Here is a 72,089-nt window from a genome sequence, read left to right on the forward strand (position 1 = left end):
GGTCGGAGATCTTGGGTGGAGGGCACTTTAGCCATTGAGTCAGGTAAGGCAGCAGCGAGGCCAGGGAAGTCAACCAAGGCCATGGTAGGAGTGGGAGTACCGGGGAGTAAATGATTGTGGAGAGGATCTCGATTAGATGCTTAATAAATGTTTGTTGAATGGATGAATGTGCGTATCAGGAGCTGTGTCCGTGGGGCTCAGCGTGAGTGGTGTGCCCGTCATCCGCGTGTGTGTGTGTGAGAGAGAGCTGTGGCTCTGTGTCCACGTCTGTGCCTGATGTGTCTCCCCTCCCAGGCCTGCAGAGGGCGCACCAGCCTGGGAAGGGAGGCTCTGGAGTGGGCGCCGCTCTGGCTGAGGGGTGGGTGGGCGCTGGCGGGTGGGGGGTGCTCTAGCAAGGGCGGAGTGCGGCCCCGACCCGGCGGGCTGCTCAGAGAGACTGAGAAGGGCGTTGGGCCCAAAGTCCGTGGGCCTGGCTCGGCCTCTGGTGCTGTCCCCGCTCCACGCCCCCGCTGGTCCCGAGGCCGAGGGTCCGGCCCCGGGTCCCAGCGCGCGGGTCCCGGCACACGGGCGGAACGTGCAGAGGGGAGACTCGGGCTGCGGGTGGGACCCGCAGCCCCAGGACCTGGGGTCGGCGTGGGCCCGGGAAGCCCCCGGGCGGCGATTACCCCGGGCCGAGCACAGCGGCTGTCCCGCCAAATCTCTGCCACTCGGGCCCCTGAATCCGCGGGTACTCGGCTGGGCAGGCTGGGACGCATGGGCGGCCGGAGGCCGGTGTTTTTCCGTGAGTATTTGTCTTCCCCACCCCAAGTATTCCCAGCTTATCCTGAGGCCAGGGCGCCCAACGTGGAAGACAGGAAGCAATGTTTGTCTTAAAGGCTGAAGGAAGTTCACATTACCTCCGGGACTTCCTTCGCAGCATAAATAACCCGCACCCGATTGATTCCTTAAACCACGTAATTACGGTGCCAACTCTAAGAAAGGTTTCTTTCAACCTTTAGGTTGAAACCATAGGCGCTCAAGGTTTATTGAAAGCCTGTGTGCCTGGCGCGATGCTCGGTGCCGGAGGATGAAGTGCTTTCACCTGGACAGGGGCGGAAAACGAGTTTGTCCTGCTCATCAGTGGACATAGGAAAATTCTAGACCCCTGGTCTAGCATGAGACACATTTGAGGACAAATAATAAAGGGGGAAAAAAAAATCCCAGAAAGATGAAGGAAATGAGAACAGTAGTGTTCAACCCACAAGCCTGTTTGCCTTTGGAGGACCGAGGACCGCGACGACGATGCTGCCTCCTACTGGCGGAGCTGGGCAATGAGGCCAAGTGGAGTTTAATACCCGTCCGCTGTGGGTATTCTGAACCGAAATTGGCGCCGGCTGCTCAGGTAATCACAGGAGGAGTTCGGTTATTCATTTAATATTAGATTGAAATTTATTATTAGCACAATCCATGACTCTAAGCAAAAGTCTTCAAGAACATGGCAGCAGAGTTTCCCTGGGGTGTTTTTGTTTGCCACCAACTGGGAAATGGATTTCTTGAAGAAAATGAAGTTTTCAGCTTCCTGACATAGGTAACACAATCTCTGTAGGGGAACTGCAGAATAGCCACCGCTAGAAGAATACCAAATATAGGCATTAGAAAAAGGCTTGGCAATTTCAACATCCATAAAAGGGTAATTCATCGGTCAAGATTGATGGCAAAGGAAAGAAACATTGATGATTTTTAACAAAATAGCATCACTTTGTCCCCAAATACAAGGATAAGTAACACCTGGACGTGCAAAGAAAAAGAACTTCACAAAAGAGGTCAGTTGAAGCTGAAGACATTTTCACAGGTAAATGATTAAAGCTAGGAAACAAATTAGTTTTGAGCTTTCATAAATAGCAAGTATAGACCCAGTCCCTCTGACCTTCCTGTGCCATAAAGCTGGGCAGAAGATGCCAAATATGTCAGTGGTGCTGTGCTGGTAGCCCCATAGTACCCCATTTTTGAAGATGTCAAAAGAAAGATCTTGTCCTTGGTGATCATGTCCCTCTAATGATTGATGAGTAAAGAATGAAATAGTGGCTAGCGAAAGTGTGGCCCAGGTACCATGGAGGGAGAGGAGTGTTAAGAAATCTGGTTGCTTAGTTTGAAATTAGTTTCCAGTTCATATGACTGAGGTTGTTAAGACATTTCTATTAGCTGTAATTCTGGGAGCTCTTACTAGCCCCATCCATCCTTTACATTTGTGTCAAAGAGGCCCTTAAAGGATTTACGAAGAAGGAGTGAACCAGGGGAAGCAGAAGGCTTCAGACTTTGAGGCAACACTGACAAGAAGGAGCTGGCCCACCATTTTTAAGTGTGTGTGGGTGTGTTATCATTTCATGGAAGAGATAGTGCTAAAATCATTTGAAAACATGGTATTAGTAATTTTCTGAGTGGCACTGAGGGTGACATTGTTAGAAGATAGTAATTACTGTTAAAGGAAATTCCAGGGATTACAATGAGTTTTCATGTTTGTGGGATGATGGTTTTGTAAATTTGGGGGATGACTGATCTTTGGAATTTTTTTCTTTTCACATTTCTAGTAAAAGCCATTAATTGCCTTACTGTTGAACACTGGCAGACTAGTATTCAGTAAAATATTTCTTTTTACTGTATGTAAATTTGGAAGTCCTCCAACTTTATAATTTCATTTTATGCTTTGTACTTATTTTTACTGAAATATTTACTTATCTAAACAGCAATCTTCTGGAAAGTTACTTTTATCTCCCCTCCCATTTGGGTGTTTGTGATTTGATGCCTTTACAAATGTATACACACACCAGAAACATTTACTTTATTTATTTTATTTTATTTTATTTATTTATTTATTTATTTTTAAAATATTTATTTATTTATGGCTGTGTTGGGTCTTCGTTTCTATGCGAGGGCTTTCTCTAGTTGCGGCGAGCGGGGGCCACTCTTCATCGCGGTGCACGGGCCTCTCACTATCGCGGCCTCTCTTGTTGCAGAGCACAGGCTCCAGACGCGCAGGCTCAGTAATTGTGGCTCAAGGGCCCAGCTGCTCCGCGGCATGTGGGATCCTCCCAGACCAGGGCTCGAACCCGTGTCCCCTGCATTGGCAGGCAGACTCTCAACCACTGTGCCACCAGGAAAGCCCCTACTTTATTTATTTTATTTTTATTATTATTATTTTTTTGGCTGCGCTGGGTCTTTGTTGTGGAGCGCAGCCTCTCTAGTTGTGGAGCGCGGGCTTAGTTGCCCCGCGGCATTTGGGATCTTAGTTCCCTGACCAGGGCTCGAAGGCACGTACCCTGCATTGGAAAGCGGATTCTTAACCACTGGACCACCAGGGAAGTCCTTAGAAACACTTACTTTAGTTTTAGTTGGGGCTCAAGAAGGAGTGAAAATAAATGCATGTGTTTAATTTGCCATCTTTACCCTGAACTCCTACTTGTCTTTGAATTCGGTGGTGTTGATCTTTCCCCCTATGGTTTGTGTTTTATGGTTTTATGTTTAAGAAGTTCTTTTTCTACCTCAAGGTTATAACCACCCTCACCTATATTGTCTTCTATAACATATATTTTAAACATTAGGTCTTTAATCCTATGATGAAGTGTTTGAAAAATACTGAGGCTATGATAATGGGAAGGTAGATGTATTTTAAAAAAAGGAAGAACAATTTGAATCTTTAAGAAAAACAAAAAGCTGAGTGACAAAAGGAAAGTAAGCACAGTATGCTACTTTGCTCTGCAGTGAACAACATTTACATGGTCATCATAATGTAAATTCTGATCATTGTCTAAATATAGTGGTATAGCTATATTTAGAGGATAGGGTGACAGGAGAAGAGGGTTAATAAGAGAGCTAAATCTCCACTTTTTATAATAGGAAGTCAGTAGGTAACTTTAAAAAAAAATTTATTTATTTGGTTGCACCGGGTTTTAGTTGCGGCAGGTGGGCTCCTTAGTTGTGGCTCGCCAGCTCCTTAGTTGTGGCATATGAACTCTTAGTTGTGGCATGCATGTGGGATCTAGTTCCCTAACCAGGGATCGAACCTGGGCCCCCTGCATTGGGAGCGTGGAGTCTTAACCGTTGCACCGCCAGGGAAATCCCTCAGTTGGTAACTTTAAAAATAGGTAAATGAAGAAACAGAGGTATGAACAAAGTATTTACACATATGGCACTAAGTCCTAGAGGAAGTAGCTTAAGAGTTAAAAGTTGCAGGAAATGGTTGTTCAGAATAAGCCTTTTGGTACTTTTTGATTTTTTTTAACCATGAATATGTACTATTTGATTTTTTTTGAATTATGGATCTTACAGAAAGAAGAAAGAACAGGACAATATTGTCAAAGATGAAGGCAGAAAAGGAGAGTAGGGACTCATTCTCTGATAAGATAGATATTATATTGCATGCTACTCAGGGCAGGGCTTGAGGCAAATACCAGCTATGCAGTGTGGCAGGATAATTTAGTGAAATACGAAGTTTTGTTTTGTTTTGCCTATGTTTTCCTTTTTTTCTCTTTTTGCTGATGATTTTCTTTTCTCTTTAGAGCAAGCAAGGGTTTTGGTAGGGCTGAGAGTAGTAGCACCCTGATATTAGAGTCCCTTCTGCCTTTGTAAAAGTCTAAAGCAAACCTGGGTAGAGGTTATACCTAGGAGGGACTGGGAAGAGGGAGGGTTTTGGAGAGAGTTCTTTAAGACTGTGGAGGGGATTGGTGTGTACGTCCAGCCAGTATGGGCAGTGGGCTTTAATCCTTGACTGGGATGAAGCAAGCAAGCCACCTGAGTAGATGGCTCTGGGGAGATGTCTGGGGAAGCTAGGTCCAAGCCCGGAGGCTCTCATAGCTGAGCTCCCATGGCTCAAATGTGGCACAGAGCTAAGAGTTTGAGAGTCTAGGACCTGGGGAGTCATACCTGCTGGGAACACAGGGGCCACAGCATTCACTGGTGAGACTGATGTCCAATGATGGGATGGTGTCGAGGGCACGTAGGAAGCCTCTCCTGTGCCTTGCTGTTTCTTTGACCTTTGCACAGCCCTTGGCAGATGGGATCCCAACAGTGCCAGCGCTCTGGTGCAGGGGCTTGGAGTAGGTTCATTGAAAGAACATTTTATTTTATTTTTTTGGCCATACCATGCGGCTTGCAGGATTTTAGTTCCCTGATCAGGGATTGAAGCCGGGCCCTGGCAGTGAAAGTGCCGAGTCTTAACCCCTGGACTGCCAGGGAACTCCTGAAAGAACATTTTAAAGTGCAGTAAATCTTGAACATCAGAGCTTGTAGACTAAGATCACACCTGCTGCATGACGATAGGTAGGGAGCAGCCCCTGTCTTCACTGGACTCAGAAGGAGCAGAGAGCAAATATTTTAATGACTATAATAAGCGGTAAGTGCTGTGGCATGCTCAGGCCCCGCTGGAAGGAGAAGGTGGTGGCAGCCACCTCTAGTTCCTTGCCCCTCTCCCAGGATCTGTTCCCTTCTTTCCCACGTGGCCTGGCCCCATCTAATGGTCCTCTCTCTCCTAGCCTAAGGGCGAAGCGGGGAATTTGAGGATCTCTGCTCTGGGGAGGGAGAGGTACAGGAAAGTCAGACTGGAGTCTTCTTGGAGAGGAGACTAATTTACATCTGAGTTCTGGGGTTCCAAATTTCTGCCATTGGAGACTTATTCCTTGGCCTCAAGAGGTTAAAGGGGCTGAAGTGCCCCAGGCCCCACCTAGGGGAGAAAGGAGAAAAGGGAAGGGGAGGATGCTTTCCCGACTGGAAGGAAGCTGAGGGAGGAGTAGAGAACTCAGGAATAAAGAGCACATAGCCCCATCAAACAATAAGGAGAGGCCATAGACCCTGCTTCACTGGTCAGGGCGGAAGGGAGTCCTCTGGGGTCTTTGGGAGGAGGTGGGGGCTCTCGAGGGCTCCCAGGGCTGGAACTCTGCGTAGGGCAGGTTTCAGTAGAACTTGTGTTCACCTGTGTTACAGGCAGGCCCAGGCTCCCGCCTCCCTCCAGTAGACCCCAAGGAAAGGGGAGGCAGTCCCCGGTGAAGCTGGGAGTGAGAGAATGCTGGGCGGAATCAGGGAAGGGATCTCTTCAGGGTCTCAGAGGCCTGCGGAGCTGTTGGGGACGTGTGCCTGGGATCCACTGTCTCTTCATTGGCAGGGATTTCTCAGAGACCAGGGGCAGCCCAGGTCCCACCCTGCCTGTCAGCCTCCCTTTTACTGCCCACAGGTCTGGGCACCTGGGAAGCAAGGAAACTCTTGGGGTGGGTGAAGATATAGAATTTGCCAGCCCGAGCTCTTGGCCGGGACCCCAGAGTGTGTGACTCCACCCTGTGGTGACAGTGGCTTCTCTGTGGACACAAACACACAGGAACAGATACTTGGGAAGAAGGCCAGAATGGCTGTTTATTCAGTTAGGTATAAATCATATGTACAAAGAAGAGGTGGGTGCAGTGTGGAGCACGGTCAGGTCCAGGGCCCTGGTGACCTTTCCTCAGAGGGGACAGTCCTGCTGCCACCTCTCACATTTCCTATGGGACTTTCCCTTCTCTGCCTCTCTAGGCCTGGCCTGATGTGGGCAGCTCAGCCATGCAGGGTAGGGTGGGAATGCAGAGGGGTGGTTGAAGCTGGAGAAGGGGCGAGGCAAGGCCAGCATGGGGTGGCTGCTCTGGGGCCCCTGAGTCCTCCCTCTCTCCTAGCCCGCTTCTTGTCCCTTGGGCTGGGGCTCCAAGCCCTGATGAGACTGGTGGGGACCTCCTGGGCTCCGGGCTCATCACTGGGCTATGGCCGTTTTGGGGTCTCAGTCCTGGGAGGGCAGAAGAGGGGTTTGAGGGGATGATCAAGGCTCCCCTTCACTTCCCACCCCCCGTCCCTTTAGCTTCCTTACCTCTTACAGCCTTTGGAGCTCTTTCCCTTCTTGCCAGACTTGGGGGCCCCCTTGTCCTTCTTACAGTCCTGGGCTGGTTTCCATGGGGCTGGTGGCTTGTCCAGACGCTGCATCAGCTGCTGCACCCAGGCCTTTCTAGGGTCTGCACATAGCTCTGGCTGAGAGCGTTTCCGAGGCGAGAACCTAGGGTTCGGGGGTTAGCAAGCCTGTCTTAGTCTTGCCCATCATGCCCTCCCACTCAGCTGCCAGCCTGCACCCACCCCCTTGTACCCACTTACAGGATAGCTGGGATGGGGCAACCCAGGCTTGGTTCCTGCTTCCGGTAGCTGCGGACAACGTGGGTGGGAATCTTCCTTAGGCTGTACTTGAGGCAACAGTCCTGTGCTCCTCCATCACTGCCTGCAGGTGGGGTTCACAGGGAGTGAGGGGCTGCTTGGAGGCTCCTACCCAGGCCTCTCCAGCCCCTTGCCCCCATCCTAGGCAACTCCCTCCTTGATACCTTGGGTCTGGGGGATGCAGAAGGCCAGGACTAGGACAAGGATGCTCAGAATCAGCGACTGAGCCATGGCCACGGTAGAGCTCAGGAGAGGTGGACAGCTCCAAACTGGGGGTCCGTGTGTGGGCTGGGACTGGTGTGCCGCCTATTTATGCAGGCAGACACTTTCACTTCCCCCATCCCCAGCTACTCTGTCCAGGCAAGTATAGGGATCTCCCTCCTTTTCCTTCCTGAAAGACAGATCCTGTCCTGGCAACCAGCCTCACTAGTATGCGGAAATGAAAACTTCACACAGCCATTCAGTCCCCCAAGCTGCCTGAGTCTACCTCCTCAATATTAGTTGAATCTGAGAGGCTCTCTTTGTTTTTTTTTAAAATTTAAGAATTTTTTTAATTTTAATTTTTTTTGGCTGTGCCAGGTGGCGTGCGGGATCTTAGTTTCCTGACCAGGGATCGAACCTGCGCCCGCTGCAGTGGAAGCGTGGAGTCTTATTAACCACTGCACCACCAGGGAACTCCCTGAAAGGCCCTCCTTCTATCCCCAGCCACTGTCTAGGTGCAGGCCTTACCTCCTCTCCTCTGGAACACTATGATTGCCTCCTTGTTTCACTCCGGGCTCCACACTCTCCTGTTCCTTCAAGCAGGCTGAGGACTGTTCCTAAAATACAAATCTGACTAATGAATTGTAAGAGTTCTTTGTACATTCTGGATAATAGACCCTTATCAAATATATGATTTACAAATATTTCCTCCCCTTCTGTGGGTTGTCTTTTCACTCTCTTTTTAAATTTTCATTGGAGTACAGTTGCTTTACAATGTTGTATTATTTTCTACTGTACAGCAAAATGAATCAGCTATACATACACATATATCCCCTCTTTTTTGGATTTCCTTCCCATTTAGGTCACCACAGTGCATTAAGTAGAGTTCCCTGTGCTATACAATACATTCTCATTAGTTGTCTATTTTGTACATAGTATCAATTTTGTATATGTGTCAATCCCAATCTCCCAATTCCTCCCACCCACCTCCCTTTGCACCTTGGTATCCATACATTTGTTCTCTACGTTTCTGTCTCTATTTCTGCTTTGCAAATAAGATCGTCTATACCATTTTTCTAGATTCCACATATATGCGTTAATATATGATATTTGTTTTTCTCTTTCTGACTTACTTCGCTCTGTATGACACTCTCTGGGTCCATCCACGTCTCTGCAAATGACCCAATTTTGTTCCTTTTTAGGGCTGAGTAATATTCCACTGTATATATGTACCACATCTTCTTTATTCATTCCTCTGTCGATGGACATTTAGGTTGCTTCCATATCCTGGCTATTGTAAATAGTGCAATGAACATTTGGGTGCATGTATCTTTTTGAATTATGGTTTTCTCAGGGTATATGCCCAGTAGTGGGATTGCTGGGTCATATGGTAGTTCTATTTTTAGTTTTTTAAGGAGTCTCCATACTGTTTTCCATAGTGGCTGTATCAGTTTACATTCCCACCAACAGTACATGAGGATTCCCTTTCCTCCACACCCTCTCCAGCATTTATCGTTTGTAGATTTTTTGATGATGGCCATTCTGACACGTGTGAGGTGATACCTCATTGTAGTTTTGATTTGCATTTCCCTAATAATTAGTGATGTTGAGCATCTTTTCATGTGTTTGTTGGCCATCTGTATGTCTTCTTTGGAGAAATGTCTGTTTAGGTCTTCTGCCCATTTTTGGATTGGGTTGCTTGTCTTTTTGATATTGAGCTGCATGAGCTGCTTGTATGTTTTGGAGATTAATCCTTTATCGGTTGCTTCATTTGCAAATATTTTCTCCCATTCTGAGGGTTATCTTTTCGTCTTGTTTATGGTTCCCTTTGCTGTGCAAAAGCTTTTAAGTTTCATTAGATCCCATTTGTTTATTTTTGTTTTTATTTTCATTACTCTGGGAGGTGGGTCAAAAAAGATCTTGCTGGGATTTATGTCAAAGAGTGTTCTGCCTATGTTTTCCTCTAAGAGTTTTATAGTGTCTGGCCTTACATTTAGGTCTTGAATCCATTTTGAGTTTATTTTTGTGTGTGGTGTTAAGGAGTGTTCTAATTTCATTCTTTTACATGTAGCTGTCCAGTTTTCCCAGCACCACTTAATTGAAGAGTCTGTCTTTTCTACATTGTATATTTTTGCCTCCCTTGTCATAGACTAGGTGACTATAGGTGTGTGGGTTTATCTCTGGGCTTTCTATCCTGTTCCATTGATCTATATTTCTGTTTTTGTGCCAGTACCATACTATCTTGATTACTATAGCTTTGTAGTATAGTCTGAAGTCAGGGAGCCTGATTCCTCCAGCTCCATCTTTTTACTCTCTTGATAGTGTCATGTGATGCACAAAATTTTAAAATTCAGTTTATTTTTCTTCGGTTGCCTGTGTTTTTAGTGTCATATTTAAGAAACCATTGCCAAATCCAAGGCCATGAAGATTTCCCCTTATGTTTTTTCCCCCAGCTTTACTGAGGTATAATTGACAAAAGTGTATATGTTTAAAATATACAACGTGATGATTTGATATATGTATACATTGTGAAATAATTACCACAGTCAAGTTAATTAACACCTCCATCACTTCGCATAGTTATACCTTTTCCTTTTTTTTTGTAGTGAGAATGCTTGAGATCTACTTTCTTAGCAAATTTCAAGTACACAATACAGTATTATTAACTATAATCACTGTGCTGTACGTTCGATCCTCAGAACTTACTCATTTTATAACTGAAAGTTTGTACCCTTTGACAGGCATCTCCCCATTTTCCCCACCCCCAGCCCCTGGCAACCACCATTCTACTCTCTATTTGTATGTGTTTGGACCTTTTTTTTTATTCCACATGTAAGTGATACTATACAGTATTTGTGTTTCTCTGACTTATTTCACTTAGCATAATGCCCTCCAGGTTCAACCATGTTGTCACAAATGGCAGGGTTTCCTTCTTTTTCTTATGGCTGCATAATATTCTATTGTGTGTATATATATATCTCATATCTTCTTTATCCATTCATCTATTATGTTAACAGACACTTAGGCTGTTTCCATATCTTGGCTCTTGTGAATAATGATGCAAGGAACAAGGGAGTATAGATATCACTTTGAGGTAGTGATTTCATTTCCTTTGGATATATGCCCAGAAGTGGGATTGCTGGATCATGTGGTATTTCTTTTTTAATTTTTTGAGGAACTTCCATACTGTTTTCCATTATGGCTGTACCAATATACATTCTCACCAACAATTTAAAAGTGTTCCCATTTTCTCCACACCCTTTCCAGCATTTCTTATCCCTTATCTTTTTGATAATAGCTATCCTAACAGGTGTGATGTGATATCTCTGTGGTTTTGATTTGCATTTCCCTGATGATTATTGATGTTGAGCATCTTTTCGTATACCCATTTGCTGTTTGTATGTCTTCTTTGGAAAACTATCTATTCAGGTCATTTTCCCAGTTTTTAGTCAGAGTTTTTGTTTGTTTGTTTTGCTATTGAGTTGTAGGAGTTCCTTATATATTTTAGGTATTAACCCCTTATCATATATATGGTTTGTAAATATTTTCTCTTATTTCCTATGTCCCTAGGTTGCCTTTTCTTTTTGTTGATTGTTTCTTTTGCTGTGTAGAAACTTGCTTATTTATTTATTTATTTTAAAGAGCCAAGTCTTTAATTTGTTCATTTCTTGCATTTGAAGTACTTCTTGATGACATCCTTGACCTGAGAATCTTTGCCATAGTCCTTAACCACCACACAACTGCAACCAGCCACTTTACAGGGTTTTCCCTCTCTGTCAGTTTTACAGAGTCCTACCCATGCCCCTAGTTTCTTGCTGTCGTCAACCTTAATTAGGTTGATTTGATGTTTAGCACGGAGGGCCTCCACCAACTTGACTTACATAGGCTCATCACAGTTGGATGCAGGCACCCAAAGATGGGCTTGGCACTGGTCTAACACTTTGCAGCTTTGCAAATTCCATGTGCTAGGCCATTGTGGATGAGGGTGGTCTTCAGCACCTCTTGCAAAACAGTATTAACGTCCATTGCACCTCCAGCACCAGTGCCTTCCTCAGCCATGGTGGTGGGTAATGCGTGGAACTGAATCTTGAATGTACCCCAACCTCCACCTCTGAGCTACTCAGCAGAGGCAGGGAAAGAGTATACAAAAGCTTTTTAGTTTGATGTACTCCTACTTGTTTATTTCTGCCTTTGTTGTCATATCCAAAAATATCATTGCCAAGACTGATGCCAAGGAGATTTTCTTCTGTATTTTCTTCTAGGAGTTTTATGGTTTCAGGTCTTACATTTAAGTTTTTAATTTGAATTTTTGTGAGTGGTGTACAGTAGGGGTCCAGTATCATTCTTGTACATGTGGCTATCCATTTTTTTCAACACCATTTTTTTTCTTAATTTATTTTATTTTTGGCTGAGTTGGGTCTTCATTGCTGTGCATGGGCTTTGTCTAGTTGCAGCACGGGCTTAGTTGCTCCACAGCATGTGGGATCTTCCCGGACCAGGGATCGAACCCTTGTCCCCTGCATTAGCAGGTGGATTCCTAACCACTGTGCCACCAGGGAAGCCCCAACACCATTTTTTGAAAAGACTATCCTTTCCCCATTTTGTGCTCTTGATCCCCTTTCAAAGATTGGTTGACCGTATATGCATGGGTTTATTTCTGGGCTCTGTAATCTATTTCTGGTCTATGTGTCTGTTTTCATGCCAGTACCATACTGTTTTGATTACTATAGCTTAGTAATATAGTTTGAAATCAGGAAGCATGATGCCTCCAGCTTGGTTTTTCTTTTTCTCTTTTTAAAAATTAATTAATTAATTAATTAATGTTTATTTTTGGCTGCATTGGGTCTTTGTTGCTGTGTGTGGGCTTTCTCTGGTTGTGGCGAGTGGGGGCTACTCTTCGTTGTGGTGTGTGGGCTTCTCATTGCAGTGGCTTCTCTTGTTGCGGAGCACGGGCTCTAGGCGCCTGGGCTTCAGTAGTGTGGCACGCGGGCTCAGTAGTTGTGGCACGCGAGCTCTAGAGCACAGGCTCAGTAGTTGTGACGCATGGGCTTAGTTGCTCCGCGGCATGTGGGATATTCCCGGGCCAGGGCTCGAACCCATGTCCCCTGCATTGGCCGGCGGATTCTTAACCACTGCACCACCAGGGAAGCCCCTTGGTTTTTCTTTCTCAAAATTACTCTGGCTATTTGGGGTCTTTTGTGGTTTTACATGAATTTTAGGATTTTTTCTATTTCTGTGAAAAAATGCAATTGGAATTTTGATAGTGATTGTATTAAATTTGTAGATCACTTTGGGTAGTTATGGACATTTTAGCAATATTAATATGCCAATCCAAGAGCACAGGATATCCTTCCATTTATTTGTGTCTTCAATTTTTTTCATCAGTGTCTTATAGTTTTCAGTGTATAGGTCTTTCACCTCCTTGGTTAAATTTATTCCTAAGTATTTTATTGTTATTAATGCTGTTGTAAATGGGATTGTTTCTTAATTTTTTTCCAGATAGTTTGCTGTTAGTGTATAGAAATGCAACTGGTTTTTGTATGTTGATTTTGTATTCTGCAAATTTACTGAATTTGTTTCTTAGTTCTAAGAGTTTTTTGGTGAAGTCTTTGGGATTTTATGTATATATATAAGTTTTCTTGCCTAATTGCTCTGGCTAAGACTTCTAGTCCTAAGTCGAATAGAAGTGGTGATAATAAACACTCGTCTTTTGTTCTTAATCATATGAGAAAAGCTTTCAGCTTTTCACATTTGAGTATGATGTTAGCTGAAGGCTTGTCATACATGGTTTTTATTATGTTGAAGTACGTTCCTTCTATACCCACTTTATTGAGAGTTTTTTTTATCATAAAGGGGTGTTAAAACTTGCCAAATGCTTTTTCTTCATCTATTGAGATGATCATATGATTTTTATTCTTCAGTTTGTTAATGTGGTGTATCACATTGATTGATTTGTGGATGTTGAACCATCCTCATATCCCTGGAATAAATCCCACTTGATCGCCATGTATGACTCTTTTAATCTGCTGTTGACTTTGGTTTGCTAGTATTTTGTTGAGACTTTTTACATCTATGTTCATCAGGGATATTGACCTGTACTTTTATTTTCTTGTAGTGTCCTTGTCTGGCTTTGGTATCAGGGTAATGCTGCCCTCATAAAATGAGTTAGGGAATGTTTCCTCCTCTTCAGTTTTTTGGAAGAGTTTGAGAAGGATTGATGCTAATTCTTCTTTAAATGTTTGGAAGAAAAAAAATATTTGGTAGAATTCACTAGTGAAGTCATCTGTTCCTGGGTTTTTCTTTGTTGGGATGTTTTCATTACTGATTGAATCTCCTTACTTGTTATAGATCTATTTAGATTTTCTATTTATTCTTGAGTAAGTTTTGATAATTTTTGTGTTTCTGGACTTTATCCATTTCATCTAGATTACCCAATTTGTTGATGTACAGTTATTCATAGTATCCTCTAATAACACTTTTCATGTCTATGAAATTGTAGTAACGCCCCCAGTTTCATTTCTGATTTTACTAATTTGAATCTTCTTTCTTTTTCCTTAGTCAGTCTAACCTCAAGTGTGTCAGTTTTGTCGATCTTTTCAAAGAACCATCTTTTTGTTTTGTTGATTTTTCTCTATTTTTTGTATTCTCTATTTCATTTGTCTCTGCTTTAATCTGTATTAGTTCCTTCTTTCTGCTATTTTTGGGTTTGGTTTTATTGGCTTTTTCTAGTCTCTTAAAGTCTACAGTTAGGTTATTGATTTGAAATCTTTTTATTTATTTATTTATTTATTTATTTATTTATTTATTTGGCTGCGTTGGGTCTTAGTTGTGGCACACAGGGTCTTCGCTGAGGCGTGCAGGATCTTTTTGTTGCAGCTTGGGCTCTTCATTGCAGTGCGCACGCTTCTCTCTAGTTGTGGCGTGTGGGTTTTATCTCTCTGGTTGTGGTGTGCAGGCTCCAGGGCACGTGGGCTCTGTAGTTGTGGCACTCGGGGTCCAGAGCACGTGGGCTCTGTGGTTTGTGGCACACGGACTCTCTCATTGAGGCGCACGAGCTCAGTAGTTGTGGTGCATGGGCTTAGTTGCCCTGCGGCATGTGGGATCTTAGTTCCCTGACCAGGGATCGAACCTGTGTCCCCTGCATTGTAAGGCGGATTCTTTACCACTGGACCACCAGGGAAGTCCCTGAAATCTTTTTTAAATGTAGACATTTACAGCTATAAATTTTCCTGTTAGCACTGCTTTCACTGGATCTCGAAAGTTTTGGTATATTATGTTTTTGTTTTCATTTGTCTCAGAGTATTTTCTAATTTGCCTTGTGATTTCTTCTTTGATGCATCGTTAGAGTGTGTTGTTCAATTTCCATATATTTGTGAATTTTTCACTTTTCCTTTTGTTACTTATATCTAGTTTTATTCTATTGTGATCAGAAAAGATACTCTGTATGATTTCAGTCTTAAAATTTTATTTAGACTTGTTTTGTGGCCTATCATATCATCTATCCTAGAGAACATTCCACATGAACTTCAGAAGAATATGTATTTTCCTGTTGTTGGTGTGTTTTTGATGTGCATATCTATTAGGTCTAAATCATTTATAGTGTTGCTCAAGTTCTCTATTTCCTTCTTGATCTTCTGTCTGGTTATTCTATCCATTATTGAAAGTGAGATATTAAATTCTAAAACTATTATTATAGAACTGTCAACTCTCCTCTTTGATTCTGTCAATTTTTGCTTTATATATTATGAGGCTTGGCTGTCAGTTGTTTATAATTGTTGTATCTTGCTGTATCAAACATTTTATCAATATATAATGTCCTTTTGGTCTCTTATAACCTTTTTTGACAAAAAGTGTATTTCATCTGACAGTAATATAGCTACCATAGCTCTCTTTTGGTCACTAGTTGCATGGGATATTTTTTTCCATCCTTTTACTTTAAAGCTCTGTATTTGTATCTCAAGTTAGTCTCTTGTAGATAGCATATAGATGGATTATGCTTTTTTTTAATCCATTCTGATAATCTCTGCCTTTTAATTAGAGAGTTGAACTCATTTACTTTATTTTTTCATGTTGTTTATTTTTTTCTTCCAGTTTCATTGAGATATAATTGACATACAGCACTGTATAAGTTTAAGGTGTACAGCATAATGATTTGACTTACATACATCATGAAATGATTACCACAAATAGTTTAGTGGATACCCATCATCTCATATAGATACAAAATTAAAGAAATAGAAAAAAATTTTTTTCTTTGTGATGAGAACTCTTAGGATTTACTCTTAACAACTTTCATATACAACATAGAGTAGTGTTATGCAGTTATGTGATGTACAACATAATTAATATAATTATAATTAATATAATTATGTTGTACATCACATCCCTAATACTTATAACTGAAATTTTGTACCTTTTGAATACCCTCATCCAATCCCCCCTTCCCACACCCCCAGCTCTGGTAACCACAAATCCAGTCTCTTTTTCTATGAGTTTGTTTTTGAATTACAACTGACCTACAACACTATGTTAGTTCCTGGTGCAGGAACTATTTCTATACATTTCAAAATGATCACCACAATAAGTCTAGTTACCGTCTGTCACCATACAAAATATTACATAATTATTGATTATATTGACACTGTACATTTCATACTTGTGACTCATTTATTTAAATCACTTATAAGGAAGGATTTATTTCTGTCATTTAGCTATTTGTTTTCTGTATGTCTTATATGATTTTGTTCCTCATTTCCTCCATTACTGCCTTTCTTTGTATTCAGTTGATTTTTTTTAGTGTACCATTTTGATTCCCTTCTTTTTCCTTTTCTGTGTATTTTTAAGTTATTTTCTTAGTAGTTACCTTGGAGATTACAATTAACATCTTAAACTTATAATAATCTAGTTTGAATAATACCAACTTTGTTCCAGTAGTACAAACAAATAGTACTCTGCTCCTATACATCTTAGTTCTACCTCCTTTATATTGTTATTGTCACAGATTACATCTTTATATATTGTGTACCCATTAACATCAATTTATAATTATTATTTATGCCTTTTAATCCTCATAGGAAAAAAAGAGGAGTTATAAACCAAAAATAGAATATACTATCTTTTATATTTACCTATGTGGTTATCTTTGCCAGAGGTCTTTATTTTTTTGTATTGCTTCAAGTTACCATTTACTGTCCTGTCCTTTCATCCTGAAGGATTCCCTTTAGCATTTCTCATAGGCAAGTCTACTGGTAATGAACTTCCTGTACTTTTGTTTATCTGGAAATGTCTTAATTTTTCCTTAATTCTTGAAGGATGGTTTTTCCAGATACAGAATTCTTGTTTGATAGTTTTTTCTTTCAAGATTTTAAATATATCATCCCACTGCTTTCTGGCCTCCATAGTTTCAGAGAAGAAATCAACTGTTAATATTACTGAGAATACCTTGTTCGTAGTGAGTCACTTCTCTCTTGCTGCTTTCAAAATTTCAAGATTATCTTTGGGTTTCCACAAATTGACTATAATGTGTTTTGGTATGGATCTCTTTGAGTTTATTCTGCTTAGAATTTTTTGAACTTCTTGGATATGTATATTCATGCCTTCATCAGATTTGGGATGTTTTCAGCCATTATTTCTTCAAAAACTGTTTTTCTGCTCTGTTCTTTCTCTCATGGGACTCCTGTGGTGAGGTATGTTAGATGATATCCCATAGGTCTCTCAGACTTTGTTCATATTTCTTTATCTTTTTATCTGGCTCCTCAGACTCAATAACTTTAATTGCCTTATCTTCAAGTATGCTGATTCTTTCTTCTGCCTTCTCAAATTTGTTGTTGAACTCCCTCAGTGAATTTTTTCACTTTGGTTATTGTATTTTTGGCTCTAGAATTTAGTTGTTTTCCCATGGTTTCCTTCAGCTCTTTGAGCATATTTAAGACAGTTAATTTAAAGTCTTCATCTAATATGTCCAATGTGTGGGCTTCCTTAGGGATGGTTTTTGTCAAATTCTTTTTTTTCCTGTGAATGGTTCATACTTCCCTGTTTCTTTGTATGCTTTGTTAATTTTTTGTTGAGAACTATACATTCTGAGTATTAAAATGTGGTGTCTTTGGAAATCTGATTCTTCCACTCCTTAGGGGTTTCAGATATTTACTTGTTAAGGGCTGTAGCTGTCCATTTTGACTTTTCCAAATACGTTTTGCCAAGTGTATTCTTTGTTGTGTGTGGTCCCTGAGGTTTCTGTTCTCTTACTTCTGTGGTCAGCCAATGACCTGATAAAGATTTCTCTCCCCCTCTCCCACAAAAGAGTTATGTCCCCTTAAATATTCTGATATATGCCACTGTGGAAGCTACTGCAGCCCAAGAGGGCTAAAACCAAGGCAAGCATCTGCACCTATCTCTCAGGGAACCCCCAGACCAACCAAAATGTAAAACCCCCAATATTTGGAGGACAAGGTTCTCTGCCACCAGCCAGCCACTCCGGGAATGTGGGCTGCCATCCCCACAGCATTGACTAGTAGCTAGTTCATGCATGATGTTCTCTTATGAAAGATCAACATCCTCTGCCTTCATCAAGCACTCCCCTGATTGTTATGTGCCCAGTTAGGTTCCAGAATTCTGAAATAGGTGATTCCAATTGCTCTTTTCAGCTCAGTGGTTGCTTCGGTGGAAGGACTGACCCTAGAGCTTTCTAGTCTGACATTTTGCATGCTGTCATTCCTGTATTTAATTTCTAACATTTTAAATCTTTCATCCATTTGGAATTTTAAAAAATTTATTTATTTATTTATTTTTGGCTTCACTGGGTCTTCGTTGATGCGCAGGCTTTCTTTAGTTGCAGCAAGTGGGGGCTACTCTTTTTTTGTGGTGCATGGGCTTCTCATTGTGGTGGCTTCTTTTGTTGCGGAGCATGGGCTCTAGGCACGCAGGCTTCAATAGTTGTGGCCTGTGGGCTCAGTAGTTGTGGCTCGTGGGCTTTAGAGCGCAGGCTCAGTAGTTGTGGCGCACAGGCTTAGTTGCTCTGCGGCATGTGGGATCTTCCTGGACCAGGGCTTGAACCTGTGTCCCCTGCATTGGCAGGCAGATTCTTAACCACTGTGCCACCAGGGAAGCCCTCCATTTGGAATTTATGCTGGGGTGTAGTGTGTGAGGATTATCAGGTCCTGACTTAGAATCTATGTTTAAAACCAGTGTAGAACCTCAGAGTTGTGATCACCAGGTTAGGACTGGAAAATCCATCTGGTTCCCAGAGTGCTAAACCCAGCGTGCCCCTCACCCCCAGGCTCACCCCAGCTTTATGGAAATGGGAGACCATAGGGAGATATAGAGAGGACAGATTGGGAGGGATGCAGTCAGGACAGCATGGTCCAGGTACAAGATAGTGATATAAAGATTGTGCTCATAATAGGGGTGTTGCTGTTGGGGAAGGATGGGATGCAGAGGGGATGGGGATTGGAGATGGGGATATTGTTGGGATGGGGATGAGGATGTGGTATGGGCCTTCCCAAGGCCCACAGAACAGAGGGGCTGGAATCTGAGTGAATTAGAAGAGAGATAATTGAGATCTTGAGTCTGCGGTTTTACAACAGGCTGAGACCTTAAGCAGGGCAGGGAGTGCCCCGGTTGGCAAGAGGCTGGCATTCCTGGAACAGGACCGGGAAAAAACAAGGAGATAAGATTTCTTGCATCTTTTACCTGGTCTTATGACAAATCCTGGCATGAGAAAGCTTTTAATTCCCATCTCTAAAATCTCCCCTTCCTCACCTGCCCTACCTTTTGTGTAAGTGGCTAAATAAGTAGTGAGCAGCCTATCTCTGAAGAGTTCCCAGAGAGGTGGGATAGCATGGGCTTGGGGGGACATGTATATGATTCCAGAGTCATATCATATTAGATTGTTTACACTGTTTCCAAACTCGGCTGCACTTTAGAATCACTCAAGGAGCTTATTAAAAATACAGAATTAGAGGCACCACCCCAGACCATCTTAAACAGAATCTCAGAATAGGGCCAAAGGATCTGTATTTTTACCAAGCTGTATATATTTATCTGTATTTTTACCAAGCTGTCCAGGTACTTCCAAGAATTTGGTAGGGTGGGGCTGGGAGAGCCACCTGGGCCTATTTGGCTCCCCATCCCAAATTCCAGATGGGCACAGAGCCAGTGGAAGGGAACAAAGGTGGTCTGGGGGAAGAGGAAGCTGGGATGATGTACCCCCAGTCTTCCTGAGGGGAGGACTTTCTGCCCTGGCACAGCTTGTGGAAAGAGGGAGAACATGACAGGGAAGAGTTGGGGACTGTGAAGTTTCCTCTTCTAAAATCTTAGGTTCCCTCTCTCTCCCAGGACATACTGCCCCATTCCCCTTGTTTATGCCATCGTGAGGGCCTCTTGTTTGTTAGATGGTGTCCACAGCCCCTTTAGGTCCCATCCTCAACTGCCTTTCCTCAATTTGGTAAGCTCTTCCTAGGGTCTACCCTAAGTCCCTACCTCTGAACTTGAGCCTGTAGTGGTAGGCCGGCCTCAGGGAGATGTTCCATACTGGAGGTATTGGGACCTCCTTACTTGCTCCTGGGGCTTAGAACCTAAGTTAGGGGCCCTAAAGGAAGGGAAGGAAAGAGTGGGGACTTTGCCAGAGGTAGATACCTGGCTGGACATAAAGTCAGGGCTGGAAATAGCTACTCTCAGAGCAGGAAGATGACAGGAAATCCCTGCCATACACTAGGGTGCAAGTGTCTGAGCCTGTGGGGTGGAGGTGGGGGCATGAGAGGGAGGCACCAAGAGAACCTGGAAGGAAGTGGAGCTTAGATGTAGATGCAGTCCCCAGGAAAGGACCTGAGATGGTGAGAGGAGTTATTATCCTCATCCTTCTCTGGGGCCCCAGGTCTGTCATCCAGCCATTCCTCTGCCCTCGGTTGCTGGCTTGGGCTCATCTCACCTCACAGTCCCACCCGAACCCTAAGTTTGGTGTAGGGGTCTGGAGCTTGCAGCCCTGAACCAAGGCCCTCTCTTGGTCCTCGGGCCAGCCTGGATGTAGACGGTAAGGAAGCGGACGCAGAGACTCGGATGGCTACACATCTGACATGTGAGTATCCACCTAAGTGTTCCAGTCTGTTGGGTGAAGGCTTTGGCTTGGTGTAAACTCTCGAGAGAGCCTGGGTAGTGTTTGACAGTCTCTGCGGTGGCCGAGGTACAGAGGAATGCTACACCGGAGGTCCTGGTGCCGAGGGCGAGAGGTGAGGGAGGTGCACGTGGCTCACTTCAGCTTTACCTCTGCTGATGAGCGCAGAGTGAACACACCCTAACGCCAGATTGAGACCCTGGAGCCGGGGAGAGGAGGTGTGCTAATCCACCCCTACTCACCCCCAGTGTCGGCAGACCCACTACCTCTTTAGGACGGGCACCTGGGCCAGGCTCTGGGGTAGAGGTCCTAGGTGCGGGTGTTGCAGGAGTCTGGAATTGCCCACATTGGGAAGAGGCCACATTCCCTTCAGCTCCAGGCCCCAGGCCCATTTGTTCCTGCCTGGTGGGGCTTTCAGGGCAACAGATGCTCCCAGCTTGGTAAGCAGGAGCCGGGGAGGGGTATGACAGGAATTTCAGCTCAGAAGCTGGGCTAGAACAGGACTTGGGGTGAGCTGGGCTCCTGTACGCTTATATGTCTAACAAGGGTCAAAGGGCCTGGGTGCCTTGGTGCTCCTGGGTTCCCAGCTGAGCACTGAGCCCGCCAGGGACAAGCTGCCCTGATGACTGTGCAGCTGTTACTGAGGGAGCTACTGCTTCCTGGACTGCAGATGACCCATTACCTTCATAAGTGTGTGATATTTGTGTGCCCAGTGTAGTTGCAGACATTACTCAATGTGTGGCTACCTAGGGACAGGGTTAGAGTTAGCACTATGCTTGGAACAGCACTGACATAGTGGGTACCGATTGGAGGTAGGTAGTGGTAAGCATAGGGCTGGAATCACGGTGATGTTAAAGTAGGATTTGGAATTGCGTTTATGGTTCCTGTTGATAAGAGCTAGTGCATTTTGTAGATCTCACCAGTAGCTGGAGAATCTGCTTATCTACATGGTGAGAATTGAAAGGTTCTATGAAAATCTGCTTTCTTCTCTAGCACTCTGAAGTGTGGGTGGAGTAGGGGTGTCCATCTGGCACCATTTCCCTGTTAAAAACGAAATGACAGGCCCAAAATGGAGTCAATTGTGCGAAAAGGGAGACTTAATACCTGACCTTATTGCAGTTACAACCTTCTCCAAGAATGTAATCCAAACTGATCAGTGTGGAAATTTCTGGTCCGCACCAGTGAGGTAATCCTTTCCATCCCCCAAAGGAAGATGAGGTAACCTGGCACGTAGATCTCCTTCATCCCCTATAGATAGATTACCTAACCCTGAAATAATCTTTTTTTATTTTTGACTTCCTTGTCATACTCTTAAAAACCTCTCTTTTTCGATAGCCTTTTAGAGCTCCCCTCTACTTGCTAAACGGGATGCTGCCCAATTCATGAATTGTTCAATAAATCTAACTCGATCTTTAAAAAAAAAAAAAAAAGAGGTAGTGCATCTTAGATTAGGATTGTGTTAGGGTTGGAGTAGGGTACTATTTGAGTTTAAAATTGGGGTCAAAATGGGTCAAGGAGATAAATTTTGTGTTGGGGGTCAGTTTTAATCTTCTAAGATAGTCTGGAGAGGGACTTAACCTTATGCATATTTGTGATATTGATCTGGCTTAGTTGAGAAGTTTTGGACATTTTCTGGCCCTCTGCACTTGAGAGTTATAAATGGCTATATGATCCCTGAAGCTACGATCCGACTAGAGGGAAGTAGGCATCTAGCTCCTGGGGAGAGGGAACATCGCAGTTTTCTATCCTGAACTTACCTGGCCATGTAAACATTTTTTGGGTAATACCCACCAGCATTACCTTTATGAGGTACAGTTATTCTGAGGGTCTCACTTGAAGGACTGGTTTTAGAGTTGTTTGTGAATGGGGTTGGAGTTGAGGTTAGGGTTAGGGTTGAAAGGCATGGACTGTAGTTCAAGTTTGGGGTAGAGCGACACATGTGGCCATGCCCTGTATCAAGGGCTCCTTCCTGAGGAGTCAGGAGCTGGTTCTTCACAGTTTCCTGAGGGGGATTTTGACAGAGTAGGTCTGTCTGGTTTACTCTTCCTTTAGATTCTGTTTCTGCTGCATCAGAGAGACCGAGGGTCAGGAGCCTGCAGTAAACTGGGGACGCTCCCGGGGGTAGGGATGGGAGTGTAGGTGAAGGATGGGGCTGCTGAAGAGGGCAGGGGACTCACTTGCTGACCGTGACATTCCTTTAAAAGCACACAGCCAAGTTGTTGAGACCAGGGTATGCACGTGGATCCAAGACTGTCCTTATTAAAGGACAGGCAGTGGGACAGAAATTACAAACCAGAGTTTAGAGGTGGATAAACAGGCCTGGCCTGAGGTGGCCTGGAGTTTTATCGGGGAGAAAGGCTGGGAAGGATGGATTGGGAATGCATTTGTGTTTGTGGGCCTGCAAGATGGGCTGTGTCTGTCCCCATGTGTGTGGTGCCAGAGTCTGCTGGGGCGTGTCTGACTCAGGGTATTCATGAGTCTATGTAGGTGTGTTTCCTGAACGTCTCTGAGTTAGCTTCTGAGTGGCACTGTTGACTTTATGTCCTCCTGTGTCTGTGTGGCTAGGTGTCTGTATGCATGTGTCTTTGAGTGTGTGTGAGACTCTGCTCTGGCCTCTCACTTTCCCCTGACCCTCTCCCCTGATGCGCCCCAGCTGCCAGCACTATTTACTGCAAGAGATTGGCTTCCTTTCCCTTCCCACTGTCTGGATTCCCATGTGTCCGGCTGCCTGCCCAGGGCCCTGCCCCTGAGGCCTCTGTGTGGGGCTTGACCTTGGGAATGATACACTCTGGAAAGCCCCCAATATGCTCTTTGCCTGGCTGTGGACCCAGAGAAGTTACAGTGGAGGAGGGGGACAAGGCGGGAAAGGGGGGGCAGTTGGCAGCATGCACCCCTCCTTCTGGAAACAGAGATCTCCTTCAGGCCCCCTCTTTCCTCCCCATGCTCTCGTCCAGATCAAGTATTCAGGGTCCTGGCCTCACTGTCTCTGCGCATGGGAATGGACAGTCCTCTACAAGCCCCGTTAGGCATCTGGCCCTCTGCGTCCCCCAGCACCTCACATGCCTGCCTTGTGCTCGTTCCTCACATCCCCACCCACACTCAAGGCTGTCCTCCCTTATTTCCTGTCCCTGCCGTAGACACAGGAGCCATTCTTGTCCTTCACTGTGTGAGAGCCCAGGCCTGTGCCATGGGGCAGCTGGAGCAGCGGGCTTTGGATGAATGGTGAAGAGCAGAGGCTCAGTCCCGTCTCACAGGTGCAGGAAGCAGCTTCTCCTTGGGGTTTAGTCCTGTGCCCATCCTGTGTTTGTTGCGCTCCCTGCATGGGCTGCAGTGAGGAGGTGCAAAAACAAAGCAGCCATGGTCCCTGTTTGCTGGGACTTAGTGTGCAACAAGAGAAGTGATTTTGTGGAGAAGCCATTCTCCCGCACTGCAGGCACTCATTTGCCTGAAATGCTCTCTGTAGAATTCTGAAATGCTCTCTGCAGAGACCAAGAGAAGGGCTCCAGAAGGTCAGAGCCATTCGCCACGCCAGTATGGTATCTCAGAGGGCAGAGGCGAACTCCAAAGTTCCCAAGCAAGCATTGCTATATCCCTAGCATCTACCAGCAATTCTGGAGTAGTGAATACTTGATTTTGTGCCCTGCTGTGAGAGTTTTCATTCTGATTTTACTTCTTGAGCCGAGGGGGAGCTGGAAGGTGGGGCTTGTGCTAGGGTTATAGGATGGGATGAGCAAGGCTTCATCCCTCTACAATATCGTGCATGAATCATAGGCTCTGACCCTGTCTTCTCTCAGCTCTTGATTTTGCTGAGAACTGAGAATCCTGAAGGTCTTGGTTCCAGCTCATCTCTCTGCCCCTAGCCCTTTGTTGCAAAACTTGGTCAGCAGCAAAAGCCAATGCTGGCATGTGGCAGGTAGGATACACGGGAAGGACCCACCCCACCTAAGCCAGGATGTGTGCACATTAACCTCAGTTTCCCACGTGACGCTGCTGTGACCCTTCTGAGTCAATTCCCTTCATTCCGGGCCTCCCTCTCCTCTCCTTGCTCTGTGGCTCTCTGCCCAGCTCCCAGCAGGCACGGAGGATGTGCCTGCCACAAGACCTCCTATGATCTTTGGGGATGCTTTAGGAAAACACTGGAGGGTGTGGCTCAGCAGGCCTGGGCCTTGTGCCTCCTCACCTTGGGGGCCACCGCAGGGCCTGGCTCCCATCTGTTAGGCACAGAATCACCCTTCAGAGGAGGGACACAGTCATGCTTCTTCCCATCCTGGCTTTTCTGCATCCTGCTAGCAGGACACATTGTGCTAAGTGCTGGGTCCTATCAGAGGAAGAGTCCTGCCCCCACCTCCTGGTTTGATGGTCTGTTGAGCCATCCTGGATTTCCTTAGGAATCAGTGAGGCAGGGGCATCCCACAGTCCCCCATACCACACCATGAGGAAGCTACAGCACTTCCTGTCCTTACTGCAGCTTTTGGCTCCTCTGTGGTAGGTCAGAAGGTGGAAATGCAGAGGTGCCACCTTCTGAGAGAAATGAGGTGTCCAAAACAGAGGTCCCTTCCATCCACTCAGGGCAGCCTCTTTGTCTTTCTGCTTCCCAGTTCTCTCCTCCTACCCTCAGACATCCCCAGTCTCTGGATGGACACTAGGATGCTACATCTGCCCTCTTTCTCAGTCTCAAGCCCCATCCTCTTCCTGCTCTGTGCATGTAGAGCTTTTTCTGACATCTCTCCCCCTATATTCCAAGAACACCTGCTTCACACATGTGATCACCAACTTCAACTATTTTTTTTTTGCCCACCTGGGCTCACATGCTGCTACTGACTTCTTAGGCCCTAAAAATACCTCTTGCCATGGTAACTTCCAGCATTCCTCTTCATCTCTGGCTTTGGCTCTCTGTATCAGCCCCTCCCCCCAGCCACGATCCTTCACAGTTCCTCATTCACCCCTTTAGGTATTTGCCGTGTTCTCTTAATTGTAGGGAAACCGTTTTTTTCACGATACACAAAGTCCCTCCTCATTACTGTCACCTTCTCTGTACTTAGCACCAGCAAAGAGTCTGCAATTTTAGCCAAGGCCAACCCCTGAACCTGTGGACTCACTCCTATTCTGTTACTTCTGCACCATGACATTGCTCTAGCAGTTCCCCCTTTCTCTCCTGCATCATCAGTTTATTCCTCTTGACTGGATCTTTTCCATCAACATCCAACATGCTATATCTCCTACCTTTAAAAAGCCCTCTTGATGCTATCTCCTCATTTTTCTGCACCTCTGTGGAATAAAACTCCCTAAAGCAGTTGATTACACTTGCTATCACCAGTTGCTCTTCCTCTCTGTCTTGGATCCACTCCAGTTATGCCTTTACCTCCATCTCTGACCTTAGTCTATTCTTCTCAAGGCTATGAATGATCTCTGTGTTGTTAAATCTAATGATCAACTCTGAGTCCTCATCTTACTTGGCGGATTGGCAACTTCTCATGCAGTTGATCACTTTCTTCTTGAAACACCTTCCTCTCTTGGCTTCCAGTATGCCACACTCTCCTGGTTTTCCTCCTACCTCACTGGCTACTACTTCTCAGTCTCTGCTTATTGGTTCCCACTTTTTTCTCCAATTTCTTTTTTTTTTTTTTAATTTATTCATTTATTCATCCGTGGCTGTGTTGGGTCTTCGCTTCCGTGCAAGGGCCCTCTCCAGTTGCGGCAAGCGGGGACCACTCTTCATCGCGGTGCACGGGCCTCTCACCATCGCGGCCTCTCCCGTTGTGGAGCACAGGCTCCAGACGCCCAGGCTCAGCAATTGTGGCTCACGGGCCCAGCTGCTCCGCGGCATGTGGGATCCTCCCAGACCAGGGCTCGAACCCGTGTCCCCTGAATTGGCAGGCAGATTCTCAACCACTGTGCCACCAGGGAAGCCCTCTCCAATTTCTTAATGTTGGGGTGTCCCAAAGCCTGGTCCTAGATCTGTTCTTCATTTGCAGTCATTGCCTTGGTGATCTTATCCAGTCTCATGGTTTTACATCTCCATTTATCTATCTATCTATCTTATTCTTATTCTCCTCCCCCTCCCCTCCCCCTCATTTTTCCCCTCCCCTCCCTCACCCCTTCCTCCATTTCTTCATCATCATCATCATCATCATCATTATGTAATCTATCTTTCTATCTAATCATCTACAGCCAGGACCTTCCCTGAGGACCATCAAGCTTCCTTGTTGAGAAAAGATTGTTGGAAGTATGGTCTCAGGCAGAAGCTGGGAGATTAGTCATGATACTACTGCAGTAATCATAGCAGCAGAGAGAGTGAGAAGTGGTCATGTTCTGAATTCATTTCATAAGGTAGAGACAACAGGATGGATTGGATGTGGGTGGTTAGGAAAAAAATGTGAAGGATGACACCAATGTTTTTGTTCAGAACAACTGGAAAGATGGAGTTGCTATTAACTGATGTTGTGAATACTGTGACTGGAGCATGTATGTGTAATTAGATGATGGTTGGAAGCAGGGAATCAGGAGTTCACTGTTCTATAGAGGTGAATTTTGGACATTCACATATTTATGTTGATTAGACAATTTGGGTAGGTGAGACTGTCTGTCACATCAAATCATGAACTCTATGGTGTAAGTCCTGTGTCTTTGTTGTGTTTACTGTAGTACCTTGCATATAGTAAGTAAGCAAATATTTTAATTGAATATAAGACACTTCTCAAGGTTTTTTTTTTTTTAAGTTTTTTTCTTCCAGATTTTTTTGGCCACGCCGAGCGGCTTGTGGAATCTTAGTTCCCTGACCAAGGATTGAACCTGTGCCCTCTGCAGTGCAAGTGCAGAGTCCTAACCACTGGACCGCCAGGGAATTCCCCTTTCTTCCAGTTTTGAGATATAATTGACATTTGGCACTGTATAAGTTTAAGGTGTACAGCATAATCAAGGTTCTTTTTATTGTGACCCTTCTGGGGTCCTCATCAGCTGAATACCCCAGTAATCCTGTGGCAGTATTCCCTATTCCATAGCACTCATCATACGAATGTAATGATTTGTCTGCCTCCCCAGCCCCGACTTTGGATTCAAGTACTATTAAGGTATTATTATGCATCAGCCGCTATCCTAAGCCCTGGGGATATAACACACTGTTGTATTACTCAGGCAAGAATGAGATACCTACGGATGAGAAACCTAACAAGCAGAGGCAGTAAACACAGGAAAAAGGGGGCAAAATTGAGATATATCGAGATTAGAACACAGTGACTGACTTCATGTTTGGGCTGAGCAAAAACATGGATTTATAGTTACACCAATCCCTGACATTGGGAAACAGATTTGTTGGGTGGAGGGTGAGTGTTTAGAAATTTTGAATTAATTTGCATTGCCTTTGGACAATAAGGCTCAACTCACTGCTTTTCGTCACACAATGGACAACAGACTAAAACTCAGTTTATTCCTCTCCATCCTCTAAAAGCACTTGGGTATCGGGTTGGCTTCCTGGCTCAACTTCTTTTGAGTACATAGCAAACCAGCCTTTTCTCTTATCATGCCTTCTTCAGGAACATGTCAGCTTCTTTTTAAAAAAATATTTATTTATTTATTTTGGCTGTGCTGGATCTTAGTCGCGGCACATGGGATCTTCGTGGCAGCATGTGGGTTTCTTAGTTGTGGCATGCAGACTTCTTAGTTGCGGCATGCAGACTCTTACTTGCAGCATGGGGGATCTACTTCCCCGACCAGGGATTGAACCTAGGCCCCCTGCATTGGAAGCGCGGAGTCTTACCCACTGGACCACCAGGGAAGCCCCAGGAACATGTCAGCTTCTATCTCAGGGACTCAGACCCCCATCTACATGGTCTTCCTCTCTGCTTCTGTCCCTGCCTACCCTTGGGGGTGGGGGACAAGCCCCTCTCCATGTCCTACTGTGATCTTCATTCCAGGTGTCATTCATTCCATGCAGCTGTTAGGCAGTGGAAGTGGGATATAGGCAAGAGAGCTACAGCAGCCTCCTAGGTGAGTTCTCCAGAAAGATCTAACCAATAACCAACAGGGAACAGAAAGGGGAGATTCTACCATTTGCTTTTGACGTTAGTCATATTAGCTATATGCTGTTGGTATACACAAAGCACCTCCTCAAGGTTGGAAAACTGGCACTCCCCTCCAGATTGTGGGCATATATAGAAGTCATCAGTGAATTTTGCCTGTGGGATTCCTGGCCACTCCTTCTTGACAGTACTATCCTCATGTCCACATTGCTCCTCTGGGCCCAAGGATGCCACAGTAGACATTCTCTTTTGGGGCTTAGGCCGCAGCCTGGTATTCAGTATTTCTAAACTGTAGAAAAGGAGATCCTTTTGGGAATTCTGTGTTCTGGGGATTAAAGGGTGTACACAACATCTCTTGAGAGTCCATCCCCATTCTCTAGAGATCTAGAGAAGAAGGGTATAATATATGACAAGCTCCTGTCTGAGGGCTGTCCCAGGAACTGGCCCCCCTGAAGACAGAACCAGAGGAGGTAATGTCAGCAGGGTCCAGGGGGCTGCCCTTGAAAGGGTGTAGCTGTAAAGAGAATATGAAAATGATGACAATTATTCACTTAATTATCCATCCTCCTGACTGTAAAACTTGTCTTGTGGCTGAGTGCAAACCCATGTAGAGTCTTTTATGAACTATGCACTAGTGAAATTCTGAATTCCAGGGCCACTGTGAGCCTAGCACAGAGCAGAACTAGGAAACTCCTCTCTCCTGAAATATCTGATCCCCCTCTGCCCTGGCAACGCTCTCAACCAGTGCTCCAGGCTCCACTGTCTGGCTCCCTCTCAGCCACTATCCTTCTCCCCAACCCTGCCCCAGGCCAAGCAGAGAAATGATCACAGGCCAGGCTGGGAGTTGGGAGACTGCAAAGAGCGAGAGATCACCTTCTCATGACAGAGAGCAGCTCCCACGGCTTCTCAGCTTCTTCCCGGGAAAGTCTCCTAGCTGAGAAACCAGGAGACAGCGTTACATGGAGCAGGAGTGGATCCGGGGACATCCTATAGGAAGCTGAAGGCCTCTGAATGAGAGGAGACCGCAAACTCCAACAGTTAGTGCTGTAAGGCACATCTGTGTACCACTTAACCAGGTATGATGTGCTTTCCTGGACCTGCTCTCATTTGATCTTCACAACTACACTGTGAGTGAGGCAGGATCATTAGATGCCCATTTCATGGTAACAAGACTGAAAGATGAAGTGACTTCCACAGGGAAGTGGAAACTAGTAAACATAAAACTAGTAAATGACACAATTAAGGACTTCTTCCCTGCTTCCTCACTCTTCATTCCCAGGGGTAAGGTAGAGAATTTTGGAACATTCCCAGACTCTGATTTCCCACCCAAAACAGTTTTCTGGCAGATTTTGTCACCTTGGAGAACTGAAGCCTTCAGTGGTTAGAGCACCTGGCTCCTGGCACCAGGGGTCATCGAGGGACAGGGTTCATGGGAATCTCACCTACAGTGGAGGGGAGTCAGAGCAGAGACTGGGACTTTACCTCTTGATGCTGCATCTCCAGCCCTTTGTCTGACTTTTCGGTGACGCTTAAAGATCAAAGAGAGTGTGAAGCTGGGACACGATTTTCTTTTTCATGTCTAAAGTGAAACAAAGGAAATACACATTTCCCAGTCCCTTTCTATATATCTGTCTGTATGTTATACACTCTCCTATATTGCCTTCCTGTACTCCACCCTTTCACCTGAATATTTCATTTTTCTATTTATTGTGTGCTTACTTCAGGGCTCTCCACATTCCATACCTCCCGTCCCCTTTCCCAGGACAATATTTTCAGGGGGTTTAGTGTGATACAGGAGGAATAATGGAACTGATTAAATGGTTAGTGGTCCTCAGCCAAGGAGTTTTGCTTACTAAGTCCACCAATCAGAAAAATCCCCCATTTTGGGAGGTCAGAAGAGATCCAGTGAGGTAGATTCCATTTTATCTAGGACTCAACCCAAGTCAGATAGAGAGATTCTTGATTTTTCAATTAGAATACACTGCAGGGATGGCCTGGCAAAGAATTATTTCTAGGCTCTGAGAAAGAGAATTACTATAAAGAGTAATTGAATGTATCTTATCTGAGGCTTGATTAGTTCAGCCATGGTCATAGTGTTTCCCTACCCGGCAGCAGCTCCTTTTAGGTTCCAGTGTTAATCCATGGTAACTCTTTTTCATTTGCCAGATAATTAGGATAATACTGAAGATGGAGCCATAGGTATATAAGGGATACCCCAAATCCCACAGAACAGAAGTCAGGCTCAGCATGGTCTAAACCTCATTAGCATGAGGAGACCAACCATCCCTATATGTAGGCATTCAGGGTCCTGGTGCCTAATGACTCCCAATGCTATGCCTTGTGGCCTCCGCCTCACAGATGACAGAACCAGGCCACCAGACTGCATCACAAAGCCCTCCTGTTTCACAAGGCAGGTGTGGTGTCAAAGACCTTTACCTGTCTAGGGAAGCTCACTGGTGATTCACTCTGTAGATGAGGGTGTCTGGTTGTCTGTAAGGACTGAAGGTGCCGCTCACAGGCAGTGTCTGTGCTCCCACTTTGTCTTCATTCTCCACACCCTCCACCAGCCTGACAGCTCGGCTCTTCCTTTGCAACAGTTGTCTGGTCACCCACCCCCCGAAAACTGAGGAAGAGTGGCTGGGACAGAGGAACCTCTATAAACTCCTCCACCTGTACTGGAAATATATGTGCGAAGCACACATGAGTTTAGGGACGGCAGAGTCTGGTATGGCTTGGGAACGGAGAACTTTGATGTTACAGGCAGTGGGTGATGGGAAACCAGAGGTGCATGAAGGGGACCATAGCTGATGTGGCAGGGAAAGGCCAAGGTGGCAACATCTTTAAATTTAAATATGTGGCGGAAGGGAAGCCTCTATTCTGTGTGGTGGGAAGAGAATGTAAACACTGCCTTCAATGGAGGCACATGAATCTGGTTCACTTCTGGAGGACTGTCCAAAGTTTTGTGTTCCAAAGCACCTCTACCCATGTGACAGCATTCCGCCTGCTCAGGAAGATGACTTCCTACAGAGATGAGTGGCCACTTCCATCTAAGGATCACATGTATCTACTCTGGATATATGCTGTTTACCTGAGGAGTTTGTTTGTTTTTTAACCTGGATTTTGCTAACTTTTAGGAATGACAGGTGTTTTCCAACCAGCCCCAGGATCCATCACTCCTACACCTTGACTACTGATTTAGACATTATGTTACCTGCTTGGCTGTCTGTGGATATCGTGATATGACTCCAATATCTCAAAATTTCTGAATTTCCTTGAGAGTCTTTCCCTGGTAAAAGTGGTCTCCCAGCCAAAAAATTCTTGGCCTCAATATCTCTGAAGTTACTACTTGGTCCTTCCTCCAGCATCTAGTCCTCCACCCATCTGACATGGTGAGCCATCAGTCTGTGCTCAGTCCTAAGCTGGGCAGTGTCAAGGGTACAAAGATATTTTAGTCATGTTGCCTTCCTACTTTCAAGACACCTCACTATCTGGTTTCCAAAAGAAGACTAATCCACACAAAGTAAGAGCCAGCAATGTAGAACAAATGGAATCATTTATTCAGTTGTGAGGCCCAGGTCACAAACATCCCATTCTTGAGGGGAAAAAGCATCGGTGGATGGTCAGAGAAGGCTCCTGGGTAGAGTGACATTGGAGTTGAATGTTTAAGTGCAGGCTGTGGGTGAAAGGAGTGTGTGTAGGAGAGAAACTTACCAGCAGATGCATGGGCCATGGAGTTCATTTGGCAGTAAGAAATGCAATCTACCTCTAGCAGAGGTGCAGGTGGGTGGACTGGATTGGATTGAGGGGAAAGGTTGGAGGAGCAGGGATGAGGTCTTTTGATGGAGGCATTTATTTTATTTCAATTACTAAAAGTAATTGTTTTTTTTAAAGTAGGCACACATATGCATGGTACAAAATTCCAAAGGCAGAAGAAGGTATGTAGTATGTCTCTTTCTTACCCTTGTCTGCCCTTTTCCTTCCCTGTGTATCTTTCAGAATTGATTTGGCATAGGAGGCATAAATAAAGTGATATATTTTTCTTCACAAATGGAAACATATTACAGACACTTCTTATCCTGTTTTATTTAATAATATGAATATATCTTGTGTATATAATTTTCTTTGATGGCTGTACAGTCTTCTTTGATAGAGCTACAACACAATTTATCTTCAATGTCACATTCAGTTATTTAGTTATATGTAAATTTAGTTAATTACAGTTTTTTTGCTCTGAATAATCTGACACGAACCTCATATATATGTCATTGTACATAAGTATGAATATATATGTAGGAGAAATTCCTAAGACTTGAACTGATGGATAAAGAGGTTTGAGTATTTTAAATGTTGATATTGCCTAATTGCCCCACCAGTTGTATGGATTTGTACCCTCACCAAAACTGCCTAAGGGTGCCTCTCTTCCCATACATGTCACATTTTTTATCCTTGTCAACCTGAGAAGTGATAAATGTATCTTGTATATTTACAGATTTATTTTAAGGTAGGCTAGGCACCTTTTTGTATGTTTATTTCCTTTTTTGTTAATTATCTGTTCCTATTTTTGCCAATAGATTATTGATCTTTACTTATTGATTTACAACTACTTGTTAATATTATGAAAATTAGCTCTTTGCATATGCATTGCAAATATTTTTTTAATTGAAGTATAGTTGATTTACAGTGTGTCGTAGTTTCTGGTATACAGCAAAGTGATTCAATTTTACATATATATATTTTCAGATTCTTTTCTATTATAGTTTATTACAAGATATTGAATGTAGTTCCCTGTGCTATACAGTAGGACCTTGTTGTCTATCTATTTTATATATAGTAGTTTGTATCTGCTAATCCCAAACTCCTAGTTTATCCCTGCCTCCCTTTTCCCCTTTGGTAACCACAAGTTTATTTTCTATGTCTGTGAGTCTGTTTCTGTTTTGTAAATAAGTTCATTTGTATCATTTTTTTTTCAGATTTCACATATAAGTCAGGGGTCCCCAACCCCCAGCCTGTTAGGAACCAGGCCGCACAGAAGGAGGTGAGTGGCAGGCAAGTGAGCGAAGCTTCACCTGTCACGCCCCATCACTCCCCATCGCTCGCATTACCACCTGAACCCTCCCCCCCACCCCCACCCCCGGGCTGTGGAAACACTGTCTGCCACAAAACTGGTCCCTGGTGCCAAAAAGGCTGGGGGCTGCTGATATAAGTGATATCATATGGTATTTGTCATTCTCTGTCTGACATACTTCGTATGATAATGTCTAGGTGCAACCATGTTGCTGCAAATGGCATTATTTCACTCTTTTTTAATGGCTGAGTAATATTCCATTTTGTGTGTGTGTGTGTGTGTGTGTGTGTGTATGTGTGTGTATACCACATCTTCTTTTCTTTTTTTTGAATTTTTGAATTTTATTTTATTTATTTTTTTATACAACAAGCTCTTATTAGTCATCAATTTTATACACATCAGTGTATACATGTCAATCCCAATCACCCAGTTCATCACACCCCCACCCCCACCCCCCACAGCTTTCCCCGCTTGGTGTCCATACGTTTGTTCTCTACATCTGTGTCTCAATTTCTGCCCTGCAAACTGGTTCATCTGTACCATTTTTCTAGGTTCCACATATATGCGTTAATATACGATATTTGTTTTTCTCTTTCTGACTTACTTCACTCTGTATGACAGTCTCTAGATCCATCCACATCTCAACAAATGACCCAATTTCGTTCCTTTTTATGGCTGAGTAATATTCCATTGTATATATGTACCACATCTTCTTTATCCATTCGTCTGTCGATGGGCATTTAGGTTGCTTCCATGTCTTGGCTACTGTAAATAGTGCTGCAATGAACGTTGGGGTGCATGTGTCTTTTTGAATTATGGTTTTCTCTGGGTATATGCCCAGTAGTGGGATTGCTGGATCATATGGTAATTCTATTTTTAGTTTTTTAAGGAACCTCCATACTGTTCTCCATAGTGGCTGTATCAATTTACATTCCCACCAACAGTGCAAGAGGGTTCCCTTTTCTCCACACCCTCTCCAGCATTTATTGTTTGTAGATTTTCTGATGATGCCCATTCTAACTGGTGTGAGGTGATACCTCATTGTGGTTTTGATTTGCATTTCTCTAATAATTAGTGATGTTGAGCAGCTTTTCATGTGCTTCTTGGCCATCTGTGTATCTTCTTTGGAGAAATGTCTATTTGGGACTTCTGCCCATTTTTGGATTGGGTTTGTTTTTTTAATATTGAGCTGCATGAGCTGTTTATATATTTTAGAGATTAATCCTTTGTCTGTTGATTTGTTTGCAAATACTTTCTCCCATTCTGAGGGTTGTCTTTTCATCTTGTTTATGGTTTCCTTTGCTGTGCAAAAGCTTTAAAGTTTCATTAGGTCCCATGTGTTTCTTTTTGTTTTTATTTCCATTACTCTAGGAGGTGGATCAAAAAAGATCTTGCTGTGATTTATGTCAAAGAGTGTTTTTCCTATGTTTTCCTCTAAGAGTTTTATAGTGTCCAGTCTTACATTTAGGTCTCTAATCCATTTTGAGTTTATTTTTGTGTATGGTGTTAGGGAGTGTTCTAATTTCATTCTTTTACATGTAGCTGTCCAGTTTTCCCAGCACCACTTATTGAAGAGGCTGTCTTTTCTCCATTGTATATCCTTGCCTCCTTTGTCATAGATTAGTTGACCATAGGTGCGTGGGTTTATCTCTGGGCTTTCTATCTTGTTCCATTGATCTATGTTTCTGTTTTTGTGCCAGTACCATATTGTCTTGATTACTGTAGCTTTATAGTATAGTCCGAAGTCAGGGAGTCTGATTCCTCCAGCTCTGTTTTTTTCTGTCAGGACTGCTTTGGCTATTTGGGGTCTTTTGTGTCTCCATACAAATTTTAAGATTTTTTGTTCTAGTTCCGTAAAAAATGCCATTGGTAATTTGATAGGGATTGCATTGAATCTGTAGATTGCTTTGGGTAATATAGTCATTTTCACAATATTGATTCTTCCAATCCAAGAACACGGTATATCTCTCCATCTGTTGGTATCATCTTTAATTTCTTTCATCAGTGTCTTTTAATTTTCTGCATACAGGTCTTTTGTCTCCCTAGGTAGGTTTATTCCTAGGTATTTTATTCGTTTTGTTGCAGTGGTAAATGGGAGTGTTTCCTTAATTTCTCTTTCAGATTTTTCATCATTAGTGTATAGGAATGCAAGAGATTTCTGTGCATTAATTTTGTATCCTGCTACTTTACCAAATTCACTGATTAGCTCTAGTAGTTTTCTGGTGGCATCTTTAGGATTCTCTATGTATAGTATCATGTCATCTGCAAACAGTGACAGTTTTACTTCTTCTTTTCCCATTTGTATTCCTTTTATTTCTTTTTCTTCTCTGATTGCCATGGCTAGAACTTCCAAAACTTGAATATGAGTGGTGAGAGTGGACATCCTTGTCTTGTTCCTGATCTTAGAGGAAGTGCTTTCAGTTTTTCACCATTGAGAATGATGTTTGCTGTGGGTTTGTCGTATATGGCCTTTATTACGTTGAGGTAGGTTCCCTCTATGCCCACTTTCTGGAGAGTTTTTATCATAAATGGGTGTTGAATTTTGTCAAAAGCTTTTCCTGCATCTATTGAGATGATCATATTGTTTTTATTCTTTAATTTGTTAATATGGTGTATCACATTGATTGATTTGCATATATTGAAGAATCCTTGCATCCTTGGGATAAATCCCACTTGATCATGGTGTATGATCCTTTTAATGTGTTGTTGGATTCTGTTTGCTACTATTTTGTTGAGGATTTTTGCATCTATTTTCATCAGTGATATTGGTCTGTAATTTTCTTTTTTTGTAGTACCTTTGTCTGGTTTTGGTATCAGGGTGATGGTGGCCTCATAGAATGAGTTTGGGAGTGTTCCTTCCTCTGCAATTTTTTGGAAGAGTTTGAGAAGGATGGGTGTTAGCTCTTTTCTAAATGTTTGATAGAATTCACCTGTGAAGCCATCTGGTCCTGGACTTTTGTTTGTTGGAAGACTTTTTTTTTTTTTTTTTTTTTTTTTTTTTAATAATGAAACTCTCTAGGAGTTAAGCCAGCATTTTTTTTTTTTTTTTTTTTTTAAATTAATTTATTTATTTATATTTATTTTATTTATTTATTTATTTTTTGGCTGTGTTGGGTCTTCGTTTCTGTGCGAGGGCTTTCTCTAGTTGCGGCAAGCGGGGCCACTCTTCATTGCGGTGCGCGGGCCTCTCACTATCGCGGCCTCTCTTGTTGTGGGGCACAGGCTCCAGACGCGCAGGCTCAGTAGTTGTGGCTCACGGGCCCAGTCGCTCCGCGGCATGTGGGATCTTCCCAGACCAGGGTGCGAACCCGCGTCCCCTGCATTGGCAGGCAGACTCTCAACCACTGCGCCACCAGGGAAGCCTGTTGGAAGATTTTTAATCACAGTTTCAATTTCATTACTTGTGATTGGTCTGTTCATATTTTCTGTTTCTTCCTGGTTCAGTCTTGGAAGGTTATACCTTTCTAAGAATTTGTCCATTTCCTCCAGGTTGTCCATTTTATTGGCATAGAGTTGCTTGTAGTAGTCTCTTAGGATGCTTTGTATTTCTGCAGTGTTTGTTGTAACTTCTCCTTTTTCATTTCTAATTTTATTGATTTGAGTCCTCTCCCTCTTTTTCTTGATGAGTCTGGCTAATGGTTTATCAATTTTGTTTATCTTCTCAAAGAACCAGCTTTTAGTTTTATTGTCTTTGCTATTGTTTTCTTTGTTTCTATTTCATTTATTTCTGCTCTGATCTTTATGATTTCTTTCCTTCTGCTAACTTTGGGTTTTGTTTGTTCTTCCTTCTCTAGTTCCTTCAGGTGTAAGTTTAGATTGTTTATTTGAGATTTTTCTTGTTTCTTGAGGTAGGCTTGTATAGCTATAAACTTCCCTCTTAGAAGTGCTTTTGCTGCATCCCATAGGTTTTGGATCGTCGTGTTTTCATTGTCATTTGTCTCTAGGTATTTTTTGATTTCCTCTGATTTCTTCAGTGATCTCTTGGTTATTTAGTAATGTATTGTTTAGCCTCCATGTGTTTGTGTTTTTTACGTTTTTTTCCCCCTGTAATTGATTTCTAATCTCATAGCATTGTGGTCAGAAAAGATGCTTGATATGATTTGAATTTTCTTAAATTTACTGAGGCTTGATTTGTGACCCAAGATGTGATCTATCCTGGAGAATGTTCCGTGCACACTTGAGAAGAAAGTGTAATCTGCTGTTTCTGGATGGAATGTCCTATAAATATCAATTAAATCTATGTGCTATTGTGTCATTTAAAGCTTCTGTTTCCTTATTTATTTTCATTTTGGATGATCTGTCCATTGGCATAAGTGAGGTGTTAAAGTCCCCCACTACTATTGTGTTACTGTCGATTTCCTCTTTTATGGCTGTTAGCAGTTGCCTTATGTATTGAGGTGCTCCTATGTTGGGTGCATATATATTTATAATTGTTATAGCTTCTTCTTGGATTGATCCCTTGATCATTATGTAGTGTCCTTCCTTGTCTCTTGTAACATTCTTTATTTTAAAGTCTATTTTATCTGATATGAGTATTGCTACTCCAGCTTTCTTTTCATTTCCATTTGCATGGAATATCTTTTTCCATCCCCTCACTTTCAGTCTGAATGTGTCCCTAGGTCTGAAGTGGGTCTCTTGTAGGCAGCATATATGTGGGTCTTGTTTTTGTATCCATTCAGTGAGCCTGTGTCTTTTGGTGGGAGCATTTAGTCCATTCACGTTTAAGGTAAGTATCGATATGTATGTTCCTATTACCATTTTTTAATAGTTTTGGGTTTTTTTTGTAGGTCCTTTTCTTCTCTTGTGTTTCCCACTTAGAGAAGTTCCTTTAGCATTTGTTGTAGAGCTGGTTTGGTGGTGCTGAGTTCTCTTAGCTTTTGCTTGTCTGTAAAGCTTTTGATTTCTCCATCGAATCTGAATGAGATCCTTGCTGGGTAGAGTAATCTTGGTTGTAGGTTCTTCCCTTTCATCACTTTAAGTATATCATGCCACTCCCTTCTGGCCTGTAGAGTTTCTGCTGAGAAATCAGCTGTTAACCTTATGGGAGTTCCCTTGTATGTTATTTGTCGTTTTTCCCTTGCTGCTTTTAATAATTTTTCTTTGTCTTTGATTTTTGCCAATTTGATTACTATGTGTCTCGGCGTGTTTCTCCTTGGGTTTATCCTGTATGGGACTCTCTGCGCTTACTGGACTTGGGTGGCTATTTCCTTTCCCATGTTAGGGAAGTTTTCGACTATAATCTCTTCAAATATTTTCTCTGGTCCTTTCTCTCTCTCTTCTCCTTCTGGGACCCCTATAATGCGAATGTTGTTGCATTTAATGTTGTCCCAGAGGTCTCTTAGGCTGTCTTCATTTCTTTTCATTCTTTTTTCTTTATTCTGTTCCACAGCAGTGAATTCCACCATTCTGTCTTCCAGGTCACTTATCCGTTCTTCTGTTTCAGTTATTCTGCTATTGATTCCTTCTAGTGTATTTTACATTTCAGTTATTGTATTGTTCATCTCTGTTTGTTTGTTCTTTAATTCTTCTAGGTTTTTGTTAAACATTAAACATTTCTTGCATCTTCTCGATCTTTGCCTCCATTCTTTTTCCGAGGTCCTGGATCATCTTCACTATCATTATTCTGAAGGCTTTTTCTGGAAGGTTGCCTCTCTTCCTTCATTTAGTTGTTTTTCTGGGGTTTTATCTTGTTCCTTCATCTGGTACATAGCCCTCTGCCATTTCATCTTGTCTATCTTTCTGTGAACGTGGTTTTTGTTCCACAGGCTGCAGGATTGTAGTTCTTCTTGCTTCTGCTGTCTGCCCTCTGGTGGATGAGGCTATCTACGAGGTGTGTGCAAGTTTCCTGATGGGAGGGACTGGTGGTGGGTAGAGCTGACTGTTGCTCTGGTGGGCGGAGAGTAAAACTTTAATCCGCTTGACTTCTGATGGGTGGGGCTGGGTTACCTCCCTGTTGGTTGTTTGGCCTGAGGCAACCCAACACTGGAGCCTACCTGGGCTAATGGCGGACTTTGGGAGGCCTCACGCCAAGGAGTACTTCCCAGAACTTCTGCTGCCAGTGTCCTTGTCCCCACGGTGAGCCACAGCCACCCCCTGCCTCTGCAGGAGACCCTCCAACACTAGCAGGTAGGTCTGGTTCAGTCTCCCCTGGGGTCACTGCTCCTTCCCCTGGGTCCTGATGCGCACACTACTTTGTGTGTGCCCTCCAAGAGTGGAGTCTCTGTTTCCCCCAGTTCTGTCAAAGTCTTGCAATCAAATCCCAGTAGTCTTCAAAGTCTGATTCTCTAGGAATTCCTCCTCCCGTTGCAGGACCCCCAGGTTGGGAAGCCTGACATGGGGCTCAGAACCTTCACTCCAGTGGGTGGACTTCTGTGGTATAACTGTTCTCCAGTCTGTGAGTCACCCACCCAGCAGTTATGGGATTTGATTTTACTGTGATTGCACCCCTCTTACCATCTCATTGTGGCTTCTCCTTTGTCTTTGGATGTGGGGTATCTTTTTTGGTGAGTTCCAGTGTCTTCCTGTCAATGACTGTCCAGCAGCTAGTTGTGATTCTGGCGTTCTCACAAGAGGGAGTGAGAGCACGTCCTTCTACTCCGCATCTTGGTTCCAAAACTACCACATCTTCTTTATCCATTCATGTGTTGAAGGACATTTAGGTTGCTTCCATGTCTTGGCTATTGCAAACGGTACTGCTATGAACATTGGGGTGCATGCATCTTTTTGAATAAGAGATTTTCGGATATATGCCCAGGAGTGGGATTGCTAGATCATATGGTATCTCTGCTTTTAGTTTTTTAAGGAACCTCCATAATGTTCTCCATAGTGGCTGCACCAATGTACATTCCCACTAACAGTGTGGAAGGGTTCCCTCTTACACACCCTCTCCAGCATTTATTATTTGTAGACTTTTTGATGATGGCCAATTCTGACCGGTGTGAGATGATACCTTATTGTAGTTTTGATTTGCATTTCTCTAATAATTAGCGATGTTGAGCATGTGCCTGCTGGCCATCTGTATGTCCTCTTTGGAGAAATGTCTATTTAGGTCTTCTGCCCATTTTTTGATAGGTTGTTTGTTTTTTTGGTATTCAGCTGTATGGGCTGTTTGTATATTTTGGAGATTAAGCCCTTGGCAGTCGCATTGTTAGCAAACATATTCTCCCAGTCTGTAGGTTGTCTTTTTGTTTTGTTTATGGTTTCCTTGCTGTGCAAAAGCTTATAAGTTTGATTAGGTCCCATTTGTTTATTTTTGCTTTTATTTCTTTTGCCTTGGGAGACTGACTTAAGAAAACATTCCTTATGTCAGAGAATGTTTTGCCTATGTTCTCTTCTAGAAGTTTTATGGTGTCATGTCTTATATTTAAGTCTTTAAGCCATTTTGAGTTTATTTTTGTGTATGGTGTGAGGGAGTGTTCTAACTTCATTGATTTACATGCTGCTGTCCAGCTTTCCCAGTTCCACTTGCTGAAGAGACTATCTTTTCCCTATGGTATATTCTTTCCTCCTTTGTTGAAGATTAATTGACCGTAGGTGTGTGGGTTTATTTCTGGGCTCTCTGTTCTGTTCCATTGATCCATATATCTGTTTTTGTGCCAATACCAAGCTGTTTTGATTACTCTAGCTTTGTAGTATTGTCTGAAGTCTGGGAGGGTTATGCCTCCAGATTTGTTCTTTTTGCTCAGGATTGCTTTGACAATTCTGGGTCTTTTGTGGTTCCATATAAATTTTAGGATTATTTGTTCTAATTCTGTGAAAAATGTCATGGGTAACTTGATAGGGATCACATTAAATCTGTAGATTGCTTTGGGTAGTATGGCCACTTTAACAATATTAATTCTTCCAATCCAAGAGCATGGGCTATCTTTCCATTTCTTTGAATCATCTTCAGTTTCCTTTATCAGTGTTTTATAGTTCTCAGCATATAAGTCTTTCACCTCCTTGGTCAAGTTTATTCCTAAGTATTTTATTTTTTTGATGCAATTTTATTTTATTTTATTTATTTATTTATTTATTTATTTATTTATTTATTTGGTGGCTTGTGGGATCTCAGTTCTCTGACCAGGGATTGAACCTGGGCCATGGCAGTGAAAGCCTGGAATCCCAACCACTAGGCCATCAGGGAACTCCCTGATGCAATTTTAAAAAGGATTGTTTTTTATTTTCCCTTTCTGATATTTCATTGTTAGTGTAAAGAAATGCAACAGATTTCTGTATGTTAATCTTGTATCCTGCTACCTTGCTGAATTTATTTATCAGTTCTGGTAGTTTTTGTGTGGAGTCTTTAGGGTTTCCTATATATAGTATCATCGTTTAATTTTTATTTATTTTTATTGGAGTATAGTTGCTTTCCAATATTGTGTTAGTTTATACTGTACAGCAAAGTGAATCAGCTATACGTATACATATATCCCCTCTTTTTTGTATTTCCTTCTCATTTAGGTCACCACAGAGCATCGAGTAGAGTTCCCTGTGCTATACAGTAGGTTCTCATTAGTTATCTATTTTATACATAGTATCAATAGTGTATCATCTGCATATAATGACAATTTTACCTCTTCCCTTCCAATTTGGATACCTTTTATTTCTTTTTCTTATCTGATTGCTGTGGCTAGGACTTCCAATACTATGTTGAACAAAAATGATGAGAGTGGGCATCCTCGTCTTGTTCCAGATTTCAGCGGGAAGGCTTTCAGCTTTTCACTGTTGAGTATTGTGTTGGCTGTGGGTTTGTCATCAATAGCTTTTATTATGTTGAGATATGTTCCCTCTATATCCACTTTGGTAAGAGTTTTTATCAGGAATGGATGTTAAATTTTATTAAATGCTTTTTCTGCATTTATTGAGATGATCATGTGGTTTTTGTCTTTTCTTCTGTTGATATGGTGTATCACATTGATTGATTTGTATGTTGAACCATCCTTGTGACCCTGGGATGAATCCAAGTTCATCATGGTGTATGATCCTCTTTAAGTGTTGTTGGATTCGGTTTGCTAATATTTTGTTGAGGATTTTTGCATCTATATTCATCAAAGATATTGGCCTGTAATTTTCTTTTTTGGTAGTGTCTTTGTTTGGCTTTCGTATCAGGGTGATGGTGGCTTCATAGAATGACTTTGGGAGTGTTCCCTCCTCTTCAGTCTTTTGGAAGAGTTTGAGAAGAACTGGTACAAGTTCTTGTAGAAACTACATTTTCTACAAGAATGTAGAAAACTACATTTTCTTATGCCCCTCCCCAACATTTTATGATTTTGATGCTCTCTTTTACATCTTCATGCTGCTCATTATGGTTATAATCACTTCCACAAAAAATTTTTTTGATTAAAAAAAAATCTGTGCACTGGTTTATTTAAGTGATTTACTGTCTTTTTTTAAAATTAATTTTATTGGCATATAGTTGCTTTTCAATGTTGTGCTACTTTCAGGTGTACAGCGTAGTGATTCAGCTATACATATATATATATTCATTCTTTTTCAGATTCTTTCCCCATATAGGTTATTATGGAATATTGAGTAGAGTTCCCTGTGCTATACAGTTAGGTCCTTGTTGGTTATCTATTTTATATATAGTAATGTGTATATGTTAATCTCAAGCTCCTAACTAACAACCCCCCACACACAGCATTTCCCCTTTGGTAATCATAAGTTTGTTTTCGAAATCTGTGAGTCTGTTTCTGTTTTGGAAATAATTTATATCATTTTTAAAAAATGAGACTCCACGTATGAGTGATATCGTATCATATTTGTCTTTCTCTGTCTTACTTCACTTAGTATGATAATCTCTAGGTCCATCCATGTTGATGCAAATGGCATTATTTAGTTCTATTTTATGGCTGAGTAGTATTCCACTGTATATATTGCCACATCTTCTTTTAAGTGATTTTTTTTTCCTATTGTGATTTTCTCTTTCTTATAGATTCTTGCTTCTTTTCTATTTAGAGAAGACCTTTCAATATTTCTTTTAGGATAGGTTTAGTATTGCTGTATTCTTTTAGTTTTTGCTTGTCTGAAAAATTCTTTATCTCTCCTTCTATTCTAAATGATAATCTTGCTGGGTAGAGTATACTAGGTTGCAGGTTTTTCTCTTTCAGGACTTTGAATATATCTTGCCACTCCCTTCTGGCCTGAAATGTTTCTGTAGAGAAATCAGCCAATAGACTTATGGGGGTTCCCTTGTGATTAACACTTTGCTTTTCTCTTGCTGCCTTTAGAATCCTCTCTTTAACTTTTGCCATTTTTATTATAATACATCTTGGTGTAGGTGTATTTGGGTTCATCTTGTTTGGGACCCTCTGTGTTTCCTGTACCTGGGTATCTGTTTCCTTCTTTAGATTTGGGAAGTTTTCAGCCATAATTTCTTCAAATGTATTTTTGATCCATTTTTCTCTTCCTTCTCCTTCTGGGATCCCTATCATGTGTAGATTGGCTTGCTGTATATCATCCCTTAAGTCTCATATATTGCTTTCATTTAAAAAATAATTGTCTTTCTATTTGCTGTTTTGATTGGGTGATTTCTATTAATCTGTCTTCCAGATCACCTACTCGTTCTTCTGCACTATTTAGTTTGCTATTTATTGCCTTTAGCTGGGTTTTCATCTCGGCAAGTGAGTTTGCTAATTTTGATTGGCTCATCTTTGTAGTTTCTAATTCCTTGTTACAGTCATCTGCATTTCTATCGATAGACTTTCTTAATTCCTTCAGTATTTTTATTACCTCCTTTTTGAACTCGGGGTCTAATAGACTGGAGAGGTTTGTTTCATTGTTTGTTCTTTCAGGGGAATTCTCTTGATCTTTTAATTGGGAGTGGTTCCTCTGCTTCTTCATTTTACTTACATTTCTCTGACTCTATGAATTTAGGAGAAACAGTTATCTACTGTGGTAAGGGCTGTCTTTATGTGGGAGTATCCCTGTGTAGCCTGCATGAGTCTAATGTTTTTGGTGTGAGGGCTATTTTTAGTATGGATGCCTTCCACAGCTTTCCTCAGTGTGTGCTGGCTGTTATCCCCTTGATAGGGGGTGTGACTGGTATTGTGGTGAACCACAGCCTGCACCAGATGTTGAATGGGGCCTCCTCTTTGCTCGGTGGTTGTCACATCCCTGTCGGGGGCAGGGTCTGCTCCCCAGCTGTGGGAGTAGAAGCCCCCAGATCTGGTTCCAAGCTGCAGTATGAGGTAGGTGGGACTGGAGCGCTCCCACTGGGAGAGGAGCCACTGAGTATTCCTCTGCAGGAGCTGTCCACTAGGAAGTGCACTCTGTGGTGTCGCCTGTCACTTGTTTTGTGTGCTCACAAAGTACACTGTTGTTGGCACTGTCCTTGGCCCCACCTTGAATGCTGGCAATCTGCCTGGATGTCCCTCAGGCGCTGTGCTCACAAAGCTGCCGGTGCAGATCCGCTGACGTCCAGCACCTAGATCTCTTGTAGCTGTACACCTGGACCTGCCATGGGAGCTACAGGAATTAGCCCAGACCCCAGCCCTGCCTCTGTGTGTGCGGGCCCACAAAGCCTGCCACTGCTAATGCTGGACCTGCTCCAGCCACGGGAGCACCAGTAAACTCTTGAATGTTCTGCAGCCCCTGCACTTACAAAGCCACCGGTGGCGCAAATCTGCAAAAGTCGCACAGCCACTGGGAATTGGCTCAGATTTCAGCCCCGACTCTGTGTGTGGGAAGCCTGCTGGTGCGTGTGTGCTCCCACAGCTCATAGAGGTGGACCCTCGCCCACTGTGAACATGCAGAGAATGAGGCTACTAGGGCGGGGGCCCTGCCCCTCCCTTTGCATGCATGTTAAGAATGTGACTTCTATGCAGGACCTGGGCTCCATCCTGTGCACATCCCTGGTTGTGGCCTGGACCACACTCCAGTCCCTTCAGACCCTCTCCACGCAGCCAACCCCAGTCCTCTCCCCAGATCCGTATGCTGAAGCCCAAGTTTCAGCACCCACTTCCCAATGCACACCAGCAGATGTGTGTTTCGGGCTGGGGAGTGCAGCGAGGTGGCTGGGACTGTCTGTGCTGGTCTCTCTCTGTTCTGCCTGCCGCAAGCCAGCTGCTGCACTCTCCTCTGAGCCTTTGAAGCTCCCTATCTGTCCTGGTTGATCTCCCAGCCAGTGAAGGGGGTTCCCAGAGTGAGGGAACCTTTCCCCTTTTACAGGTCCCTCCCAGGGGCGCAGGTCTTGTACCAATTCCTTTTTTCCCTTTTGTCCTACCCGGTTACGTGGTGATCTTTCTTGCAGCTTCGGTTGTATGAGATCTTCTGCCGATGTTCAGTAGGTATTCTGTGAGAATTGTTCCACGTGTAGATGTATTTTTTGTGTATTTGTGGGAGAAGGTGAGCTCCACGTCCTTCTATTCTGCCATCTTGATCTCCGCCCTCTGCAAATATTTTTTTGTTATTTGATGTTAATGATGATTTTTTTGCCATGCAGAAAATTTTGCATTTTATGTAGTCAAATTTATTAGCCTTAATATTTTGTCTTATGGCTTCTGTGTTTTAAGAAAACTTAGAAAGGTTTCGCTCTCTGAAGTTATAGAAGTTCTCCCCAATTCTTTAGGTACTCATGGTTTTATTTCTTTATGCTTACACCTTTGCTCCATTTACAATTTATTTTTGAGTAATGTTGCTAGTTGGTACTTGTATTAGTTATGAATTGCATTCAAGTACATGTAACAGATTTAACTATAAAACAGTTTTTCAGGGGTTTTTGGATTCTGCTTAGGACAAAGGGAAGCTGGAAATAGCATTGCTTCCACTATTACAACAACAAGAAAATCACAAGACAATCTGCAAATTCATAACTTTTTGGAAGTTATCAGAGAGCTGATGTTCCAGGGCAATCTAATCTTAATCTTAGGAAAGACAGGTGCCTCCAAGGAGATATAGCACAGATGCACTTGCTTATTTGGGGCTGACTCCATCCCCGGACACCATCAAGCTAGTAAGAATTCAGCTATAAGTTTTTTTTTTTTTTTTTAATTTTATTTATTTATTTATTTATTTATGGCTGTGTTGGGTCTTCATTTCTGTGCGAGGGCTTTCTCTAGTTGTGGCAAGTGGGGGCCACTCTTCACCGCTGTGCGCGGGCCTTTCACTATCGCGGCCTCTCTTGTTGCGGAGCACAGGCTCCAGTAGCGCAGGCTCAGTAATTGTGGCTCACGGGCCCAGTTGCTCCGCGGCATGTGGGAGCTTCCCAGACCAGGGCTCGAACCCGTGTCCCCTGCATTGGCAGGCGGATTCTCAACCACTGAGCCACCAGGGAAGCCCCAGCTATAAGTTTTAAGGAATCACTAAATGCCAAATATAGGCCAGTGTGAGAATACAGAAAGGAGCCACAAGTACAAGGGCAATTCACAAGCCACTCCGGGAGCCACAAGTACAAGGGCAATTCACACTCATTTGCAGGCTCTTCTCCATGGACCTTACTATGTGTTCACAAGAAAGATCGGGGCAGCGTGCAAGTCCTGAGAAAGTTTCCCTTGTGGTATACAGGCCTGTGGGAAAGGAAGGACAGCCACTGCAGGGAAAGGCATCAAGCCCTACCCAGATCCTTCTCCCCTATCTTCCCTATAGAACCAAAGCCTTAAGCCACTGGGCGAACGGCAGTAAATTCTGTCATCAGGTAGCAAATCTTGTATTGGTGAAGACCAGCTACATCTGGAGAAAGGGAAAAAAAAACCCCTACCCGCGTGGGACCCAGATCATTAGAGGTCTTCCAACAGAGGGTGGGGTAGGATCGTAAAGAAGGCCCTAACCGTAAGACCCGGGGGGTACAGTGCTTATCTAAAACTGATGCTGAGGGACTTCCCTGGTGGCGCAATGGTTAAGAATCCGCCTGCCAATGCAGGGGACACAGGTTCAATCTCTGGTCCGGGAAGATCCCACATGCTGTGGAGCAACTAAGCCCGTGTGCCACAACTACTGAGCCTGCGCTCTAGAGCTCGCGAGCCACAACTACTGAAGCCCGTATGCCTAGAGCCCGTGCTCCGCAACAAGAGAAGCCACTGCAACAGTAAGCTCACGCACCACAACAAAGAGTAGCCCCCACTCACTGCAACTAGAGAAAGCCCGCGCACAGCAATGAAGACTCAATGCAGCCATAAATAAATAAATAAATAACATAATTTTAAAAAAATGCCAAAACATGTCTCAAAACAAAAATCTACATATAACAAATTTGAATCAAAACATAATAAACCAGTCTTTAAAAAAAAAAATAAACTGATGCTGAATCAGAAAAACAGAGAATGCCTCCCCTGCCCTGCCAAGGAGGCTTGTAAGTATCGAGTAACACGTAACAGCAGTCTACTGCTAAAATAGCATCAAGAGTATAGAGGGAGACATTTTTTGAGGAGCAGGCACTGTGGGAAGATGTAAAGCTGAGGGTGGGGTAGACATTGCCTGTGGACAATCAGCCTCAACCATAAACACAGGTAATGTTAGAGAAACTTGAAGCCTGTTATGCACTGACAGTATCCATAGCACAAACAAAACCCAAACACAAGTCAGCATCTGAGTAGGTTGATTCAATCTCTCACACTAAATCCTAGTAGAAGGAAAGGTGTGCCCATTTCCAGGCATAGAAACTATTTACCTCAGTCTTTACTGCCTTGCAATAGATGTCCAGCTTTCAACAAAGTATTATTATAAGGCATACAAAGATGGAAGAGAAAAATCACACACTATTAAGAGACAAAGCAATTAACAGAATCAGACTCAGATACGATACAGATATTGGAATTATCAGACAGGGAAATGAAGGGAACTATGATTAATATGTTAAAGGATCTAGTAGAAAAAGTGGACAGACTTCATGATCAGATTGGTCAATTTCAGCAGAGAGATGAGAACGCTAGGAAAGAATCAAATGGAAATGCTAGAAATAGAAAAACCTGGTGACACAGATAAAGATTTCTTTTGTCTGGCTTATCAGTAATCTTGACACAGAGAAGGAAAGAATCAGTGAACCTGAAGATAATTCAATAGAACTATCCAAATTGAAACACAAAGAAAAAAGTGGAAAAAAAAACCCCCAACAGAACAGAATATCCAAGAGCTGTGGGACAATATCAAACAGTCTAACATATATGCAATTGGCATCCCAGGAGAGGGAGGGAGGGAGGAAAGTTGGTGGGGGTGGGGGAGAGAGAGAGAGAGAGGGAGGGAGGGAGGGAGGAAGAGGAGGAGAGGGAGGAAATGGGACAGAAGAAATATTTGAAGAAATAATGGCCAAGAATTTTCCAAAATTAATGACAGATATCAAACCACAAATCCAAGAAGATCAGAGAATACTAAGCAGGATAAACAACTAAAAACACAGCTAGACATATCATGTTTGAACTGCTGAGAACTAAAGACAAAGAGAAGGTCTTGAAGGCAGCTTGAGAAAAAAAGAAACATTACATAAAGCGAAACAAGGATACAAATATAGCTGACTTCTCATAAAAAACTATGCAAGCCAGAAGACAGTGGAGTGACTCCTTCAAAGGGCTGGAAGGAAAAAAATGTCAACCTATAATTCTACATTAAGCAAAAAAAAAAAAAAAATTTCAAAGATTAAAGAGAAATGAAGACTTTTTCAGACCAATAAGCTTTCTCTTCTTCATAAAACAGGAAATTGGCTGCCAACCAGTGATTCTCCCACTTCTTATCTAACAGAACCCCAATTTAAAAAAAATGTGAGGTAAAATTAATCATCTCAAAAATAAACCCTGTACTCATTAAGCATCAATCCCCATTCAGTCGTCTCCCCAGTCCCTGTCAATCATTAATCTGCTTTCTATATCTATGTAATTTCTAATTCTGAACATTTAATATAAATGGAGTCATATGATATGTGGCCTTTTGTGTCTGGCCTCTTTCACTTAACAGTGTTTTCAAGGTTCACTCATGTTGTAGAATGTATCAGTACTTCATTTTTATGGCTGAATAATATTCTATTTAATGGATACACCACATTTTGTTTATCCATTCATCAGCTGATGGACAGCTGGGTTGTTTCTGCCTTTTGGCTATTATGAGTAATGCTGCTATGAACATTCTTTATACAAGGTTTTGTTTTCAGTTCTCTTGGGTATCTATGTAGGGGTAGAATTGATGGGTCACATGGTAATTCTACATTTAACTTTTTGAGGAACCATCAAAGTGTTTTCAGCAGTGTCTGTACCATTTTACATTCCCACCAGCAATGTATGATGAACGCTAATTTTTACTCAGGGCTGCAATATGCCTAGTTCCTCAGGAGGAATCATGATTGGTAAAAGACAGTTGAGGGATAGTATATTGTCAAAAATGGCCATGTTAATATTTCTAGTGTGACATGCTTTTCCTGAAACTTGTCACTTCACCATCAAGAGATGGATTGTTTCCTCTCCCCTTGAAACTGGTTAGGCTTTTGTGACTCACTTGACAAACAGAAGATGGAGTAAGTAATGTGTGACTTCTGATGTTATGTCATAAAAGGCAATATGGCTTCTGCCAAGTTCTTTTTCTCAGAACATGTACCCTTGATTTCCTGAGTAGCCATGTTGGAAGTCCAGAAGATTATGAGTAAGAGAGATTACATAGAAATAGAGTGAGATGCCCAAGGAGCCCCAGTTGTTCCAGCCCCAACTGATTATCTTCTCAACGCAGGTACCAGATGTGTAGATGAGTAAGTCTTCTGATGATTCCCACACCAGCATTGCCCGCAATTGTGGACAGATTCCAAACAAAACTGCCTAGCTGACCTCACCCAATCACCCAAACAATGAGAGGTAATAATAAAATACTGTAATTGTCTTTTAAGCCACTCACTTTGGGAGTGGTTTATTAATCAATAATATATGTCAAAACAATTGATCCCCTTTGCCAGATTCCCAATTTCCAGACTACTTTGCATCTAAGGATGGACATGTGGACACAGTTCTGACTAATAAGACATATGAGGAAATCTGCTGGGGGGCTTCTGGGAAAGAGTTCACTTTCTGACAAAAGAGACAAGATATGAGAGAGTGCTTATAGCTTCCTAACCTATGACCTCTCGCCTTCTGCCTTTGAATAAGAAGTTGGACTAATGCTTACATCTAGAGTAGCCATCTTGTGACCCTGATGTTTGATGGTATCAATAAATCCCTAAAGGAACTCTGGAACTTCCTGGGTTTGACTACATTTTCTGAGCCAGAGCACTTACATTCCTTCCAACTACTTTTCATGTGCCATAATTCTGAGTTATATCTGTTTCCTAGTTTTATCTAAGATACAATTTTCAATTCTTATTTTCCTTGTTTTCAGGTGATTTTCTTTTTTCTTAAATTTTATTTATTTTTTTGGCTGCGTTGGGTCTTAGTTGTGGCATGTGGGATCTTTCATTGCGGCGTGTGGTCTCTTCGTTGCGGTGCTTGGGCTTCTCTCTAGTTGTGGCATGCAGGTTTTCTCCCTCTTGTTGTGGTGTGTGGACTCCAGGGCACGTGGGCTCTGTAGTTTGTGGCACACGGGCTCTCTCGTTGAGGCACGTGAGCTCAATAGTTGTGGTGTGTGGGCTTAGTTGCTCTGTGGCATGTTGGATCCTAGTTCCCTGACCAGGGATTGAACCCACGTCCCCTGCACTGGAAGGCAGATTCTTCACCACTGGACTACCAGGGAAGTCCCTGAGGTGATTTTCTAGAAGAAACCTATTTATTCATCATCTTGAAACTGATCAACCTTATTCATAACAAGAAAATGCAAATTAAAACAATAAGAGGACTTCCCTGGTGGCGCAGTGGTTAAGAATCCGCCTGCCAATGTAGGGGACACGGGTTTGAGCCCTGGTCCGGGAAGATCCCACATGCTGCGGAGCAACTATGCCCGTGTGCCGCAACTACTGAGCCTGTGCTCTAGAGCCCGTGAGCCACAATTACTGAGCCCACGTGCCGCAACTACTGAAGCCCGCGCGCCTAGAGCCCGTGCTCCGCAACAAGAGAAGCCACCGCAATGAGAAGCCTGTGCACCACAACAAAGAGTAGCCCCTGCTCGCCGCAACTAGAGAAAGCCCGCACGCAGCAACAAAGACCTGACACAGCCAAAAATAAATGAATAAAATAAATAAATAATAAAAATAAATTTCTAAACAAAACAAAACAAAAAAACCTAATAAGATACCACCTTCATTTTTCAGATTGACAAAAATAAAAATGTTTGATTATAAAATATGTTTAGGAAAGGTGTGGAAAGAGGCTTTCTTACATGCTGCTGGTTGGAACATAAATAGGAACAAACTTTTGGAGTGCCATTTAGGAGTACCTGTGGAAATGTATAATGCTAATGCTCATAGCCTTTAACCAAGCATTTCCCTTTCTAGGAATTATTCTAGCTAATAGATAAACTCACAAAGACTTATGTGTAAGGGTGTTTACTGCATCATTATTTATAATAGTGAAAGAGTGGAAACAAGTTAAACATGAGGCTGGTTGAATAAATTATGATACATCCACACAATGGAATACTATACAGCCATTAAAAAGGATGAGGTAGGTATATATGCTCTTGTACATAAGTGAAACAAGTGTATATAGTTTCCTCTCATTTTTATAAAGAAAAAAGTATGGGAAATACACAAATATTATGTATTTATATTAATTATAATAAGTAGTACATTTATATTACAAATACAATATAAATAAATATAAATATGATGGGGTGGTTAAGGGCCATCTTGGAGGCTGGCTACAAGACAGGCAGATGAATTCTATCTCTATTCTCCATCTCTAACAGATTGTTATGAAGCACAATGGTTCTGTTTTGCCTGCCCAGAGATGTCCTGGCATGGCTAAGTGACAGTTGGGCTGGTTCTATAGTGCACCACCTTATATTTCCTTTCCAGTCGTTCCTGCCTCATTTCCCTTTTCCCTCACTCTCCTTAAAAGGAATTAGTACTTAAGTTTTCCCTGGGCTCTGTTTTCTAGAGAACTGGAGCTAATATGAAGTGTATAACTTAACTGTTTCATGATAAAATTTTTAAAGGGGGGTGGGGGAAAGAGAAAAGAAAGTGTTCTTAAGATATGCAAGGGCTCAGTGTGTTCCATCCGTGTACTCTCCTCCTGAGAAAACTCTTGAAAGTACTGAGAGAAGAGAAGTCATGGTATAAAAGAACTGCCAATGGGCACTGGACCCATTTAAACAAGTTTCCTTTTCCATTTCATTCTTTTCTCTTCAAAATCACTATTGAAATGTCCAAGGAAATATAAAAGTAGGAGAAAATCTATTTCAGTACAGGAAGGCATTTATATTTTGTGAAATTTTAGCAAGATACAGTGCAAATGTGTCTAGACTGAAGGGAGTATTAATCAGCTTTCAATTTCATGAATAGAAAAGAGAATCTCACCTGGAAAATAAGTAGATGAAAGTCCCCCACAAATCCAAGATCAGAATAACAGAGCTGGGAGTGAGAGTGGGCTATGGGATAGTAGGGAGAAAGAACCAAATGAACTTGGACCCTGCTCCATGGCCCAGTCCTGTAGCAGCTCTCACCATGGTCTCTCTCAGCATCTCCACAGAGTAAGATACCTCTAAGCAAGTCAGGAACATTGCTGCAGGCTCCCCAACAAAGAGCTTTGCCTCAGCTAACTTCTGATTGCCACAACTATCACAGGGAAAAAATAACCACTAACTACATCAGTGAATATGGTGGGCCCACACTTTTTTTGTGCCAGGTGAAAAATTATGCGCTTTATTTACACAAATTTGCATTGAACACTTGCGTTTAAAAATCAGTCACACTTTAACATGACAATTACCTATAATAAAGGCATGCTTCATGAAAATGTAGTACAGTTTGAGTATCAAGCTGCTTGTTTTTGTAAATAACGTTTTATTGGAACACACTCATTCCCATTTGTTGAGTATTGTCTATGGCTGCTTTCTCACTACAAGGGCAGAGTTGGATAGATGCAGCAGAGACCCACGAGTCTAAAATATTTACTATCTGAAAAATGTGGCTTACAACAGAACTATAGGTAAACGCAGCCTGTGAGAAATAGTTTCAGTAATGATATATTCTCTCACTTGTATTGCACATCTTCTCTAAGCCCTTGGGCAGGTGTATACCTTGTGCTCAAAGACTTTATATCTCTAGGTATAAATGCTGTATAAAAGTTTTTCCTTCATCAAAAATTACAAATCTTTTGGGACTTCCCTGGTGGTCCAGTCGTTAAGACTCCACGCTCCCAATGCAGGGTACACAGGTTTGATCCCTGGTCGGGTAACTAAGATCCCACATGTCCCGCGGCACGGCCAAATTAAAAAAAAAATTTATAAATCTTTTGTAAATATTTTAATCCTAGCCTGACACATGGCATTGCAGTTCTACAAAATAGTGAGCTCTGTAAAGCACCTTTAGGTTAGCACCAGTTTTTATACTGAAGAAGAGACAATTTAATACAGAATGAGAAAGGTTGAATTTTGAACACAGAAAGGGGTAAAAACCCCTCCAGAGTGTCCATTTTGGAGGATTATTTACAACCATATTAAACCCTAATGTTCACATTGGCTTCTTGCTCTCACCTCTCCAGGTTACTGCAAAAATGAGTATTTTAAGCTATTTAACAATTTCTATTCATCTGCATCTATCCCTTGGAAATACGAAGGCCACAAACATAGTAAGTCCCCTACATACGAACCTTCAAGTTGCGAACTTTCAAAGATGCGAACGTGCATCTGGCTCCTTGTTGGAACTGTGCCATCAATGTCAGGCATGAGTGAAACTGCAGCTTGCCCTCCGTCTCCTTTTGCTGACGATCCTTCAGCTCTACCATCTCCCACCTCCTCTCCCTCCTCGTCAGTAGCTCTTCTTGCCTGTTCACTCGATGTGCCCCTGTGTGCCAGCTGTTGTACTGTACTACTGTACTTTTCAAGGTACTGTACTGCAAGATTAAAAATGTTTTCTTTATTTTTGTGTTTGGTTGTTTTTTATGTATTATTTGTGTGAAAAGTATTATAAACCTATTACAGTACAGTACTATAAGCCGATTGTGTTAGTTGGGTACCTAGGCTAACTTTGTTGGACTTATGAACAAATTGGACTTAACAAACTCACTCTCAGAATGGAACTCATTCGTATGTAGGGGACTTACTGTAGTTTTTTTTTTTAAACTTAAGTTTATTTATTTATTTATTTATTTATTTATTTATTTACTGAGCCATGAGGCATGTGGGATCTTAGTTCCTTGACCAGGGATCGAACCCGTGCCCTCTGCAGTAGAAGCATGGAGTTCTAACCCCTGGACTGCCAGGGAATTCCCCCACAAATAGTTTTAACTGCCTGGGATTTTGGCAAGGACCCATGATATTAGCCATCATTCTCATGTCAGGAAACACCTCTCAAGTATCCTAGGAGTGTCTCTTTTATATATATAGCTCTTCTTGAGTTTGGGCAAAGAATTTACATTACTCTATGGGTCCTGTAGAGGTGCCTAACAAATCGTTGCCCTTAGAGAGATGGCTTGTCCCCTCCTCACTTTTTCCCTATTTGTCCCAAGCAATCTTAATTCTAAGATGGCAAAAGTACCCAAGATTAGGGGCTAGAAACAAGGATGGGCCATGGGGCAGTCAGTGGGGAGCAAAGTACAATTGGATTCCTGATTCTAGGAATTGTATCAATGACTTCACTGGAAAATAAACAGGCTTGGGGTTTTGAAGAACCAATAAACTACATATATATAAGACTGAGAAAAGTATAAAGCATAAAATCATGGAGCTTTAAGTTTAATTTATATTGAGGGTAAAACCATAACAAAATTAGTTTGCTTATGACCAACCACATATTGGGTTGCAACATGGATCTGTGCTGTGCATCAAAAGGTGCTCAGTAACTGCTTTCTGATGAGAAGAATCACTACTTTTCTCCAAAGCAGTGGTTTTCAACCTTGATGATTTGTTACTAAATAATATCATGTCAAATTTTGTGAATGTTTTACCCAGTGAAAAATAAAGACGATTTAAGTTTATCTCTGTAATATGCCATTTTTACTCGCTTCCATTCAGGTGTGCTTTGCTGCGTGAGACAAAGTGGTAGAGTTACAGCACATATGCTGGAAATTGTGCACTGGGGTATACTGACATTTAAATATCATTTGTCAAATGTATCAGAGCAGAAGAAAGGTTGAGAGCTGCTTTTGTAAAGAACAGGTCCTGCAAAAATCAGGCAATCTTTGGCACAGGAACATTCCTAGTAGATGAAGGAGGGGGTATCAACTGTCGTGACTTGGCAAGGTTTTTTTTTTTTTAATTAAGGCCTATAATATACTCATTAATCACCGGCTCCACCAGATAGACAGGTGTTGAAGGAGAAGACGGGTTTAAGTATAAACTGACGGGAATACTTTAGTATGGGGCTGAAAAGATAAGGCCATCTCTTAACTGGAAGGCTTGGGCAGAAGCTGATAGCATTGCTGGGATGGATACTAAAGGAGCAGGGTGGATGTACTGAGCAGACTGAAGCCGAGGAGGGATTAGAGGAAGTTGCAGGCTGACAGACTTCCATGGCTCAGAGCAAAGGGCAGGAAGCTGAAATAGGCTGAATATGAGGTCTCCTCAGCTAAGGCATTGTTAATTCTGATAAGATCTCCTATTCTTGCTCCCCTATACCTGGCTTCTTGGCTCCACAGCTCCACTGGCAAAACCTGATTAGCCATGATCAAGAGGACCAGTAGCGTGGGCCACTCTATGTTCTATCCATTACTCAGTTTCACTGTGCATAGGCTAGCTGGTTCACTGGGTGTAAGAAGTAGTTGTGGGTCTTCTTTTGGGACAATGATTAAAAATTTAATAGCTTTTGGAAAAAACTGATATTTACAATAAGAAGTAGTTAGGTAGAACACTGATGAGATAAGGGTAAGTGAAAAAAACCAGCATGTGAAATTACTTGAGCAACACAAGCATAGCTGTGTAAAAATGTACCCATGAGAAAAAAGACCAGAAAGAGACAGCCCAGACTGTTGGCAGTGTTTGTTAGGGGGATAAAGTTGTGAGTACATTTTTTCCATTTTTTGGAACATGCTACTGTACTTCCATAGTTTAAAAAAGCATTTCAAAGTAAACAATTAGGGAGCTGCCAATCCAATGATAGATTGTTTATTCAGACCATCCTTCCTAAGAACAACTAGGAAAGACTGACAAATTAAAAAAAAATCTGGGGACTTCCCTGAGGGTCCAGTGGTTAAGATTCCGTGCTTCCACTGCAGGGGGCACAGGTTCAAGCCCTGGTGGGGGAACTAAGATCCCACATGCCACGCGGCGCAGCCAAAAAAAAAAAAACCTGTTTGAGGCATGATCTATGAAAGAGAGAACTGATAAGCTGGACTTCATTAAAATTAAAATTTTCTGTTCTGTGAAAGACACTGTCAAGAGGATGAAAAGACAAACCACAGACTGGGAGAAAATATTTGCAAAAGAAATTTTATCTAACATATGCAAAAAAGCCTCTTAAAATTCAACAATAAACATAAACAACACCACTAAAAATTGGGCCAAAGACCTTAACAAATGCCTCACCAAAGAAATACAGATGGCAAATAAGCATATGAAAAGATGCCCCACATCATATGTCATCAGGGAAATGCAAATTAAAACAACAAGATACCAGTACACACCTGTTAGAATGGCCAAAACATGGAACACTGACACCACCAAATGCTGGTTGAGGATGTGGGGCAACAGGAGCTCTGATTCATTGCTGGTGGTAATGCAAAATGATCTAGCCACTTTGTAAGACAGTTTGGCAGTTTCTTACGAAAGTAAACATACTCTTACTAAATGATCCAGCAGTTGTACTCTTTGGTATTTGTCCAAAGGAGTTGAAAACTTATGCCCATGCAAAAACCTGCACACAGATGTTCATAGTAACTTTATTCATAATTTCAAAACTTGGACGAAACCCAGATATCCTTCAATAGGTGAATGGATTAATAAACTATGGTATATCTAAGAAAATGAAATATTATTCAGCACTAAGAAGAAATGAGCTATCAAGCCATAAACACACGTGGAAGAGCCTCTAATGCATATTACTGGAAGTTACATTATATTATATGTTATATATTATATATTATACAATAATATATATTATATAATAATATGCAATATATATTATACACATATATACATACATATATATAATATATAATATATTTATATAACATATATTAATATATATTATATATTTTAAAATATAATTATGTATAATTTTTATATATTTATAATTATATATATACAAATTTGTAATTATAATATTATTATATATTACTAATATATAATATTAATAATATAATGTATTTAATGTTTTTAATATATATATAACATTTAGTCAATAAATGGATTATATCCAGAGTATCTAAAGAAAAAATATCTAAATCAATAAGAAAAAGGCAGACGACCCAGTAGACAAATGGGCAAGAGACCTGAATAGGCACTTCACAGAAAAAGATATCTAAATGGCCGGTAAACAAATGAAAATGTTCTCAATCTCATTAGAAATCACAGAAATATAAGTACTTAAAACCAGAATGAGATACTACTATAGGCCTACCAGAAGGGATAAGTTAAAAATATTGACAATGCCAACAGATGACAAGGTTCTGGAGCAACTGAAACTCCCACAGAGACCTGGTAGCAGTGTAAACTGGTACAATCACTATGGAAAACTGTTTGGCAGCATCTATTAAAGCTTACCACATGCATTTCCCTACGACCCAGCAATTCCACCCCTAAGTTTATACCCAAGAGAAATGCATATACATGTTCACCAAAAGACAAAATGTATTTGAATGTTCAAAGCAGCATTATTTAAAATCTCAAACTAAAAGCAATAAAAATTTTGTTCATCAACAGTAGAATGGATAAATTGTGGTATATTTGTACAGTGGAATACTATACAATGAAAATGAATAAATTACTCCCACATAAAACAATATGAATGAATCTCACAAATATAATGTTGAATAAAATAATACATATTATATGATTCCATTTATATAAAGTTCAAAAATAGAGATGTTAGAAATCAGAAGAGAAGTTACCTTTAGGGAGAAGAGAAGTTGGGAGGTGATTAGGAGGGGATACAATAGGGTTTTGAGGTGCTAGTAATGTTCTATTTCTTGGATATCATGGAGGTGGATATTTAGGTGTGTTCACTTTGTGCTAATTTATTGAGATGTACACTTAAGATTTGTATATTTTTCTATATGTATGTCATACTTCAACTGAACTTTAAAAAGTTAACCATGATAATCCAAAATTGGAATTAAGAAAACAATTCCATATGCACTAGCATAAAAAAGAATACTTAGGAAAAAGTTTAGCAAATGAAGTATAAAATTTATGCTCTGAAAACTACAGAACATTATTGAAAAAATTTAAAAAGACCTAAATAAATGGAAAGATATTCCCTGTACATGGATCAGAAGATTTAATATTGCTAAAAAGGCAATACTCCCCCAAATTGATTTACAGATTCAACATAATCCCTATCAGAATCCCACTTGGCCTCTTTGCAGAAATTCACAAGCTGATCCTGAAACCCATAAGGAAATTCAAGGGTTCTAGAATAGTCAAAACAATCTTGAAAAAGAATGTAGAGCAGTGTAGAAGACTTACACTACCTGCTTTCAAAACTTACTAAAAACCTACAGTAATCAAGACAGTGTGGTATTAGCATAAGGATAGACACATATATCAGTGGAATAGTTTTGAGAATCTAGAAATGACCCTCAAATATATGGTCAATTGATTTTTGACAAGAGTGCCAAATCAATTCAATGCGGGAAAGAATTTTTCAACAAATGGTACTATCCACAGAACAGGATATCCACAAAAGAGTGAATTTGGACCCCTATCTCATACCAGATGCAAAATTAACTCCAGATGGATCAAAGACCTAAATTTAAGAGCTAAAACTATAAAACTCTTAGAATAAAACATACGAGAAAATCTTTATGACTTTGGATTTGGCAATATTGTTTTTATATATGATACCAAAAACATAAGCAAATAAAGAAAAAACAGAGGAACTAGACTTCATCAGAATGGAAAACTTTTGTGCATCCAAGGACACTAACAGGAAAATGAAAATACAACCCAAATAATGGGAGAAATATTTGCAAATCATATATCGGATAAGAGTCTAGTGTCCAGAATACATAAAGAATTCCTAAAATGCAGGAACAGAAAGACAAACAATCCAATCCAAAAGACAGGCAAAGTGCATGAATAGACATTTCTTCAAAGAAGATACACAAATGGCCAATAAATATATGAAAAGATGCTCAAAACATCATTGGTAATCAGGGAAATGCAAACTGAGACCACAGATACCCCTTTGCAACCACTAGGATGGTTATAATAAAAAAGACAGATAATAACTAGAGTTGGTGAGGATGTGGAGAAATTGGAACCTTATATACTGCTTGTGGTAATGTAAAATGGTGCAGCCACTTTGGAAACAGTCTGGCAGCTCCTCAAAAGGTCAAACACAGAGTTACGATATGACCCATATTCCACTCTAGGCATATACACAGAGAAATGAAAACATGTCCATACAAAAACCTGTACATCAGTGTTCATAGCAGCATTACTTATAACAGCCAAAAGGCAGACACTACCCAAATGCCCATCAACTGATGAATGGATAAACAAATGTGGTATATGTCCATATACGGAATATTATTCAGCCATAAAGAGAATGAAATACTGATATGTGCTACAACATGGGTGAACCTTTCAAACATTCTGCTTAGTGAAAGAAGCCTGTCTCAAAAGACCAAGTTGTATGATTTCTATTTACATTAAATACATTTACATTAAATGTCCAAAATAGGCAAATCTATATATAGAGAAAGTAGATTAAGTGAATGCCTAGGGTTGGGGGATGGGAAGGTTGAGGGGTAATGATTAAACGATACGGAATTTCTTTTAGGGTGATGAAATGTTCTTAAATTGAGAGTGGTGATGGTTGCCTAACTCTGGGAATATACTAAAAACCACTAAATTTTACTCTTTAATTGGGTGAATTATATGGTATGTGAATTATATCTCAATAAAGCCTTTACTAAAAACCCCATTAGCATGAGGGTTTTTTCCTCTAGGCCTAAGTAAGGCTATTTAGAAAATGATTTAATACAAAGAAACAATTACTACATGTTATTTTAAAAAGCTCTTCTTATTATCTATTCAAAACCAGAATAGATCCTTACATTTAAGATAATTTAGGAATAGTCCCACCTGAACATGGGATGGATTTAAGCTCCTTCAACAACTTCCTTGAACTTGAAAATTCCATAATACCAGAACAAGAAGACTTTCTACCAAACAGCACTGAACGATTGGTTAATAAAAATCAAATAAGGTGAATATACAAGTAAAAAGCAGCTTGTATTAGCTTTTAAATAGCAGGTCAGGAAACCTACAAAATAGCTTTTATTCCTTCCCTATATGTATTGTAAGGCCTAAAGTTTCATGTGCTGCCTTGACACCTTTGAGCCTTATAGGATCCCAGAGGCCTAACCATGAGTTCTACTCTCGCCAGATATGCCCCTCGCCCAGTGGGAAAAATCCCCTACTCACTAGTTTCCCTGTCAGCTGGACCAGCTGAACGTGACCCATCCTCAACCTAATGGGCTTCACCTCCCCACAGCATGTGGATTATTCAAACAAGCCAATCACATCCTCCCATGGGAACCAAGGGTCACCTCACCCTCTTGTTACTACAAAGCCTGCCTCTTGTAGCTCCTGTTTGTTCAGTCTATTTCTGAGAGCAGCCGAGTGTGGCACTACATGGTGTTTTGTGTCCTCCTCCCCTGGGCTGTGAAAATATGTGATTAATAAATTGCTGTCAATCCCATAGGTCCAGTGTCAGGTGTTGTGTGTTTGGCCATTCCCAGAACCCTAGCGTGGGACTCTCTCCCACACCAGTGGGATGAAGAGAAGGTGAACAGAATACTTTATCTCCTACCCAATCAGCTCCTGCTTCCTGCAGCTACTGTCACCTTTTTGTTGCTGCAACATTTCTTAGTCTCCCATTAGCCTGACCTCTTGCACCAGACAAAATCATCAGATTCAGCAAACCTGGCACCAGCTCCAACTGGTGCACTGTTTACCTTACAGATAACCCACAATCACTGTCATCCCACTAAGCCATTAAAACCATCTGCTGCAAACTCCTCTACGGCAACTTACCCAGCCCTTGCTCCTCTGTCTCAGAGCTGAGGAGTCAGAGCCAAAGCCAATCTTATGCCTTTTTGTAGAGTAGGCCTTTAGTACAGGTTTACTTATTGATTTGGTACCCACTGACAGAGGGTGCTTGTGTGGATAGGACAGTGGGATCAGTGTCTTTCTAAACAAGGGCAGACTCATGCAATGAACACACTGTCGTTTTTAATGATGTGGGCATGGACCTTCACATTTGCCCTTCCTGCATCATGGTTTATAGTGAACTCTGGAGGGCTACACAACTGTAAAGGATTCAGATTCATCTGTTTCTAGAAAACTTGCTGAAGTCAGATCCTGCTTCCATGATAATGCTACAGCACCACAATTACTGCTATAGAAGAATTTCTTTAGGAAACTTCACGGTTACTGATTAATATGTACCATGGGTCATATCACAGCCCCATAAGAAAAATCCCAACAGAGAGGCCACTGCTGTAATTTTTGTCCCTCCACACAAGCCTTACAAAGGAGTTTTGCTATGCTTCATTCTCAGAAAATACTAGTGAACACCTTAGATATCCCAGGTGCTGGGGACAGAGAGGCATAGTTGCTGCCATTCAGAAGCAACGTTTTTATACATGAGCATTTTTATTAGTGCCCAAGAGCTAAGATTTCCAGGGAGTTGGACAGGAAGCCTCAGAGTAGTGTCAGGCAGCAAGACCACCAGCACTCACACAGCAGGTTACTACACTATGCGGAAGTGTAGTGGGCATCAATAAATGATAGCCTGAGGCACTAGAGGGAAGCATCTGCCCACTCAATGAGTTCTCAGGACTCAGTTACAGGAACTTTAAAAGGTCATCTATTTTGCAAAGGAAACGATTAACAAAATGAAAAGACAACCTACTGAGTGGGAGAAAATATTTGCAAATGATATAACTGATAAGGGGTTAACATCCAAAATATATAAATAGCTCATACAACTCAATATCAAAACAAACAAACCTACTGATTAAAAAAATGGGCAGAAGACCTGAATAGACATTTTTCCAAATAAGACATATGGATGGCCAACAGGCACATGAAAAGATGCTCAACATCACTAATCATTGAGAGAAATGCAAATCAAAACCATAGTGAGAGGGACTTCCCTGGTGGCACAGTGGTTAAGAATCTGCCTGCCAATGCAGGGGACATGGGTTCAATTCCTGGTCCAGGAAGATCCCACATGCCGCAGAGCAACTAAGCCCGTGCACCACAACTACTGAGCCTGCGCTCTAGAGCCCGCGAGCCACAACTACTGAGCCTGTGTGCCACAACTACTGAAGCCTGCGTGCCTACAGCCCGTGCTCCACAACAAGAGAAGCCACCGCAATGAGAAGCCCGTGCACCGCAACGAGTAGCCCCCGCCCGCCCCAACTAGAGAAGGCCCGTGCGCAGCAACGAAGACCCAATGCAGCCAAAAAAACAAAAACAAAACAAAAAAAACCCCACAGTGAGATATCACTTCACACCTGACAGAATGGCTATCACCAAAAAACCACAAATAATAGATGTTGGCGAGGATGTGGAGAAAAGGGAACTTTCATACACTGCTGGTGGGAATGCAAATTGGTGCAGCTGCTGTGGAAAACAGTATGGAGGTTCCTCAAAAAACTAAAAATAGAACTACCATATGATCCAGCAATTCCACTTCTGGGTATATATCCAAACAAAACAAAAACACTAATTCAAAAATATACATGAACCCCAATGTTCATAGCAGCACTATTCACAATAGCCAAGATAGAGAAGCAACCTAAGTGTCTATCAACAGATGAATGGATAAAAAAGATGTGGGGCCTATATATATATTATTCCATTATTATATATATATAATGGAATATTAGCCATAAAAAGGGATGAAATTTTGCCATTTGCAACAACATGGACGGACCTGGAGGGTATTATGCTTAGTGAAATAAGTCAGACTTATTTATAAGTCTAACTCATAACTAAGACTTATAACTTAGTGAAATAAGTTATATATAGAATCTAAAAAATAAAACAAATGAATGTATATAATAAAACAGAAACAGACTCACAGATATAGAGAACAAACAAATGGTTACCAGTGGGGAGAGGGAAGCAGGGAAGGGCAAGATAGGGGTATGGGATTAAGAGATACAAACTACTATGTATAAAACAAATAAGCTACAAGGATATATTGTACAACACAGGGAATATAGCCAATATTTTATAATAATTTTAAATGGACTATAATCTTTAAAAATTTTGAATCACTATGTTGTACACCTAAAATTAATATTGTAAATCAACTATACCTCAAAAAAATAGGTGAATTCATACTTTGTACCATACACTTGGATAAACTTCAAATCAATGGAAAATTTAATTTTAAAAATCATTCATAAAAAGTTCACACATAAAAATACTAGAAGACTACATGGAATAATTCTTTTAGAGCCTTGGAGAGAGAAAAGTCTAATTAAGACTATGAAACCATAAAACAAAGGATTAATTTATTCTACTACATAGAATAACTTCCGAATGGCATAACACACAATAAACAAAGCCAAAAGATAAATTACAACTTGGAAAAAATTGCAAATCTTATTACAGACAAAGGCTAATCTCCTTTACACATAAAGAGTACCTACTAACCCAGTAGAAATAATAGCAAAGAACAGACAGTCCATAGAAAAAGAAATACCAATGACTTTTAAAACCATGAAAAGATGCTCAAACTTACTCATTATAACACAAATGCAAATTAAAATCACATCACAAAATCCAGATTCATAAAATTCAAAAGTTTGACAGCACATGGTTTTGGCAAGTTGAAGAGAAACCAACATCTCTTACTTCTCTGGCGGGAGTACAAAATGTTACAGTACCTATGGAGAACCATTTTAGAAATATTATAAATTTCAAATACATTTTCCCTTTGACCCAACAAATACAACTCTGGGAAGTACTCTTACATTTAATTCCGTCTTGGCAACAGCTTTTCAGAGGACTCAGACTAACACATATCCTTTGTTTGGGAAATCTGGGAAAAGTAAGAATATACATCCATATTTGCTTGTATTACATAAAAATATATTAGAACAGTATAGATGAAAATAAGTTAAGAGAAGCAATAGAAATGGGGTCGCGGGGAGAAAGCAAGACGTTTGGAACCATGTGAAGGCATTATCTATGCAAAAAGTAAATTTAAAATGTTCCTCTGGTAACTCTTAGTGAAAGATTTTTTTTTTAAACTTTCTATTGTGGAGTTATTATAGACTCATGGGAAACCACAAAGATAGTACAGAGGTCCCCTGTACCCTTCTCCAATTTCTCCCAATAGTTATGTTTTACATAATTATGGTAACATATGAAAAGCAGTAAAGTGACACTGATACAATGTGTGTGTGTGTGTTTGTATGGTCCTAAGCACTTTATCACATATGTAAATTGGTGTAACCATCACTACTACTAGGAGAAAAATTTTGATTGTACATTATGGAGGGAAAGATGTTAGGAATTTAGGCCTCAAACTCAGAATGACTTGCTTTAAAGAAAGCAAGTGCTACATCTCTCCAACATTAACGATGGTTGAGGTTTAGTCAAATAGATCAATAATATGTCCTTGTCCTCATTCTCATTCTGAGATTGGCTGAGACATGGTAGGATCAGAGATAAAAAGCTATACTTTATCATGGAAATTTATCAAGATAATTACCATTAAATAACAACAGGTGCTAAATACCAAGAAAGCTCATTTCATAGCTGATCCTCAATTCTGAACATTAAATCAGCCTTAACTTACTAGATTTCAGCTCAAATTTCAACATTTATATAAGAGCCAGTTATAATGAATTAAGTTAAACTCTCTATGAGACTGATACCTAGGATCAGTCAACAACACATAAAGGCCTTGCTAGTGGGAATGTAAACTGCAATGACTCCTTAGGAGAGAAATGTGGCTATGGATATCAAAGGCTTATAAATGTGCCAACTTCTTGACTCAATAATTCCACTTATAGGAATTTATCTTAAGGAAATAATTAAGTGTATATAAAAACTTTATTACCTAGTATGATCATCAAAAGAAGTCATTAAAGGATACACTAGAATATATTCACTTAATGTGAAAGTAGGCAGTAAGGAGGAAAAGAACAAAAAAGATATGAAACATAGAGAAAACAAATTCAAAATGACAGACATAAATCTAACCATATCAATAACAACATTAAATGTGAATGGACTGTGTAACAGTATCTTAAATGATAAGAAGGCTGAATCTGTCGCCCCTCTGTTTGATCTGGCTGCCCACTATAAAACTGCAAACCTTGCCTCAAAATATAAACTTACAGTCCTGAGGGTGAGCTTTTCTGTTTCACTTTGACCTTTACTGACTTCATCCAAAAATCCTTCTCCTCAAATGGCCTGTCTGCAGACTTCCTGCCATCAGAATTCTAATAGGTCCCTGATTCAACTGGAACAAAACTTTGTTCTCTCACCTACCTGTCCCACTCTCTCAGTGTGTTTCTTCGTAGTGTATCTCAGGGGACATGCATATCCCATGCCCTAGCAGTGAGCCATCTAAAAACATTATCTACTTTTCAAGTACAAAAGAGGCCCCTGGGGAATCTGGAGTATGTTCAGGTTGACAAGAACTACATTCCAGGTGGTGACAAATACTAGCATCAACTCAGCTGGATGTGTATTAAAGACTCCTTGCCAAAAATACCCTAGGGAAACTGGAGTAAAGAGCAGATCTTTTAGAACACTTGGTATGTTCCCGATAAACACTTGTTTTTGATATACAAAGAGGTATTGAGTCAAAGTGTAATTTCTTAGTGGGGAAGTCATATCTTACTGAACTCTAAAAGGAAAAGACATGATGGAAACTTAAATGCATATTACTAAGTGAAAGAAGCCAATCTGAAAAGGCTACATATTGTACGATTCCAACTATATGACATTCTATAAAAGGTAAAACTGGGCTTCCCTGGTGGTGCAGTGGTTGAGAATCTGCCTGCCAATGCAGGGGACACGGGTTCGAGCCCTGGTCTGGGAAGATCCCACATGCCGCGGAGCAACTGGGCCCGTGAGCCACAATTACTGAGGCTGCGCATCTGGAGCCTGTGCTCCGCAACAAGAGAGGCCGCAATAACGAGAGGCCCGCGCACCGCGATGAAGAGTGGCCCCCACTCGCCGCAACTAGAGAAAGCCCTCGCACAGAAACGAAGACCCAACACAGCCATAAAAATAAAATAAAATTAAAAAAAAAAAAAAGGTAAAACTGTGGAGACAGTAGAAAGATTAGTGGTTGTCAGGGGTTAGGGAGGAGGGAGCAATCAACAGGTGGAGCACAGAGCAGTTTTAGGGCAGTGAAAATACTCTGTGTGATACTATAATGGTGGATACATGTCATTATATATGTATATACATTTGCCCAAACCCATAGAATGTACAACACCAAGAGTGAATCCTTATGTAAACTATGGACTCTGGATGATGAGTTGATGTAGGTTCATGAGTTGTAACAAATGTACCCCTCTGGTGGGTAATGTTAATAATGTGTGAGGCTGGTGGGGGGGCCACAGGGGGTATATGGGAAATCTCTCTACCTTCCACTCGATTTTGTTGTGAACTTAAAACTTCTGTAAAAAAATAAAGTGTATTAAAAAAAAAACAAAAACAAAACCACAACTCAGCAGGCCACTAACATTCTGGACTCAGCATATTCTGAATCAGTTAAAAGGCCAGAGTTAGGTCAGAGAAAAGCAAAGGGGTGAGTTGTGGAATGTGAAGACAGGAGTTGAAGAGGGGGCCAGGACCTGTTTCTTTTGAAATTAAGCAGCCTGGCAGCACGAAGCATGAGTGGTTCTATTATCCTACTGGGTGTATCAAGCAGGGTCAAGAATCTCACCAGACTGTCTAAAATTAAAAGGGCCTTCCTCAAAGAAAATGCTTTAGGATGAAGAGATGGCCAGAATGCGATTCGCAGTTGAAATAGGCACCTTTTACACTCTTCATTGGTCGGTAAGGGTTGGCTCCTTGTACTAGACCTTTTAAGTACTAAAACAAGATATACATTTTAGTGCTGTAGTAGACTCTTAAGTACTACAAGATAAATATTTTAGTGCTGGGGAAGAACAATACACATAGTCCAAAGCAATAATATTGTATATGGCATTAGTATGTACTATCTTGATAAAATTTTCCTAAGCATTCTTTGAAAATGCATCTTTCACATAGCTGCTGTGAGAAATCTTTTTTTTTTTTTTTTTTTAACAGATGCTGAGAGAGATGTTTTCTCTTTCTTCGGGGGCTGGTAAACTGGGATGACATAATCCTGAAACTGTCTGTAGCAATGTTCCTGCTGTCCCAGTTTGGCAAAACCCAAGCTCAGTAGGAGTGATGTTAAAGAAAAAAATTATTCCTGATACTTGTTAAAGAATGATAAGGCAGACTTTATTCAGGGGTACTATCAAATAGGTTTGGGCATCACTACAATGGGATTTTGTAGTAGGGGAGAGAGATTGGGCTCAACTCCAAACATAACACGAAAAAGTGGGAATTTATAGCTAAGGAGTAGGTCAGGGGTAGATAGGGGATAGAAAATTACTAAGAGGAAACATAAGGTGTAAAGGGGGGTTCTGGCTAAACCAACTTAACAGGATTCTTGCTGAAGGCAGGCCAGGGACAGCAGACATCACTTGGGGGATGGTGGAAGATGAGGAACCTAATGAGATATTGAGGGTGATCAGATATCAAGGATGGGAGATTCTGGTTAAACTGACTTAGCAGAATTCTTGCTAAAATTGGACAATGCAGGGATGAACATGGAAGCCCAAAAGTCTGGGCTTAGTTGAGAAGAGAGTTCAGTCGAGAAAAAGAGTTAAGGAGCGACTCTTTCTCTCTCTCTGTGAAGGGGGTCACAGAGAGAAAATCAGACCCAAGATTGGAGAGAAATTATATTTTTTGAGTACTTGAACTCAGCTCCATCCCTGGACTTCCCAACTTCCTGTTATATGAACCAATAAATGTATTTTCTTCCCTCAAATTTGTTTGAGTTGACTGTCATTTGCAAATCAGCTTATTAATCTGAAGAGGGAATTGATTTGATGAATAAGTTTGAGGTGATGGGAAGAAGATTTAAAGCAGTGAGTTAATGGCAAAATGAGAAAGTCTACATTTCCAAGCTAACACATGATCACATAAAATACACAAACTTCCCATATACCATCCCTACTACGTCCTCAGGTCTACAGGCTTAAACAGAGAAATGTTTGTGAAATTAGGATTCCAGCATCGAACAAGTTGGTAATCTTGGGCAACATAATGGCTGACACTTATTAAATATATTTTATTCCAGGCATTATGCTAAGTGCTTTATATGCCTTATTTTAATTAATTCCTATTTCACAGGATGAGGAGACTGAGACTCAGAGGTATTAAGAAACTACCCCCAAGGACAGATATCTACTAATTACAGTTTTGGGATATGAACATAGATCTTTCTACTCCAGAACACACACAATTAAAAAAAAAAACAGATTTACTGAGATATAATTCACGTATCATACCACACATACCAAATTCACCTATTTAAAGTATACAACTCGAGGAGGGGCAAGATGGCGGAAGAGTAAGACGCGGAGATCACCTTCCTTCCCACAGATACATTAGAAATACATCTACACGTGGAACTGCTCCTACAGAACACCCACTGAACGCTGGCAGAAGACGTCAGACCTCCCAAAAGGCAAGAAAATCCCCACGTACTTGGGTAGGGCAAAAGAAAAAAAAAATAACAGAGACAAAAGAATAGGGACGAGACCTGCACCAGTGGGAGGGAGCCGTGAAGGAGGAAAGGTTTTCACACACTAGGAAGCCCCTTCGTGGGCAGAGACTGCGGGTAGCAGAGGGGGGAAGCTTCAGAGCCACGGAGGAGAGCGCAGCCACAGTGGTGCGGAGGGCAAAGCGGAGAGATTCCCGCACAGAGGAGCGGTGCCGACCAGCACTCACCAGCCCGAGAGGCTTGTCTGCTCAGCCGCCGGGGCGGGCGGGGGCTGGGAGCTGAGGCTCGGGCTTCGGTGCTAGCGAGAGGGAGTCCGGGAAAAGGACTGCAGCTGCCGAAGAGGCAAGAGACTTTCTTGCCTCTTTGTTTCACGGCGCGCAAGGAGAGGGGATTCAGAGCGCCGCCTAAACGAGCTCCAGAGACGGGCGCGAGCCGCGGCTATCAGCTCGGATCCCACAGCAACAGGGACGCAGAGGGAAAAACGGAGAGATTCCCGCACAGAGGCTCGGCGCCGAGCAGCACTCACCAGCCCGAGAGGCTTGTCTGCTCACCCGCCGGGGCGGGCGGGGGCTGGGAGCTGAGGCGCGGGCTTCGGTCGGATCCCAGGGAGAGGACTGGGGTTGGCTGCGTGAACACAGCCTGAAGGGGCTAGCGCACCACAGCTAGCCGGGAGGGTGCCCGAGAAAAAGTCTGCAGCTGCCGAAGGGGCAAGAGACTTTTTCTTGCCTCTTTGTTTCGCGGCGTGCAAGGAGAGGGGATTCAGAGCGCCGCTTAAACGATCTCCAGACGGGCGCGAGCCGCGGCTATCAGCGCGGACCCCAGAGACGGGCATGAGACGCTGAGGCTGCTGCTGCCGCCACCAAAAAGCCTGTGGGCGAGCACAGGTCATTCTCCACACCGCCCCTCCCGGGAGCCTGTGCAGCCCGCCACGGCCAGGCTCCCGTAATCTGGGGACAACTTCCCCGGGAGAGCACACGGCGCGCCTCAGGCTGCTGCAACGTCACGCCAGCTTCTGCCGCCGCAGGCTCGCCCGGCCTCCTCCGTACCGCTCCCTCCCCCCAGCCTGACTGAGCCAGAGCCCCCGAAGCAGCTGCTTCTTTAACCCCGTTCTGTCTGGGCGGGGAACAGACGCCCTCAGGCGACCTACATGTAGAGGCGGGTCCAAATCCAAAGCTGAACTCCGGGAGCTGTACGAACAAAGAAGAGAAAGGGAAATCTCTCCCAGCAGCCTCAGAAGCAGCGGATTAAAGCTCCACAAACAACTTGATGTGCCTGCATCTGTTGAATACCTGAATAGACAACGAATTATCCCAAATTTAGGAGGTGGACTTTGGGAGCAGGATATATTAACTTTTCCCCTTTTCCTTTTTTTGTGAGTGTATATGTGTATGCTTCTGGGTGAGATTTTGTCTGTATAGCTTTGCTCTCACCGTTAGTCCTAGGGTTAGGTCCGTCCTTTTTTTTTTTTTTTTTTTACTTAAAAAAATTTTTTTTCCCTAATAAATGTTTTCTTAATAATTTTTTCCTTATTTTCTATTTTTAAAAAATTAAAAAAAATTTTTTAATAAGTTTTTTCATATTTTTTATTTTAAAAAAATTAAAAAATTTTTTTCTTAATAAATTTTTTCTTATTTTTAGTATAAAAAATTAATAAATCTATTTTTAAAAATTAAAAAAAATTTTTTTCTTAATAAATTTATTCTTAATAATTTTTTTCTTATTTTTTTATTATAATTGCTTTATTTTATTTTCTTTTATCCTTTTTCTTTCTTTCTTTACATTTTTTCTCCCTTTTATTCTGAACCGTGTGGATGAAAGGCTTTTGGTGCTCCAGCCAGGCATCAGGGCTGTGCCTCTGAGGTGGGAGAGCCAACTTCAGGACACTGGTCCACAAGAGACCTCCCAGCTCCACGTAATACCAAACGGCAAAAATCTCTCAGAGATCTCCATCTCAACATCAAGACCCAGCTTCACTCAACGACCAGCAAGCTACAGTGCTGGACACCCTATGCCAAACAACTAGCAAGACAGGAACACAGCCCCATCCATTAACAGAGAGACTGCCTAAAATCATAATAAGGCCACAGACACCCCAAAACACACCACCAGACGTGGACGAGCCCACCAGAAAGACAACATCCAGCCTCATCCACCAGAACACAGGCACTAGTTCCCTCCACCAGGAAACCTACACAACCCACTGAACCAACTTTAGCCACTGGGGACAGATACCAAAAACAACGGGAACTACGAACCTGCAGCCTGTGAAAAGGAGACCCCAAACACAGTAAGATAAGCAAAATGAGAAGACAGAAAAACACACAGCAGATGAAGGAGCAGGGTCAAAACACACCAGACCTAACAAATGAAGAGGAAATAGGTAGTCTACCTGAAAAAGAATTCAGAATAATGATAGTAAGGATGATCCAAAATCTTGGAAATAGAATAGACAAAATGCAAGAAACATTGAACAAGGACGTAGAAGAACTAAAGAGGAACCAAGCAACGATGAAAAGCACAATAAATGAAATTAAAAATACTCTAGATGGGATC

General features: G+C 41.9%; 1 protein-coding gene, 1 long non-coding RNA gene, 1 other non-coding gene and 1 pseudogene across 3 annotated transcripts; 1 reads left to right on the forward strand and 3 right to left on the reverse strand.

The window, feature by feature from the left end:
- Window positions 1-605: 605 nt before the first annotated feature.
- Window positions 606-54,153, forward strand: LOC133097431 (uncharacterized). Its single transcript, XR_009702007.1, has 3 exons — window positions 606-781; window positions 999-1,381; window positions 54,109-54,153. It is a non-coding gene; the product is annotated as an uncharacterized LOC133097431 (long non-coding RNA).
- On the reverse strand, window positions 6,371-7,461 carry CCL21 (C-C motif chemokine ligand 21). The gene is made up of 4 exons (XM_061199285.1): window positions 7,359-7,461; window positions 7,138-7,258; window positions 6,860-7,042; window positions 6,371-6,778 (listed from the first exon to the last, which is right to left on the reverse strand). Exons 1-4 carry the CDS (start codon window positions 7,423-7,425, stop codon window positions 6,754-6,756), a joined length of 396 nt encoding a protein of 131 aa, XP_061055268.1. The 5' UTR covers window positions 7,426-7,461; the 3' UTR covers window positions 6,371-6,753.
- On the reverse strand, window positions 11,057-11,454 carry LOC133097430 (small ribosomal subunit protein eS12-like; annotated as a pseudogene).
- Window positions 27,275-27,347, reverse strand: TRNAA-UGC (transfer RNA alanine (anticodon UGC)). The gene has a single exon. It is a non-coding gene; the product is annotated as a tRNA-Ala (tRNA).
- Window positions 54,154-72,089: the final 17,936 nt, after the last annotated feature.

The sequence above is a fragment of the Eubalaena glacialis genome, chromosome 9 (genome assembly GCF_028564815.1).
Source record: "Eubalaena glacialis isolate mEubGla1 chromosome 9, mEubGla1.1.hap2.+ XY, whole genome shotgun sequence".
Taxonomy (NCBI): Eukaryota; Metazoa; Chordata; class Mammalia; order Artiodactyla; family Balaenidae; genus Eubalaena; species Eubalaena glacialis.

Coding starts and splice junctions, on each gene's coding strand:
- CCL21 (XM_061199285.1), bottom strand. CDS start 7,425: ATGGCTCAGTCGCTGATTCTGAGCATCCTTGTCCTAGTCCTGGCCTTC. Junction 7,043..7,137: donor TGCCCCATCCCAGCTATCCT/GTAAGTGGGTAC, acceptor CCCGAACCCTAG/GTTCTCGCCTCGGAAACGCT. Junction 6,779..6,859: donor AGCTCCAAAGGCTGTAAGAG/GTAAGGAAGCTA, acceptor CTGCCCTCCCAG/GACTGAGACCCCAAAACGGC.